General features: G+C 42.5%; 1 protein-coding gene across 1 annotated transcript; it reads left to right on the top strand.

Moving 5' to 3' along the window:
• Positions 1–39,431: 39,431 nt before the first annotated feature.
• Positions 39,432–70,862, top strand: NAMPT (nicotinamide phosphoribosyltransferase). The gene is made up of 11 exons (XM_065650567.1): positions 39,432–39,579; positions 53,301–53,457; positions 54,764–54,867; positions 56,458–56,586; positions 57,070–57,228; positions 57,580–57,716; positions 59,746–59,971; positions 61,167–61,286; positions 66,290–66,430; positions 66,587–66,721; positions 68,555–70,862. Exons 1-11 carry the CDS (start codon positions 39,520–39,522, stop codon positions 68,666–68,668), a joined length of 1,482 nt encoding a protein of 493 aa, XP_065506639.1. The 5' UTR covers positions 39,432–39,519; the 3' UTR covers positions 68,669–70,862.
• Positions 70,863–72,089: the final 1,227 nt, after the last annotated feature.

The raw sequence follows: 72,089 nt of genomic DNA, 5'->3' as shown, positions 1-72,089 counted from the left end.
TGTACACACCTAGTTTGTTTACTAAATCAATGATAGCGTAAATTGCCCAGCCTGTTTGCTCAGACTAGGATTGAAATCCTGCTGTACTCCTCTAGAGTAAGAGAGGCCTGTGACTCTGCAATTCTTGAAGCAGAATCGGAACTGACAGTAGTAAAAAGCAGTCCTGCTACAATATTCATATAAACATTTTACTTAAAACATACGGAGGTCCATCAGGCTTCTAAAAATAAAAGCAAAACAAAACCCCAAATGAAACTAGTGTGGTTTTCCATTGTCCTTTATGGCTGTGTTTTTTTTCCCTTTCTAACTACAGGGAAGAAAATATCAGGAAATCTTTCTAAACCCCAAGTTTAAACTTCTCCTGTAGTCCCCAAGATTTTGCTTTCATGTGGATGAATCGATCTGATCACAGCATGTTATTTGAAAAGCCATTCTTGAGATTCTTCTTGAATGGTTATGTCTGCTTCTGTGTTTTACATTCATCAAATTCTGTTCTGAATGCAATGGAAACACCATTTCAAATGGATTTTATGATAAATTTGGGGAAAGTTTTCATAAGTCAGTTTTCTCCCCCTCCTTTTTCGTTGCCATATAACCAGGACACATTTTCTGTGGTGGTTAAACTAATTTGTGGAGATGAGTCTGTAACATGTAAACTGCAATAGCCAACATTTAATTTCCTGGTAGAAACATTTCTCATGAAAAACTGGCAATGCTTTGGCAGGTTTTTGGGAAGAGAAAGGAGAGGGAATAGGAGCGAGCAGAAGGTAAAAAGGGAGGGGTTTTTTTTTTTCAATAGTGCTGCCAGTAAATACGTGCATCCAGTTCCACTTAATCATGTTATTTTTTATTGTCCACCACTGGGATTTTTCTCAGTCAGATTATGGAGGTGGAGAAGGTACCTGCTGGTCTGCAGTGACTGTATGGGGTAGCCACTAACAGCAGTCTCAGAGCAAATGTTAATGAAACGCTCTGCTCTAGGGTACATATACCAGCTTTTATTTGCTCACTTTATTTTTACCTCTTTTAAAATGCAGATGTTGAATGAAGGCCCTTGGTCACCTGTCCCTGGTGGCTGTATTCTGGCTGCTGCAAAAGCAGCTTCATGTCCTCGCACAGAAGTGCTGACGGCACGCAGTGAGCACAGCCAGCATCACTGAGACGACGGACCGGAGCAGCGTTAAAAGCTTTGTTGTGGGACAGAAAGCACATGAAATAAAGGTGGTTTTCCCTGTATACACAGCACAGTAGCTCAGAAGAGGTCAGTAATGAACCTCACTGGCTATTTTTTACCTGCCAGGACTAGTGCTGACTGCCACAATACCTTAATGCTTCACCTTCCCAAGGACACCAAGCTTGAAGGCCCCCCAAATTTACTGGCTTGCTGTTGACTATGGGCATAATTAGTTACCCGAAAGCAGCTGACACACTACAAAGTCACTCTCTGTTTATGTGGCAATAATGTACCCTGTCCCCATCTCTGAGACGTGCCCATGAAACACCGGTTTCATAGCATACACTGCCATCTCTGTCAGCAAATCCCTGGAAGTGACCCCCCACTTGGGAAGCCGTAGGAGGAGAAATCAAACAGAAATGTCACTTTTCCTGTAGATGGAAATCAGGAGACAACCGTTAAAGAAGCAGCAGCGTGTGGAGCCCACCACCCTGCTCCTACGTGCCTGTTCAGTTACCTTGACTGCAATGAGCTCTGGATACAGCTCTCAAAGCGGCCCATGGACAAACAAAAACAAAACTGAGAAAACCTCAACCCCTTCATGCAAAACGCACTGCTAGCGCACAACTTTTTCAAGAGAATCCCATCAGTTACATTTTATCCCAAAGCTTTTACAAGGAGTTCTCCTGAAGGAAGCGCTATCCCTTATGCCAACTCACAAATTTCTGCTTCTTGCCTTATCACCTGTAGTGCTATTCTAAAACACATTTCAACAATTATTTTATATGTGAAATAATACAGCTTTTTTTTTTCCTTCACGCCTTGCTAGAAAACACTTTTTTCTTTCTGACTCAAGCTGACTTCTAGGCAGCGTTTCAGTATTTCTGTTGAAACTCTGGCTGGAGTTTCAAACTTTAGCTGGCTGAAGTCATTGCTGGACCGCTCTCCATCATCTTTGCCAAGTCTTGGGAAATGGGAGAGGTGTCTGAGGACTGGAGAAAAGCAAATGTCACTCCAGTCTTCAAAAAGGGCAAGAAGGAGGACCCGGGCAACTATAGACCGGTCAGCCTCACCTCCATCCCTGGGAAAGTGATGGAACACCTTATCCTTGGTGCCATCTTAAGACATATCAAGGATAAGAGGGTCATCAGGGGCAGTCAACATGGCTTCACCAAGGGGAAGTCATGCTTGACCAACCTCATAGCCTTTTATGAAGACGTAACAAGGTGGATTGACGATGGCAGAGCAGTGGATGTGGTCTACCTTGACTTCAGCAAAGCATTTGACACCGTCTCCCACAGCATCCTCACGGCAAAACTGAGGAAGTGTGGACTGGACGATCGGGTAGTGAGGTGGACTGTGAACTGGCTGAAGGAGAGAAGCCAGAGAGTTGTGATCAATGGGGCAGAGTCTGGTTGGAGGCCTGTATCTAGTGGAGTGCCTCAAGGGTCAGTGCTGGGACCAATACTGTTCAATATATTCATCAATGACTTGGATGAGGGAATTGAGTGTACTATCAGCAAGTTTGCTGATGACACCAAGCTGGGAAGGGTGGCTGACAAGCCAGAGGGCTGTGCTGCCATCCAGCGAGATCTGGACAGGCTAGAGAGTTGGGCGGGGAAAAATTTAATGAAATATAACAAGGGAAAACGTAGAGTCTTGCATCTGGGCAGGAACAACCCCAGGTTCCAGTACAGGTTGGGGAATGACCTGTTAGAGAGCAGTGTAGGGGAAAGGGACCTGGGGGTCCTGGTGGACAGCAGGATGACCATGAGCCAGCACTGTGCCCTTGTGGCCAAGAAGGCCAATGGCATCCTGGGGTGGATTAGAAGGGGGGTGGTTAGTAGGTCGAGAGAGGTTCTCCTTCCCCTCTACTCTGCCCTGGTGAGACCTCATCTGGAATATTGTGTCCAGTTCTGGGCCCCTCAGTTCCAGAAGGACAGAGAACTGCTGGAGAGAGTCCAGCGCAGGGCCACGAAGATGATGAAGGGAGTGGAGCATCTCCCTTATGAGGAAAGGCTGAGGGAGCTGGGTCTCTTTAGCTTGGAGAAGAGGAGACTGAGGGGTGACCTCATTAATGTTTATAAATATATAAAGGGTGGGTGTCACGAGGATGGAGCCAGGCTCTTCTCGGTGACAACCAACAGTAAGACAAGGGGTAATGGGTTCAAGCTGGAACACAAGAGGTTCCACTTAAATTTGAGAAGAAACTTCTTCTCAGTGAGGGTGACGGAACACTGGAACAGGCTGCCCAGGGAGGTTGTGGATTCTCCTTCTCTGGAGACATTCAAAACCCGCCTGGACGCCTTCCTGTGTAACCTCACCTAGGTGTTCCTGCTCCGGCAGGGGGATTGGACTGGCTGATCTTTTGAGGTCCTTTCCAATCCCTAACATTCTGTGATTCTGTGATTCTGTGAAACTCATCCCTCTTCAGCTGCCTGAGATTTTATTTGCTGCACCCTAACAACTGCAACAGGTTCTTTTCATCTCAGACTCTAATCTCACAGTGCTCCTCTTTATTGTTTCAAGAAACACTTTTTCATAACAGTTGCGGAGAACCATGAAGTTATTACCGCCCTTCACTGACCTTGCAGAAGAGATTTACCTGTCATGACCAGGAAGCCAAGGGCAGAAGCAATGAAACAGTCCAGGTCCTCCATGCCCCACCTACCCAGCCGTAGGAGCGGTTTCCCTTCCCAGCAGGCACATCCCTCATTCTGTACGTGTCACAAAACTTTGGTACTGACAGTTCCGGGTATCTAATAGCTCCCCCCACCAGCTTGCCCAATCCTTCTTCCAAGAGATGCATGGAATGAGGTAAGCAACCCAATAGCTGTAATTAGATACGATCACATTACAAAAGTTCATTAGAGTGAATCCACTCACAAGAGAGCCTGAAATAGCTCTGGGCTTTTGAGGACATGCTCTGCAAGGAGAGCAGTCCCCAGCAGGAGATGTTACTGGGATGAGACCTGTGGATTATGCTGCAGCCTCCTTCCACACGAGTCCCAGAGTGGCTCTGTGACTGCAGGGTTGGGAAATTTGGAATATAATCTCTAGCTTCAGGAAATGCGGTTTGTCTTTGAAGAGGCGTAGACTCCAGCTCGCAACCTGCAGCACTTAACCTGCAGTGAACGTCGTGTAGTAGAAGTGCATGCAGATAAGGAAGCACTGAGAGGACAGAATTGTGGGGGAAGCTCTCACCCCTTTTCTGGGAAACCAGGAGGACCAAGTGCCTCTCTGAGGTGCCTGCACACCAACACGTGCAGCATGGGGAGCACACAGGAGGAATTATGAGGTCTGTGTGCAGTTGCACTGCTGTGGTCTGACCGGGATCATGGAGACACAGTGGGGCAGCTTACCAACCGGAGTGCTGCTATGGATGGATACAGGTTCATCAGGAAGAACGAACGGGCTGGGAAAGCAAGGAGAGGGTTTGCCTTTTATGTGCAAGAGCAGGGGCGACGCACGGAGCTCTGCTGGGGTTGGACAAGGAGCCAGATGAGAGCTTCAGGGTTAGGGCTAGAGGGCCAATCAAGGTGGGCAATGTGGTGAGTGCCTGCTGTAGACCACCTGATCAGTAAGAAGAGCATTTCCTACTGGTCTCAGGGTCTTATGATACTTGAAGATATATCATACCAGTAAAGACCACAGCAAAGTGGATATTGCTTATCTTGACTCTACCAAGGCTTCAGACACTCTCCCAAAACATCCTTATCAACCAACTGATGAAGTATGAACTAGATAAATGCACAGTGAGGTGTGGATCAGTGGCACGAAGTCCAGCCAGAGGCCAGTTATTAGTGGAGTACCCCAGGTGTCAATACCAGGGTCACTAATGTTTAACGTCTTTGTTTGTGATCAGGATGGTGGGACAGAGTGCTCTCTCAGCAAGCTGGCAGACAGTATAAAACTGGGAGAAGTGGTTGATGTACCAGCGGTTTTTGCTGCCATTCAGAGAGGCCTGCACAAGCTGGAGAAACAGGTGGATGGGAACCTCATGAAGCTCAGCCCAGGGAAACACCATGTCCATCATGTGGCAGGAATAACTTCAGGCACCAGAGCAGGCTGGTGGACAACTGGCTGGAAAGCAGCTTTGCAGAAAAGGACGCGAGGAGCCTGGTGCACAAGCTGGCCATGAGCCAGCAATGTGCTCTTGCAGCAAAGAAGGCCACCATCCTCCTGGTTGCATTAGGGCAGTACCACCAGCAGGTCAAGGGAGATGATCCTTCCCCTCTACTAAGCAATTGTGTGTCATGTCTCATTCTGGGCTTCCCGCTACAAGACAGGCATGGACATACTGGGGTGAGTCCCACAAAGGGCCATGAAAATGATTAAGGGACTGGAGGATCTGACATACAAGGAGAGGCTGAGACATCTGGGACTGTTCAGCCCAGGAAGAGAAGGCTCAGGGAGATCTCATCAGTGTGTATAAACAAATATATGATGGGAGGAGTAAAAAAGACAGAAAAAGACTCTTCTCTGTGTTTCCCAGTGACAGAAGAAGAGGAAATGGGCACAAACAGAAACACAGGAAATTACGTTTGAACATTAAAAAAAACCAAAACAAAACCAAAACCAACACTTTTTTTACTGTGAAGGTGCTCAGACAACAGTGCAGATTTCCCAGAAAGGCCCTGGGGTTTACATCATTGGAGATTTTTAGACGTGGACTGAGCACAGCCCTGGGCAGCCTGCTGCAGCTGACCCTTCTCGGATCAGGAGGGCTGAATGAGATCATCTCCAGACGTGCCTTCAAACCTCATCCATGCTGTGACACTGCATTCCTGTGGTGTTGTTTGTAGGTGCCTGCTCTGATCTTCAGCCCCATGCCCATTGCACAGGCAGTTGAAGAGTAGCTTGTCCCCTGTTCAGTTAACCTGAGCTGTCACCAGTGCCACTAACACACAGATAGGATGGCTGAGGAGCTCAACGCACAACCGCTGCTGCCCCTCCTCAGGGACAGTAGTTTCCAGAGTCACTACAGCCCAAAGGCTCAAGAGTATCAGAGCATTTTTCTGTTCTGGATTGATGCAAGGTGAAAGGCTTACTATGCTGACAGAAAGAAAAAAAAAGTTCTTTATCCCTTTAGCCAAGCTTTCTTTCAGCTGCTGAGATAAGATGGACTAAATCCAGAGGAATTGTGATTTTTCTTTTATTAGTGATAAAATCTAAGCTCGTGTTAGAAACACCAGGAGGATTTAACAGGCTTAACAAAGAGACTCCTAAACTCCTCAGGATGCCTATGAATTTGGAGTCCAGATCTGTGAAAGCTGGGAAGCACTTGGCACCTTATCAGCAGTCAGCTCGGCAGCCTTTGGAGAATGAAAATCACCTTTTTGTTCAACTTTCCTTGGTAGCTTGCCAGCCTTCTTGTTACTCACTAAGTCAACTATCTCCAGAAAATATGGTCTCTGGTCTAAGCCATGGGATTCAAAACACAGATTAATAAGTAAGCATCAAGTCGATGGGAATTATGTTATCTCATAACATCTTCTCAACAGGCAGAGGCAGTTCAGCTTCTTGACTGCACAGTATCCTAACTAGTCAATATGTTTTGCTCACTGGTGCCATTACCCTGCGGGCATAGGGTTCTCGCCATGAAGCTGCCCGACCTCTTTCCTTCTGGGAAGCAGTGGGCAGGCAGGGACACAGAGAGGCAGTACGGAGGAAAGGACCAAATAATGGGAGCAGGTGAGTGAGCAGCTGGGAAATAACCCCAGAGCCATGAAATTTCCTTAGCTGTCGTCTCAGAGTGGCTGAAGTATCCCCCCCAAATTAGCCTCATTGTGACCCTGGGTGTTTATGTTCACATGGCTGAAGTTTGCTAAAGTTGCTCTGCCAACTATTAATAAATACAAATTAGCTTTGTGTAGAGCTATAATTAGTACTGTCTAATAAGACATAGGATAAAATGCTCTTGCACCAGTAACCAGGAATACTGAATTATGATCACAGCTATCGTTAGCTATCTCCCTCCTTCCCCTTCAAGAATTCCTAAATTTACTAAATTTATTCTATTGACATATGTGCCCATCACTGGAGAAGCAGTACCATAATCAGAGCTGCCAAAGCCATGCCCAAGGTCCAGCCAGAGACCCCCACCACACAATCACGAGGGGTGTGATTAAAAAGGAACACAAGGACAAAGGAAGGGATGTTCCCAAATACATACCTTGTTCCGAAACATTAAATATTTTGCAGTTGCCTTGGCCATTTGTGAAGTGGTCTCCATTACACATTAATCATTTCCTATCCCATTAACCGCAGCAAGTGAATCAGTAAATAGCTGTAATGAATCTAAGATATGTGTAAGCACTGATAATTTTTTCTAAACAAAACTCTAACTCCAGAGAAAATGCTCAAAACAAATTCTGCATGCTCGCAGATATAAGCAAAACATGGGCAAGGACCCAGGACTTGGCTGGTTCTCCTGTATCTGGGAACTTGAGTGATCTGTGATGCTTCACTTTTTTAATTTCAGGTAGCAATGTGAATTTGCTTATTCTGCAGGGAAGAGTATATTGGTGGTGTCATTTGCCTTGAATAGCCCTTTCATCTGAAATGCAGCTCATGTTCCCTTCAGCATGACAAATAACACACTTCATCTCCCCCTGGAGCCTGAATATCTGAGATGAGATTGACAATGTAATATAGTGACACCCTGAAAAGAGAGGCAACGGAGGCAAAACCATTTGGCCTGGGTCAAAATATTCACTGGCACTTCCAGCCACAAGCAGTCCTCTGATTTCAAACTGTATTTCAATGTAAAAAGGCTTTCCCTCATCACTGTTGTACAGTACCTAGAACAAGCGCATCCTAATCTCAACTGCGGGTTTCTGGCACTGCAGTAAAACAGGCACTGAGCTTATAAAAAAATACACAATCACGCGGGTTCTTGCATGAGCCATCCTCTGCAGTCAACATGCTTTCAGCATAAATTAAATCCAGGCGTGGGCCTTTGTACAACTTCAACTGTGGACATTAAAATAACCTTGTGTCCAGAAGAAAACTTTTCTCAACTAATCCTGCATTTCAGAGCCAGGCAAGTTGGGAGATTCTTTTCAAAAGATAAAACACACAGGTGGTCTGCCATTTGCTGTGGGTACATAAAAGGAGTATTACACAGACAGTGAAGGAGAAATTGATGGATCTGGCAGATGGCATCATGTTCAGGGTTAGCCAAATCCCCTCGCAGGCACCGGCGTCCATATGGCCAAGCAGAAACGCTTTCTGCCACACAAACCCTGTGCGTGCCTTTGTGGCACCTCTGCGTTGAGAGGGGAGTTATGTCAGTTCACAATCTTGCTGTGATAAAACAAAATTGGACGTATTTTGGCAAAGTATGTTAATTCTCAGGCCCTCCTCAGCCCTGAAACTTTCTTCCCCTCACCCGAGCCTCTGCCTGGCTGGAGTGCCAATCACGGCTCCTGCGCGATGTAAAATGTGGTTAGCAGTGATTTTGAAAGCTGAGTTTGCAAAAAGAGGGAAAAAAAACCCAACCTTCCTGCAGATTTATGCCCATGCACCTCTAAAATCAGCAAGGTCTCTCTGAGACACTGGGAGAGCAGGGACTGGATGGATACAGCTGCTAAAGGGACCCAGCAAGGGTGACTGGTGCTGACAGAAGTGCTTTGCAAAATGCTTAACACTTCCCATTTTTCTTGACGTTGCTCTTTATCTTGTGAGATTTCACAAAAATCAGCTTTGTTCAAACCCACCGGATGGCTGAAGCACACAGTGCTCCAAAAAATTCTCACCGCTTGTCTCACAAATGACATCACAGGACACCCAAGACATCAAGACCTTTTGTGTCTCCTACTTGCTGCTTTTCATGCTCAGCCTAGGTTGCCACACACTTGTCTCCGTAAACTTGCACTGACCTTCCAGTCCTGTACGTCCTCTTCCAGGCCATTGTGGTGCCATGTCCAGTGCTGGCACGTGCGCTGGTCATGATCAGCCCAACGGTGAAATAAGGCTCAGGGACACTTTACTGAGGACTCTCACCAACATATGCACAAGCTGCCCCTGTCTTATGCATTCGGTAGATGCTTAGCACATGCAGAGAGAGAGCACAGGGAATGGATCGGGGAGGAGGAAGAGGAGGAAGAAAAGTAAAAAATGAGAGAAGTGGGGCAGGACAGGGAGAAGAGAAGCAGAGCTTGGCTTGGAGATAAGGGGAGGAAGAACCATGAAGCTTAGACAGGGAGAGGATTAATTAGTAAGTATTTTTAACCTTCTCTTTTGCCTTTCCTGAAACCTGACATTGCCTCCTCACCATCCCATCCTGCTCCAAACTCATTTACAGACGCCCTCAACACCTTGCCCAAGCCTGATCCCTCACACAGGCTTTCCTTTGCTCCCCTTCTTGTCTCCAGCCCTCCCGCCCTCCCACCGGAGCCTGGCGCTGCTCCCTTGGTCCCTGCTCCATCCCCAGCTGAGGGACCTTGGCCGTACAGTCACTTGAGCTGGGACACTGCCACACATCCTTTCCTGATTCCAGGCATGCTTATAAAATCGGACAGTTCCTATTCAGGACTATTCCTCCTCTGTCATGAAAGCCCTCAGCTCCACCACATCTTTCCTCTTCCTCCCTGGAACACCTCTCCTTCAATGAATCGTTTGCCTTGTGTTTTGCCTTGTGCACACATTTATGTCAGGAAACAGCCCCTCTGCCATCCCCACTGTGGTTTGGGGGCAGCAATGACGCTCCAAAGTCAGTTTTTCCCCAGCTGCCAGGCCAGCTGGGCCAGCAGATGACATGCCACAGCCTGCACAGCTGGACACGGGGGGACAGCCCACCCCATGGCACCCCGCTGCTCACGCCGCCTCCTTTCAACCCAGAGCAGGTTTCTCCATGTGGCACCTGAAGCTTTAGTCTGCAGTGATAAGAAAACCAGAGCCAGAACAGAGGCTTGAGCACCAATTCGTGATCAGCTACTAAATCGTCAGAAAGTTCCTTAGCGCGGGTGAGGCCAGGTGACCCACACCATGTCCAGCCAAGGTGCAGGCTGGCACGAGCCCAGGTCCTCACAGGCTGTTTGGTAGCAGCATCTGCTTTGGCAGTGAGTGAGTCTGACTGTCTGGACACAAGCTGAACCATCCCAGGGGGCCTCCAGGCCAGAGAACAGATTTTCATTTCATAGCAAAAGCACAGCATCAGGAAAGCCTTCAGTGTAGCCCTACCTTTGTTGTCTACAAACTCTTGGAAGCAAGAAGCACACAACAGCCTCTTCAGTAAAGTGCAATAGATGTAGTATGACTTTACTTTTTGCAGATTACAAGAAATTTTATTTCAAGATTGAGTCAAGATAGCCTAAACGCACTCCCAAAAACTCAGTGAGTGATTGTTGCATCCCCAGGTTTCACATATTCAGGATTTTATTACTTTGGGATAAGCACCTTCCACGCCATGGAAGGGAATTCTGCATCTCCTTAATGCCAAGCAATGACTTTGCTCACATCATCCATCAAACTACTATTGCTGCTCTTTCTTCTTGCACCTCTATCTCTGCATCTCTTCCCATCTCTTACACAGTCCCATGTCAGACTGTCAGATTCTGGCAGATCCTAACAGATCCTGACTGCCAGACGTGTCAGGATTAAGTTTAACTTTAGGGTTTAGGTCACTGAGACAGTAAAACGCCAAATGGAAAGTTCATTGCTCCTCTGAGAGGACAAACTTTGAAAGGGCATCTCTCATGACATGGAGTGAAACCCAGCTGGATTCCTGCTGATGGGCTGAGCTCAGCATGGTGGTATTTCTCGAATAACAGGAGGCACTAGGAAACTCTGTGTGGCTAAACTCAATGCCTATGCTTGAAATGGAATCCTGACAAGGAAATGGAATTAAGTCAACTTTTTTTTGCATATCACCTGGAGGCAAATTTTCATTCTTACTTAAAAGTAGTCTGCCTACATGCAGGCAGTGCAGAAAAAAAATAAAATTGGACTACAGGTGGGAAACCCTCTCTTTGCATGATATTTATTCTGCAACAACAAGCTTACCTTTCCCCCTCTGAGTGGGGCTGCAAAGCAGAGAACATTCTTTTACTCCCCAATTCCCCCCTTCCTTCACAGTTGAAACATGCAGCAACTTCACCACTGCAGTTTGGTTTGGTGGAGGATACTAGGAACGGTGAAGTGGCAAAGGTTACTTATGACCAGGAGTTCCATGGCCACACGGTTCAGCCACCCTGGGCAGGCTGCAGCCAGCCAGAAGCACGTGAGGAGAAGGAGGACACCAGGTCACACCACTCTGTTCTCTGGATGACAGCAGAAGTAGTAGAAGCTTGAAGACTGTGCACCTGGGAGAGTCCGGGAACAAGGCTGGAGCTTGTTCTCATGCAAGGACATATATTAAAAAGAGACGCCCCTGTTTTACTCTAAAAGTACCTAACTGAGCAGGGGGAGCATGAACCTCAATGGGGTGTTGAGAAATGGCGAGTTGGTATACAGGAGAGGCAGTAAGCGTTCACTACCATGATGGGATGAATATAAACAATTGTTTATTTTTTCCTGTCTTTGAAACTCAAAGGACTGAAAAGTTAGGCATAACCATTATGAGCTCTTAAAACTGACTGTGATTTCCCAGGAGAGAACATGGTATCACTCACCAGCAGTTTAACAAGCAGCCACAAAATACCACCAAACCAGCATGTTGCCCCAAAAGCCCTTTTGTGACCCTGAGAGGGCAGGTCAGCCCACACTGAGCTCCATGTTGGCCACATCCGTTGCCCACAAGCCCATGCCTCCACACAGCACTGCCACCATCACTTCTGTGCTGCTGCTGCATGGGTTGGCCCTGATTTCTGTTTACGTATAAGCGTGAGAAAGGGAGAGGGTACTGCTATATTTGAAAAATAAGAAATTGGTTTCTTCCACCCCATTTCATTGTTCCAGCTCCTGATTCGGTTCCAAGAGCTTGTCACCCCTCAGTAGGGATGGCCCTGTGACAGAAACAAAGTCTCTTTGTTTGCTGTGGGTCCCATCTCCCACTGAATTGCCTCAAATGGTTTTTCCTGCAGTAAGTTTTGAGGTTGTTCTGTTTCATCCTCTTTCCTCAGGGAGTTATCCTGTGTAAAAAGGCTGTAGCTCTTTCCCTGACAGGTCCTTAAGAAATATTATAACTATATTTCATGCGATGCAAAGAGGCTGGCAGCACTAAATTCAGATGGAGCCATTTGTCATCAGAGGTTAGCAAGGATGAACGTAAAATAATAGCATGATGAAATTCTTGTTCTGTTTTTGCTAGAACCCCAAAGCTGTGGGCGAGGACATTTCAGGCCTGAGATCCAGACCTTGTCACTCCTGAGTAACGGTGGGCACAGTCTTGGGGGCACTACTGAGAAGAAAGACTGACATACGACACTAGTCTGACAGCTCTGGGGTTAGCTGTTATTTTCTGGAACTTTCGCATCTCTTTTATTTTGTACTGATCAGGAAAGCTCTGAGCTGAGACCAGATGGTGCTGATTTGCTCAGGGTTATTGCTGGTCAAAACTGAACAGTGCTGTGCTCCTTTCCCACTGACAGCTATTAAACTGGAAGTGAATATTATTTATGCATTGGCATTTCAGCAGTGTTCAGCTGGGAGTGAAGCCACACTTGGCCAGGTACTATTCACTTACACACACCGAGAGTTAGGATTCTTCATTCCCCAAAAGCTAAACCTGAAGTGAAAGCCCCAGATGCAGAGTGCCCTGACTTCAGGCTGTTATCAAATACTTCTCGCTACTATTTCGAAACCCATTTCTCAGCAGTGTGATTTCTTCTTTTTTCCTCCCCAGCTTGAGGAGACACTGATGTCACATTACAGGAGCTGCTGACTGGACTGGCTGCGACGGCCCTTCACGGCACTGCTGAAGCTGCTGCAGCTCTACTGCTGGGGTTGCCAGGAGGGGCTGCTTCTCTTTTCTGCATCAAAACACCCTCTGCCACGTTATCATCCAATCTAGGCCTCCTGCACCCCTCTGAGAGCTGTTTGATTTGGTAAAACATAGGCTAAACTGTCTGTGGACGCTGTCTTGGAGATGTGGTCCTTGGGCAGCTTTTCTCTCCTTATTGAGGGAAAGTGAGATTGCATGAGGTAGTGCTAGTGACAGAATAATTTCCCTGAAGTGGTTCTTGACAAATCCACTATCCTTCTTGAAGTCTGTATTAAAACTACTGATTCTGAACACCGTGGTCTAGCAGAGCTCAGAGCACCTCAGCAGCTCAGCATCCCACGTAGCAGGTCTGGGGCAGACCCAGACAATTCTTGGGGATGGGGGAAAACAGCACTTCAGAAATACAAAATGTCTCTGGGGACCTGGAGAGCAGAAGAAACAGAACCACAATGCAACCCTCATTTACCTTTGCAAAAGAAATCAGCCCAGTGTGATTTCAAGAGGTTTTGTGAGACCACCTTGCTTTCTCTGTTCACCTTGACCGCTTGATGAAGGTACCTGTTGTGCTCCAGTGCATGACAACATGCAAATAGTGAAACCCACTGATGGCAAATATCAAGATAAAAATCCCCTTAAATTTAATGTAATGGTTGCCATAATAATTTGCACCTAATTACAACTTGCTATAAGGTTGTCTTGCTACAAATGTGACAGACACCACTGGTTCCCTTAAAATGATAGAGCTAAGTCATAGGTTTGGGATAAATAAAAGCTTATTTGAAACACTAATTGATTGCTTTGGACAATATTACAATTTTTCCTGGGAAGTTTTATGATCCAGAATGAATTAGAAGTGTGTTCAATTTGAATAAATTATTTCAGTCAGTAATCCAAGAACAGAGATTTCCAAATTCTGAAGACTAGGAAAATATCTCGGAGTGGCAGGAGCTGTCAGACTAAGTATGGCACTCAGGTCTGTCCCATAGTTATAACTGTGGCAAGGCTGGGTATCAGGGCTGTGCTGCTCTGCACACCCAGTGCACTGAAGTCATTAATTCCCTGGGTGGTCCAGGAACACGCCAGCTTGTCATCAGCACAGATGAGACAGTAGCGCTGCTTTGAGACAACAGACTGCTTTGAAAGCAGGTCTGAACTCCTCACCACCTCCATAATTAAGTAATTGACACACAGGAGCTTTCCAGATGGGAATTTTGGACAGCTCTACATATTCCCCTAGGTAGCTCCTGCTATAGCTCATCTCCTTCGTATGCTTAAATGCATATGTGTTGATTAATGCCCTGAGTGGTGTGTCCCTGAGATCCTCACGCAGTTCTACTGCTTTGGCAGTTGCAGAAGGGATCAATCTGTACATAGATAAGACATTTCCAAACAGTCAGTACAAGCTGTTCCTGCAGATGCAGTAGGACAGTCTTTTCTACACAGTTAAGATGTTTAAACCAGTTTTGTACGTAGCAGTCATGGACAAAACAGTCCAGAGTCAGGAACTGGAGTTAATTTATTGCCAGGCCGCCCAAGCTTCCGACCCCTGATTTGGATATCAAGGGAAAGAAGAACACAAACAGCTAGACAAACACGTGAAACTCCATCCTTCCTCCTTCCCAGCCTCAGCTTCCCTTATTTTTGCTGCAGTTATAACCAGTCTGTCAAAACTCCTCTGGCACAGCGGTGGCTGGCGTAGGAAGTGGAAGTGGTACCAGGTGATGGCTTTCTGCTGCCATGTGTGTAATGGCTTCTGCTGGCCTGCACTTCACGATTCTGACCCTCTTTGTGTAACCGTTTCTGCTGCGCTGGACACCATGGCCTCTGCTGCTCTGGTCCTCAGTGTCCCCACTCTGGCGTGGGTTGCCCATGGGTGTGTTTTTTTCACCATATGGTTTTCACTTTCTTCAGGGCAGGCTGGAGCCATTTTCAGCACACAGCAGGTCATGAGCTCACCCCATACAGGTCACCACTGCAAACCAATGCTATGTACAGCCTGCAACACCTGCCCACTGCAGCCGGGACGGTAACAGGGTTGGGTTCTGCATTGTCATCCAGGACGGTGGGACAGCTTGCAACCGAAAACTTTGATGACCATAGCAGTGGGAATCCTGTTGGCACAGAACAAGGAGCAACCATTCTGAGGGATTTGATTCCCCACGTGAGAGTTATGATAAGATTTAAAAAAAAATAGTTTTTGTTTTTAACAAACACTCTGCCATTGAGTGTCTATGCAACATTGAGCTGCACGAGAAATGGTTATTAAAAAATCTTCATAGTGCTCCCTCTGAAAGATGCACAGCTCAGCAGCTCAGTATATCCCCAAAAGCACGAAAGTGAATGTTAACTCCACCTATCAGCAGTTGGTTCACTTCAGTTAGAAACTGTAGTAACCATCATAGAAGCAGAGCCAAAGATCAGAGCTGAATTTTTTTTGTTTATGCTGCCAAATGAAAGAAGTCTGAAAAGTGGCTATCTGTCTGTCTGTCAGAAGGTACTGAAAAGGAGGAAACCTGACAGCCTGATGTCTGCCGAGTAGCATTCCTACTTTAGGATGAGTTCCAGTCCTATAATTTTGCTCTGTGTGTGTGAGTAACACGGAATCTCCTGAGACTGCAGAATGGAAGTCAGAGCCCTGCTCGCAGTCAGCCTGCACACAGCTACCACCCTCTGTACGCTTTAGATAGAGATCTGGCACCACTGAGACGTACACGAAGCACCTCGAACAGTTCCCCTGTGTACTCACACTCTGAGCTGGGAAAAGCATCTCCTCACATCATGTAGGAGCTGTGCAGGTCGGCTCCAGCCGTGCACATTTTGGGAAAGGATTAAGAGACGTTTAAGCTTGTGATGGGGACCTGCAGAGCTGGTGTGTTTGGGTGGACTCCGTCCTTCTCACTTCTGCTGGCTGACCTGGAGTTTTCATGCTTGATTGTTTTTCACACCAATGCTGCTAGATCTGAAGGTACAATGATTGCTATAATTCAATCACTACATTGATTTAAATTATTTCTCACAGCTTTATTTGTACCTATCTAAATTTATAAAGAACAACGTCAACTCCGGTAGCAGTTATAAAGTCCTCAAATACTTTGAGATATTGCTGTCCATAATGAGTGCTCTGTGAAATCTAAAGACCCTTTTCTGAATACGTTTTTAAATGAAGAAAGCCATGGCAGCTTCTCAGGGAATGCTGTTTGCAGTGGCCAGGCACTTAATTTTCATGCTGATCCCTAATCCTAATTCGAGTAAATCAAAAGTGGAAATAAAATTGTACTATTACACAACTGCAAAGGCAGTCAACTTTGCTGTCAGCAGATGCGGTGGCTAAAAATCCCTTTAATCACAGAGACAGGATGACAGAGTGATACATCCCTAGATAAAAAAAAAAAAAAAAACAACAAAACATGCCAGTGTGAAAGTGAAACATTGGCAAACATTTCACGTAAAATCCAAGTTATGAAGTATGCAAGAGGGTCTGAGTCATAGGTACATTATACTGTAATATTAGATGTTGCAGACCATGAAAATATCACTATTAGTACAAGTTCTGCCCCCTCATCAGGCAGAAATAGTACACATAGGTCAGTTAACCCGCCACGTTTGCATTTTTTTTTACTATTATGGCAATTGTATCTCTGTTTAATTTCAATGTGTAATTTCTCAGGAATAGATAGGTGAATAAATATATATAGGTATAGAACTCCCTATATTTAAAACCGTATAAAAATGCATGTATATGTATAGTATATATATCTCACTATTCCAGACAGTTGCAAACTTCTACAGTCACACCACAAAGATTTCTCCAAGGGACTCACAGATTATTGATGTTTAGCCCAGGATAATCGCTGTCGCTCCATGTGTATCTTTCATCTGTCAGATACAGTAAACTGAGATACAGTCTGCCAAATGATGAATGCCTGTTTTCCCTAATTCCTTTAGAGATGCTCAACCTTTAACCGTTCTTCTCAGACACCAGATGAAAGCAGCTTTCAGCCATTCAACAACTGAGTTTTACTGCATATGTTCTCCCAAGGCCAAGAGAATGGAGATTCCTTGAGGACATATGAAGGTGATGTCTGACAACGTATTCTCAGACTGCAGGTACTTTAGAATATAATAAGTATCCGGAATAAATCCAGCTATTTTGGGGGGAGTTGTATAAAGACTAATCTGATTCAGAATTCCTGTGCAAATGTTGATAGGTAAAATGTCACAAGAATTTTAAATACAGGCTGTCTTCCTCATTCCTCCTGCACTCCCTTTCTTTTGTTTGGTTATTTGTTTTTTTCCCTGAAACTTTCTTTTGGTTTTGAACTCCCCAATCACATTTTCATTGCACATCATTATCTATGTGAAAACCTGGAAACTGAAGGGTTGTTTAATTTCAGCGTATGCACATGGGCTACACAAAAGTCCATGTGAGTTACTATATTCCTCCTGGAAGCCCTGGAAATAGCAAAGGGCAACATGTTACTGCAACTTGTGAAAGGCTGCAGCTGTCTATTTAATTAGCCTAGGATTGTATTTTCCTGGAGTCAGCTGAGTTAAGAAGCTGCGAGCTGTGGACTGCTAGCTGATGAGCCTGTCATACCACGGCTTCAAGAGGTTTGAACCTCTGCACTCACAGAGGAAGCAAAGCATTTCCAAGGCTGCAAATGAGACATGTCCTGTTATAAAAAACCACATAACATTAGTGTAGGTAGAGCCCTTATCTGCATCATCCCCAACAAAGCATAATTTTCTTTAAGAGACTGAGTGTCCAACTTGACACAGATACTTCTCTGCTTGGTACCTGATGAGTACCAGCACCATGTACAGATTGATTGTGCTTCTGTTATAAGGCATGTAGTGCAAAAGATCTGGCTCAGATTTTGCTTGTTGCATAATTTTCCCACTACAGAGTTATCTGTAGTTCAAAGTAGGTTTCAGGCAATGTCAGTTCTCTTGGTGTTATGGAAAACAAATGTTCAGCTAAACATATGTTCCTCTTTGGGTATGTCTGCTGTGTGCATTTAGTACACGCTCTGGAGTGAACTATTTGGCTCGAATTGCTGCTGTCAAATTGCTGTGTCTCACTGGCAGTCAGTGGGAGATTGGGGATTGTTATTTTGGTCTGGAACACTATCCAGATGGGGCATGTCTCCACTGCACAGTGGCTCAAGAGCCCTTTCATAAGCATTGCACCCAGATGGCTTGGACCCCTCTAATACACACCACAAACCTCACCCGTCTGCTGCACATGGGTCTTATTGATGCCTCTAGTGACACAGGACTAGAAGTCAAAACGGGGTTCCTATGGAATAAGTCACTTCTCCAGCACAAAAAGTGACACTGAGGCCTCTGGAGGAGAAGACGGGAAGGTGTTCTTCTGACGCTAGAAACCTCATCGGCTCTGATGGTTCCTCCACAAAAAAAGAGGAAACTCTGGGGCTGGAGGGTCACAAAGCATGCTCTTGAGTGGTCTTGGGGGATTTATCAGTCCTGTTTCCTCTCCTTGGACTGCTGGTGCTACACCCTGAGGAGTGGCTGCTCCACCGCCCCGTTCCTGTATTGTCAGCGGGCACACCTTTAGTGGAAGTGGTGCTCCCACTGCAGACCAGGCTGAGTCAGCAGGCCAGTTCTGATTCCAGGTCCCCGACAGGAGTGGGTCTCCAGTCTCTGTTTAACTTGAGCTCCGGGACAGAAGGACCAGTGATGGCATCATGGCAGCAGCCAGTGTCTCTGCACCTGAGAATGTTGTGGAGACAACATGTGTATCAATCCCTGCAGCTTTCTGAAAGCACACAGTGCAAGGCACTGTGCAGATCAGCTCCCCAGAGTGCCCTCAACAGCGAGGTCAACATTTTCAGCAATGGAGTGAGAAGTCTGGAAGAGACTTGCTCATTTTTTGCCTGTGTTGTAAGAGGATTAGGCCGTGGAACGGCAAGGCTCTTTCAACACATTCAGCTCAGCATCAGCCTGTGTTTCAGATCACAGAGAGTGAATTGAGCAAGCACAGGCAAAGCGAAGGGAGTGGGGGGAAGGGAACAGCCAGTTTATGAAGGAAATCATGGTGAATGCCATTCTCTGCTGGGGCTTTACAACCAACTCTAACTAAAGACTGAACTGAGCACCTCTTGCTGATTCAGGTAGTCTTCTAGGAAAGTGGGTGATGCCTTTGAGTACACAGACAAAGCCCTTCCCACACTGCTTTATGCCATGCTGCGACCCATCCAGACTGAGAAGTGGTCCGGTCCAGTATGCTTCTGATCATTTTAACCAACCTTACTGGCAGTCAAGCAAAAATTTGGCTTTTACAAAGACAGGATATTAGTTGAGGATTGAAGACGGCTGAGGAGTAACAGGATACGCTCGATGAAGTGGGGCAAGAGCATCTTTATCAAAAGGCTGGCGATCCTGGCAAGAAGGACTTTAAACCAGAAAGATTGGGAAATGGAGGTTATCACCCACAGTTAGATGAGGAAACAGATGCTGGAAGTGGAAAGCAAATGATGCAAGTGGGTGAGAACAAGAGAGATGTCAGGAGCGATAAGATAGGGCAAAAGGACACCCATCTTAAATCTATGTCCACAGCCTGAAAAACAAGCACGAAGACCCAGAGCATTACATGCAGAACTGCAAAATCGCTGGAACAACTGAGATGTGGTGGGACAGCTTGCATGACAGCAGTAATGTGAGGGATGGATACGAGATCTTCAGGAATGACGGGTGGGAAGAAGAAAAAAGAGTTGTCTTCTATGTGAAGAAGCAGCTTAGGTCTATGGAGCTCTCCTATTGGATAGGTGATATGCTGGTTGAGAGCTTGTTGGTAGGATCAAAAGACAAGCTAATAAAGATCATATTGGGGTGGGACTCTGCAAAAGACCACTCAATCAAGTGAGAAAATGAATTAAGTTTTCTTCTAGCATGGAAGTCTCTGGATCACAGACTTCTCAGTACTTTTGGGGGGTTTCAGCCTCTCTGACATCTGCTAGAAGAGCCACACAGTGAGATGTAAACAATACAGGAGAATTTTGGAGGATGCTAGGGATAAATTCTTTACACAGGAACTGAATGGGCCAAACAAGGGTGACATACAGCTGGATCTGATACTCACAAATAAGGAAGAATTAGTTGTGGATGTGATTATCAGTGGTAGCCTTGGCTTTAGTGAACAGCAAATAGTAGGCTTCAAGAACCTCAAGGGAATAAGACTATACAGATTCTGTGCGATCTACTCTAGGTGAATCTGCTTTAGCAGGTGGGTGGGACTAGACAATCTCCAGAGGTCCCTTCCAAGCCCAGCCGTTCTGTGATTCTTTAATAAGGAAGGTAAGTAGGACAGTAGAGACCCTGGACTTTAAGCTAGCAAACTTTGTCTTCTTAAGGCAAGTGACAGGTAGAATCCCATGGGAAACAGCTCTGAGGTGTAAAGTAGCTCAGGAGAGCTGCCAAGACCTGAAGTACAGCATCCTTCACGCACAAGTGCAACATGCAGAATGACAAGCAGACTTACGGAGAGACCAGAGAGTGTAAACAGGGAATTCATGACTGAGCCCCAGTGCAATCAGCATACAGGAGGTAGGAGCAGGGATAGGCAACAAATGAGGAATTTAGAAAGATTGCACAGGCACAAAGGGATGGGGTTAGGAAAGCCAAGTTCACGTAAAGTTGAAACTTGCAAAAGATGTGAAAGGTACTAAGAAGAGCTTCTACCGCTACATTAGTAGTAGAAGGCTGAACAAAGAAAATATGGGACAACTGCTAAATGGGGTATGCAATTTAGTGACAGTGGCCACAGAAAATCTGAGGTACATAGTGCCCTCTTTGCCTCAGCCTTCACTTATAAGGTCTCTTGGGTATCCTGTCTGAAAAGCAGGGTTCCAGGAGAACTACCAGCAATCAAGTCAGGGATGATTTCCTAGAATTCAGTCCATCCAAGTCCATGGGACCAGACAGGCTGCACCTAACAGTGCTGAGAGAATGGGCCAATATTTTAGTGAGGCCACTGTAATTTTTGAAAGCTTGAGGCAAATCCCCAATGAGTGGCGACAGGCAAATGCTACATCCATTTTCAAAAAGGGCATGGTCAGCCTCACTACAATGCCTTGAGAAGTCACGGAGCGAGGCCTGTTGGAGCACATTTCTGGGCTCATGAAGGAGAAGATGGTGATTTGGAACAGTCAACATGGCTTTTACTAAGGGAAAATCATGTCTAACCAATCTGATTGCCACCTGTGGTAAAATGACTAGGCTTGTGAGGAGAGAGAAGTGGACGCACCTTACTTTGAGTTTAGCAAGGTTTTTGACAAGCTGTCTCACAATAGTCTTGTATCCAAGCTGACGTGTTGCAATCTGAATAGCTGGACAACTAGATGGAAAAAGCTGGTTGGATAGTTCAGCTTAATGGTTAGTGGATAGTACTATACCTGGAGGCAAGTAACAAGTGGAGTTCTGCAGGGTTCTGTCACTGGCCCTACCCTGTTCATTAGCTTTACCAGTCACCTGAAGGAGGGACTGTCATAAAATTTGCAGGTGACACCAAATTAACAGGGCAGGAGAAGAATCAGACAGTATGCTCAAGGGCATTCAGAGGGACCCAGGTAGCTTACAGGAACGGACTGAAAATCCACTGAAAATCCACAAGGACCCATGCAAAGTTCTGCACCTGCAACAGGAGAACCCCCTGCAACTGCATAGGTTGGGCACTATTTGGCTGGAGAGCAGCTTTGCTGAACAAGACCTGGAGGTCTTGGCAGACAGCAAGCTGAACATAAGCCAACAGTGTGCTCCGGCAGCAAAGGCTGACAGCCTCCTGGGGTTTATTAACAGGAGCAGCACAAGTAGAATGAGCAAAGAGATTATCTCACTTGGCATTCATTAGACCACGTCTGAAATACAACGTCCAGTTTGGGGCCTTCTGATACAAGAGAGATGTTGATCAACCAAGTTCAGTGGAGGTTCAGGATGACCAAAGGGCTGCTGCACATGCCCCATGAGGAGAGTCTGGGCTTCTGTAGCCTGGAGACAAGAAGATTCTAAGTGATCCATGGCAGAAGAGCAAAAGATAACAGGCATAAACTGAAATAAGAAGTTGTATCAGACTGGATATTGAGAAAAACTTTTTCACCTTGAGGACAATCAAGCATTAGAACAGATTGTCCAGAGAAGCTGTGAGCCTGCATCCTCTGAGGATTTCGAGACCTAACTGGATAAAGCCCCGAGCAACACAGATGACTCTGAGACCTCCTGAGATCCTTTCTAATCTGAGTTATTCTATGATTCTATAAACTTCGTGGATTTCTCATTGCTGTCGGAGTTTGCCTCTTTGCACTGTTCCCAGTGGGCCTAGTGACACACCATGGGTTTAGTGTTCAGGTAGGGACTGGAAGAATAAGTTCTAATGGCTTTTAGTGGAAGTTATCTCCAATGTGCACCAGTCTCATGCAGACTTAAAATTATCTGTGCATCTTGGGGCTTGTTTATGTGAAGAATTAGGAGGTTTTGCTTTGTTTTACCAGAAAGTACGTATTTCTTCTAGCCTTTCCCCCTTCTTTCAGCATACCACTGGACTGGTTCTGCTGGTGACTGCTCGGACTCTTGTGAATGCCAGTGTGGCCAGACAATAGGTAGACATTTTCCAAGGCTAGTGGAAGACGGAGAAGGGACACTGTAGCCCAGGAAGTTCTCAAACAGACGGTGTTGGAAATATAGTGCTGCGCTAATTCTTCCCATGTAAGGAGAATAAATGTAACTGCAATAGCACTTCGACAGTAACACCATGACACCAGGACAGTGGCAGGAAATGAAAGCGGATGCTGTTCAGAGCAATTTTTCTTCCCAGAACTGCAATCACAATGTACACAACCAAGACAATTATTACAGCATGGTCTTAACCAGCATGACTGATGTGATGGAGCTGGCTTCTGTGCAGAAGCCCTTCCAGCTGATGCCAAACAAGGGAAACTACTGTTTAACAAACCCAGTACACTACTGTCTGTAGGTGGTCTACAGCAGTGAGAATGGCAGGGATAGCTTTGGAAAATGCTTGTATTCACAGTCTGTTGCACTCATGCCCCCTTCTCCCTTCTCTTAGGGTTGAAGAAACTATTCAAAGCAAAGATGTCACCAATATTAGGCTTCTGGGTAGTCAAGAACCATGGCATGCAGACTGAGGATGGCAGTGACAGAGGAAAGAAGCTGTTTCCTGGTTCCATTGGATGTACTTCACCTAGATCACTGTTCTTGACCTTGAATGGGAATGACAGGCCAGTGTCCCAGGTTTCCTCTACCATGGCAGGCCTTATATGAAGTCCAAACAACATGTGGCACCATTATGAACTCTTAGTCAAAGCTTTCATCTCGATCATCTTGAGATCATTTTTGACAAGCCCTTGACCATAGACTTACTGCCCTAAACCTTGAGCCAATATGCTGCTAAGAAGCATCCCCTTCCAGCACTACTGCTATGAAATCCTCCTGGCAGCAAAACCTGACCCCCTTCTTTCAGCACAGCCTCACACAAACCGTGTCATTTCTAAACCCCCTGTCTTCCTTCTGTAGGAGGACAAATTCTGGGACATCTACCTTTGTTTGAGGAGATGGAAGAAGCAAAAAGTAAACCCCTAAATTTAAGCTGGATAAGGAAAAGGAATAAGGATAGCAAAAAGAATGGCAAAACCCCTCACAAGGAATAATAGCAAACAACAGCCCTGGCAGCAAGCTGCTGAGTGGAGGGCTTTCAGCTACAACATAGGTCATGGGGGAACACAAACAAAGTGGAGCAATCAGAGAATGAGCTACACGCAGAGACAAAGGCACCACAAAAAACCTAACTGTTTCAGATGACTCTATGGAATTGAAAATTCAAGGGCTAAACACAATTAAATGCTGTAAACTATTCAAACCCAGAGCCTGGGACAAAGTCTTTGCGCAAAAAAGCCCCAGTGGACATTTAAAAAATGTTTACAAATTGGTATGCCTTAATTTCCTGATTTATTAAAAGAAAATAATAAATCACCTACTTAATATATTTTTATAGGCTTCGTTCCTTCAGTGTTCAAAGGGCTCTAAGATCTTAGGAGGGTAGACTGCTTTAGAAGTATAAAAGATTTTTTTTATTACCAGCTTATTGATCAAAATTTCTCATATATTTGGAAATCCTCCCTGAATTGAAGTGACTTTTCAAAACCGCATAGTAGTGTTTTGACAACATGTAAAATAACCTGGAGACCTTTGTTCCAATTAAGCTGAAGAGATGAGAAATTTAGTCATAATGCTGGATTAATATTCTTACTTTAAAAAAATCTGTAAGGCTCTGTAAGATAAAAAACCAAACCAAACCAAACAAAAAACAACAACAAAAAACGCCCAGAGCATAAATTCTTCTCATCTCAAATCTCTTTGGGCTTCAGATCTTGCTACAGCAAGAGACAGAAAAATGTAAAACTTTACTTCTTGGAGAAAAAAACTACTAAAAAAAAAAAATCTGTGCGAGGTACATAAAAAGGCATTTGCCAAGGAATGTTTGTAATCAACCTTCCATTAAAGAAAGGTATGTTTTCAAAATCTAACTGCATTGATGACATCAGCAAAACCCTCCAACAATTTGTACATGGCAATATAGTAATGTCGACATTTCTCATTTCATTCCATAATGCAAGATCTTCTGATAATGGCGTAAATAATCACGGACTGATACTTGTAAAGTAAAAGTGCAGTCTATTTTAATAAAAGAATATACTTCTCGTCTTGTCCATTGGCTAGGCCATAGGAGATAAGAATCTACTACTGCTCCCAATGGTGCTTTTAAAACTGAGTAAACCAGTCCTTGTGATCTTAATCAGATTAAATGCAACCGGTTTGATATTGATATGATATGCAGTCACACTAATGTAACATACAACAGTTTTATTCATGATTTGAAAATCTAGCTTTACCCAATAAGTTAAAATAAACATGCTAAGGGTACAGGTCTTTATTGATCTCTGAAGGATTTAAACGTTACAATTTAAATGTTATGATTTAACCAACCTGGACGTGGATCAGAAAAAGACATTTTGAAGTGGTGTGCTAATGAAGTCTTCGCCTTTGTTGAATCAGAGTTCACATCTGATAATCCATTTTACTTGAAGCGGAAGAGGGGAAAACTTCAGCTTAAATTTGCCTAATTCTGTAATAACTACACTTTTTTCATATAGCACTAACTACTACTGATTTCAATATGTTTATGCTTATTTTATACCAATGTAAAAGAGAACGAAACAAGGCCCAGGTATTTTCATTTGACTCTTAACCTTCCCTATTCACACAGCTAAGTTGCACGTAATCAGTGTGTATGATACAAGTAGAAGTTTATGCTCCAACAGTGCCTTTAAAAATTGGAGCATCTGTGCTTGCATGATTGCCACTAAGTGCCGGGTAGAGCTGCACAGACCTGAGCTGTAGGAGATCAAAGCACTTCAATCTCACTACTTCTGTCAAGTGCTAAGTGCTGCTCAGAGAATGTTAAGTGAAGGCCAGGTTTTTACAATCAAGAGATTAAATCTATGCAGGAATTCACTATGATTTTCTAGATAACTCAACTGAAGATCGGAAATTTCATAGGAGATAAATTATAACATAGTCTTTCACACATGAATAAATCACAGTAGCATTTGCAGAAGTATTTGCAGGAGTATCGGAAGATCTTGGCTACTTGGCTCAAAAGGTATACAGAAATATTTAAATGGAGAAAGAGTTGTGTGTGTGTTGTCTGTACAAACTTGTCCCACCTTTGTGAGCTCCCCTTCTGAACCAGAACTACTCTGAATTACTTTCACCTGAAGTTGATAATTGGAGGTAACAGTGACTACAGCAATTGCTGAAAGGTATTTACATTGTTTGTAGTGTCCTTCAAGAGGGTACTGCAGTTGCATGTACGTTCCCTCATCTGATGGGTCTTCCAGTCAGCAACCTTGAAGAAAAGCATCATCAAAAAGAGTCAGCTATCTTTGGGTAGAGGGCACTGTCTGTGCCTAGTAAAAGGGAGAAAGCTTATTCACATACCACACTATAGCCACCTTCTTTCACTGTTGGCGTAACATTCAGGGTGTTCCATAGTCTCTGGTTGTGATGACAGGGACCGACATTCCCTGGATTCCCAAGAGCCTGCATTGCCAGAGCAACAGTACTGCATTGAGCAACCGGTTGGGGAATTTTCTGACTTAACAGGTAGGAAATACTGAGTATCTAGAACTAACACATCTCATGAATACATATCGGCTTTAAAGAGTTTCTTATTAAAAAGGATAAGTTCAAATAAAATCTTATCTTGCTTGTTTCTAACCCTCTTATTAGGATAGAGCACGCTTGGTCTTCCAGGAAATCCTGAAGGTATGAATGACCCAGCTTTATTTAGTGTGCCAACAGAGAGTGAGAAGCCCAGACACCCTGCAACCATTGAGTCCAAAGCTTCCAGGTTCATTTGCTCTTCCCAGAGCTTCCAGTCTCCCAGTTCTCTTCATCCTGCTGGGGCTCCAAGCAGAGCATCCAAGTTGTGCACTGCAGCTAGTGTCTTGAAGCTGAACTGCCTGCCTTAATTTCAACATTTTCAAAGACCGTGTTAAACAAAATATTTGTATTTATCTAAAAATAATTATTAATAAATCCTTTCATATCAAATATTGGCATTCCTACTCTTGATTCTATAATAACATATAGAATTTTCATCGCACACACAAGTTCCCGCAAAGTAGATATTTCTGCGTTCAACCAGCTCTGCTTACAATTTTTTATTTATCATTGTGATATGCCGGTAAGACAGAAAAGTACGACCGTCCCCCTGAAGGAACAGGCTTGCCAACTGGTAAAGAGGACTTCAAACAAGATGCATCAAAGAATGGTGATAACAGCTTGCAGGTAAGCAAGGGAGGTCACGGTGGTAAATAGGTGAGACAAAGTGAGAGGAGCAAGAGAGCCCTTGGAAAGGACAAATTATATGTAAAGGGGCCACCTCAAATGCACATACACAAACACTGCGGGCAGAGAAACAGGAGCAGTTAGAGGTCCCCATCTGGATACAGAGCTATGACATCACTGGAATCAGCAAGACATTATGAGATCAGTCATACCAACTGAGTTCTGGGATGGATGGATGGGACAGACAAAAGCTCTCAAAGGAAATACTAAAACATTGCCCAGGCACTCAGGAATGATGACTGGAAAGCCAAAGCTCAGCTGGAGTTGAAACTTGCAGAGGACACCAGGGACAAGAGCTTCTACTGCTACGTTAGTATTAAAAGGATAAACAAATGTGGGCCTGCTGCTGAATGGGATGGGTGATTTAGTGACAGTGGGCACAGATGTGGCTGAGGTGCTCAATGCTTCCTTCACCTCACTCTTCACCAGCAAGGTCTCCTGGGCTGTTAGGCCTAGAGAAGAGGGTAAAGGAGAACTATCTTCTCCTCAGAAGAATACTAAGGCAAGTATCTCTTGAGAATCTTGACTCATCCAATGCAATCAGGTCACACATGCCCTATGAGGTGAGGCAGAGCTTGTTTAGCCTAGAGAAGGGTTTAGGCAGCACCTAATAGCAGCATTTCAATGCCTACAAGGAAGTTGAAATACAGGAGGTTCCAGCTGGCTACGAGTTGGGGGTGGGAATCACAATCACAATGGTTTGTCATAATTAAACATTGAAACAAATTGTCCAGAAACACTGGAGAACCTCTGTCCTTGGAAATTTTCAAGATGACACAACAAAGTCCTGAACAATGTGATCTGAATTCCTTATCGACTTGCTTTGAGCAACAAGTCAGACTAGAGATCTTCCAAGGTCTCTTCCAACCTGGACAGCTCTATGAATTGTAACAGAGAGTTTGAGTGAGTTGCCTGAGATCCAACAGGAAATGGTGGGAAAAGAGAAGGGCTCAGGACTTGCCAAGACTCCAGCTCACCTGTTTCCCTTCCTGACACATCTCCTCTCTCACTAACTCAAAATAACAATGGTTTTAGAGACCACACATACACCATCGCATCCAGGAACATCTTCTCATTCCCAGGTCTGATTCTGGAATGGCACCACTTCCTGACTGCATCTAGAGCTCTCGTATCACCTTTGTGATACTGGAACTTCATAGCCACCATCACTGTCCTGACCCTCCCTTGCGTATCATACAAAATAATCTCAGATACATCTCTTGGAAAGCTGATGTGCCAAAGAGATGCTAAACTGCATAACTAGCAGCCAGAACACCAGTGTACCACAGTGTGACTCAGCACATAAGTCGGACACAACTGCTCTGTTGATTTCCAGATCTAGTGGAATTCCTGAGAACCTCCCCATATCCGTGACTCACAGGGATGGTGGGAAAGATTACTCCAGCACTGTTTACATAAACAAGGACAACTGACCATTTCTTCTCCACATATATTCTCACTGTTGTCTCCTGGATCATTTATTTTCATTCTTTAATTTTATTCCCACTATTTTCCATTGCTCCATGCTCATTAGTTGATCCTCACTGTCTTCTGAATATTTCCCTTCGTAAGGAAAAGTTTTGACTCTTTAGTATTTCAGCATCAAGTAGAATACCGTTTCTTCAGCTACACATTCCCCCCTCAAATTTCCAGTGTTGCATCTCCATTCTTTTTGTAAAAGAGACCTTTGGGATTAACAAATATTGCACAACATTTATCAGTTAATTGTTATTTAAATCTTAAAAGTCTTCTGAATTTAAGTCTTCTAATTGGAATCAAGTCATTATCAAATGGCAGATCTTCATGACAGTATAATTTAGGTGACTGGATAATACATAAACAGTAATAAATATGAAGTGACACAGAAATAAATTCTCTTAATAGGAATATGGATTAATTTCCACTACTATGATCAGTTTATAAAAGAGAGAAAACATTACCTTGTAAACCATAGGAGGAGGTATCTGCAGAAAAAATACATCAGATACCTTGTGCCTCCCCAGCAAGAAGAAACAAACTGCTGCCAGAAGCAGCAAAATGGATGCTTTAGACAGAAAGACAAAATGAATGAGAAAATGAAAACATAAGGAAGGGACTGGTTCAATATAGTAAAAATAGCAGAGGCTATGGGAAGCATCACATTTCATTTGACACCAAGGACTGTCACAAGCCAACTATTCACCTCACTGGGTTCAGTGGACCACAAATTACCCAAAACATTGGTGGAATGATTATTACTTACTACCTTATCAGATAAATACCTGGGGTTTTTTGGTTTGTTTTGGGTTTTTTTGCTAAAGTTTATCTCATTTCCATGTTTAAAAAGTAACACTGCCAGAGAGCTGATTATTATTTCATCTCACATTTATTATTTGTGAGACGATAACTTTATAATTAGTTTAAAATCTCACTCCTGTTTCTACTGACTTTGAGATCTCAGGAACAAACTTACAGAGAGAGAAATACAAAAGACACCTTGCTAATCATCCCAGAGGAAAGACTAGCTATAAACAAGCGTGGATTTCAGAGGCGTGTTTTAATTATTTGGTTCATTTCTCAAGAGCACTGAGGAAGAAATGAGACTGCAGGCAGGAACTGAACGCGGGGAGCTTGGCAAACCAGGAGGAGAGAAGCTGGCAAAAGCCATCGTGTGCAGGGAGCCATGCTCTAACTCAATTCACTGCAACTCATCAGGTTGACAAACTCTCCAAATGTCACCAACATGAACGGGAAAAGCCAGACTCTACAGGTATCTGCTGGGTAGGTGTAATCCAAACCAAACAGCGCAAACTGGGATCCCATATTGTTTCCCAATGCAACACAAGCTGTTACATTGCATGCCGGCCATCTCTCTTCCTACTGGGCTCAGGCAGCTTTTCCTTCCACTTCTCAGCACCTCTTGTAGCTCATAATTCAAGGTAATTTTTTTTTTAATTTATGCATCAGTCTGATCTGTATTGAACTTCGATGCATAAAGTTCATCTCTGTCTCCTATCACAGTAGGCTCTGATCTCCAGTTTTCATTTGATATTTAATTACAAAGCACTACATTAAAATTAGGACAAAGGCAAATAAAGTAGAATTGAACAGGAAAAAAAAATCCAAATGTATAATTCACAGAAAACTCTGTAAAATGCAATAGGTGCCTATTTGTTTAGCCCAAAGACCTTGGTGCCAATCAGTTTGCTTCTGTGCATGCCCACAGCCTGACTGCTGCTGTGCCTGCCTCTCCTCAGCCCGCCAGCATCCACAGACCACGTCCCCCTGCTTACATCCAGAGAGCGTTTCTAGGCCATGCTTCGTGCACACTAATGGGATTAAGCTCTCCGCAAAACGCAGCTGCAAGCTTTTTCCGTGTGGCGAGCGAGGGCAGGAAACTGCCCGGGCGCTTGAGCAGCAGCAGCACCGCAGGAAGGGGCCGTGCGGGTGCTCCTGGCCTCTGCCCTCCAGCACGGCTCTCCGCGGGCCAGCCCAGGCCATGCCAGCCTACTCAGGGTTGTCTGTGGGGACAACAGAAGGTGGATGGAGCAGAAGCAGCCTACATCCCATCTGTACCCTAAGGACTGTGGGGCACTGCTCTAGGAGGGCGTCTGCTGCTCCAGTGACTCTGCACTTCACATAAATCAGCCGACAGAGATCCTACACACAGTGCAAATATTGTGTAAGACCACTTTTTAACAAAAATACGTTTTTTTTCAGAGATTGTTTCTGTTTGAGACATCAAAAAGAAAGATCTCCTGCTCCACAGATGAATGCACACACACTGCTTCAACACTTCTGCAATTATACACCAAACATGCCGATATTAATCCCGCTCAAGTCAATAAGCTGCAAACACCCTAAATTTAAGCACCTGAGGCAGTTTTTGCTGGTTACGGGCTTAGGCTAATACTCTAAATTCAACTCTTGTCCCTTCGTCGTTACCTTAAGAAGCAGCAAAATACAAACCTAAATGCAAATTTCTATGAGGATTTCCCTGGTTTCAAATGTGTTCTCCTAGACAATTCTATTTCCAATTCTGCAGAGGAGAAGCACAAGCCATGGCACAGTCCAGCAGCAGCTTGCAGACACCAGCACTGAGTGAGCAGAAATGATCCTGCATCTGTCTGCAGGGTTTTCTCACCTACAGCCAGGATGACTTAGCAGAACAGCCCTGCATCCTTATGCAGCATCACAGCTCCAGCCACACTTACAAATACCCTTGCTGACTGACTGAAACAGTCTTGCTGTATCCCCTAGTCAAACTGTAATCTGTGATGAACTGTTATCAAAATGGACAACGCCTGGGGCTCTGTCCTGATCCCTTTACAATAATCTAAATATTCACACTCCTCAGGAACAGCAGGAGCAAGGTCTTTGACAAACCTCCCAGTTCCCTTTTAGAAAGGGTACAAAGGAAAAAATCACATTTCTTTAAACTTGTAGTGCAATACATTTTGTAACCTTGTGATATTTTTTTGCGAGAAAACTGTCTGTTCAGTACAGCTTGCCCTCCATACCAGTCTTTCAGGGAGCATAAAAAAATTATTCCTTTTTTTCTCTCTTTAAAGAAACAGTATACAAGATTCTGAGCATACTAAAGTCAGTGGTGGCTCAGACTGCTCACCGGAGAAGCACTGCATGTTAGAGGCTCAAGCCTAAGCAGAAAGTGTCTGAGCATATTAACACAACCCCAGAGAAAAGACAGCCCAAGGCTGAAGTTCATGTGAGGAAACCGGTTGATGTCACAAGCTGTGAAACTGCAGCTCCTGTAACTGACGGGTTGTAGAAAATGCTGTGTCTGGCCCTTTACTACTTTTTAGAAATATATTGATTTATCTTGTTTTGCTCCAGGTATTCTGCAAAACCAAAATGAATATTGTAGAAACTGAGCAATCACTAAATATGTACAATCTTTCATGTTGTCTACACAGAGAAAACAAAAAGTCTGGGCAATCAGTATTTCCAGGAGGTTCCAGGTTTTTTCTTTTCTTTTCTTCCCAGGTAGGTAGAAATCAAATGAAGATAGATATAACCTTCAGCTTGCTAGAATGAACATAGAGACCTGGATCATTAGAAAGTCACCTTCTGTCTTTCCGAACTGGACAACTGTCCTTTGGTCCTCAGACATAACCATGGCAGTGTGGTTAAACTTTGCATGTTCTGCAAACTCAGTGGTGTAGCCAGTGTTGTCAACTTCATATTTTTACCCAGACACACAACTGTACATCTCTCTCTTGCATTTGAGTACATACTGTGTATTGTGAAATACACAATAAAAATAAATCAGTTTAGCTTCAGGTCTCTTATCCCTCCACCATACAAAGCTCAATTACACCCTGCAGACACTGCGGTTGCTGTTGTTCCTGTGTTAGTGCAGAGGCTCTGGTTTGAATCAGTCCTCACCACATTGGGTGATAAAAAAACACACAACTGGAAATGGTCTCAGTTCCAGAGGACTCACTCTTCATTGTTTTACTCTGGAGCAGTAACGACTGATTAAATTACAAATGGTATTCTAGACAAATGGCAGTACAATCTTCACACTATGCCATAACATCACAAATTCTCCATTGGCCAAACACCACTGAAGAAACTATTTAGAATTACTTCTGAATCCTGAAATATATTTATTGGAAATATTTCACCCTCCTTCCTGTAAAAGCCAAATGCATTCATTATCAGGAACTCTATTTGCCAAGCTGAGCCCAAGGGCACTGTAATGAAGTGGAGGAAATTTGGTTTGGGAGGCAAAGAAAATAATTTGTGCTTACTTGATTTAAAAGAAAAAGAAACCCGGCTATTTGTATGTTTGAGAACCTTGATGTGTGGGCAAAGCACATGTGATCCAGTCTAGTATTCACGTCAGCTCCCTTTTTACACTGCATCTCACATTCCACAGCCATCACTTAACTGGCTATAGAGGGTTGTTTGAGTTGCACATCAGTCGTGCCATGGACACACCCTGCATAGCTCATTGGCTCAGGTGCAGCTCTACACAAGGTTACACAGCTTCCAGTGTTGGTTCAGATCTGGAAGCGGTTTAGCCATTTTTACATATTCTGGAACATGAAGGACAAGCTCTGGACCACAGTAGAAAACCAGGAAGACTCAGAAGTGCAACACCGGCACCTTTAACTTCACAGAGACACGTTTAATTCAGCAAACTCCTGCTTGGGAAGGTCTTTCTTGATCCAGGCTGGTGCTAGGGGGATGTGCTCAAATATCCATGTACAGCACTTACTTGCCATCCAGCTCATGAGGAATCTTAAGCATTGAAAAAAGGCAGAGCAGATCCACCTGTGTGGCTCTGTGTGGCGGGAGCCTCTGGACTCAGCCAAAGCTGGTAAACTGTGCTGGATCCATAGCGACTATGCAGAACCAGTTGGGCACCTCTGTAACACTGGGAACTTCAGGTGTCCTGTGGCATTCATCCATCTGTGTGACAGCATTTTCAAGTTATCTCAGCTTCACATTGCTCTGGATAATGAAGCAATTGAACTTTTGTTACTCCTCAAAGAACATGCAAAAACCTCAGTACCGGTTATGTAATGCATGCCAAGACACAAAAATTTATGTGCTCTAATATAAAGCCATGATCATAATCTGAAATTCACCTCTCCCAAAAATCAAGGCAAGAAGTCTCACAGCATGTCCGGAAAGCTTGTAATCCAACTCCCAGCAGAAATACATGCATTGACTTCCAAAGGTAAGACCTAAAGTTGAGATGCACTTTTGAAGGAGGTATAAAGAATAAATGCCTTGCTGTGACTCACAGAAGCACAAAACCTGACAAACATTTGAAGGTCAGCTGTGCTGGGGTGTGAATCTTATTGACCCAGGTCCTGCAGTCATATAAACACCTCTTGGTAGCTGGAGTTCAAAAAAGAAATGCTGTGCTATGGGCTGAACACAAACTTCAGTAGGCAGACCTTCAAGCTGGATTTCAACAGAATATCATGGGTTTATATATACATACACACACATGCACAGACAAAAGATTTAAATATCAAATTACATATGATCTAGTGTGACTGCTCATCAGAAGAATCTGCCATCTCCTGTAAACAGAATCTTGCACTGGATTTAACCTTGTCCTATATACTGCATAAATAAAGCAATTTGTCTTATTTTTCATATATATTATAGCCAGTTATTCATACAGCCTGCATAATACATAATTTTTAAATGTTGAGTTATGATTTAATCAGACTTCTACACAGGCCTTTGGATAAACTTCAGGACAGAAATAGTAGGCCTGCTTCATTCACTGAAAATGATTTAAAATGATGCGTCTGGAATTTTTTTATTCACTTCTGTGCAAAATAATCTACCTTTCCATGACTCCTTGTGACTGGGATACTATTTAACAAGACTCTTGATGGGCACTGCTTAGCAATGAGAATTAAATTCTCAGCCCACTAAAATCCACTTAGATGATCTTAACCAATTATGCACTGATTAACTCTGGAGCCCCAGTCAGGTGTCCAAGGTGAAAGAACGCTGTGAGAACACAGAGCAAACACTGAGATGCTGCGGAATGGTGCAGGATAGGAAGCTTTAGTAAGGATAAAAGGAGATTTAGGAGACTTAGACTTGAAAAAATCTCTTTGGGCTCCACTGTTTTCCTCATAGCTCCACAGCGAAGACTTGTACGCACCAAGGTGGAGAGTGGCAGAGGTTTGATAAACTCCGGCAATACCAGCCTGGCCATTGGGCACCAAGGGACTTGTTGCCAATCATCAAAAGCTTTAACACCACCACAAGTACTAGTTGCCCCAAACCTGAGGCATAAAGGAGCTAAAATTCTATTCTTTAGCCAGCATATTTGAACAGAAAAATAACAGTATTAAGAGATAATGTTGACATTTAATCTGTCAATATGCTCTGGAATTATCACCAAGATAAAGAGAACACAGGGAATTGGTTCGGGCTCAGAATTATTGACCACAAGAACCAGAAACTCTTCAGGGGGAAAAATTCACTCTCTGTGCATAACCACAGCGTGTGCAGAAATTTCAGTCGCATAGATCTGCTGTGCCACTGTGATGGGACTCTCACGGCTAGATGAAATAAATATCAAGTTTTGCAATAGTGACTGCAGAACGGATGTAATGTAATACCCATGTTAACCTGGTGGTCCTTTTACGGCTCCTAAGACACCAACCTGAGGACATATTCGTAGAATTACTTTCCTCCAAACAGAGCAGCAGACACTGTTATAGACTTTATATACATAAAATGCTGACTGGACACTTCTGTTACGCAGAAGATCATTTATTATCAGAAACTCCTGCGGAACATGTCCCTGGATTAATACAAACTTATTAAAGCCACCATTTGAGGTTTATTAAAAATATCTAAAATGAGCACCTCTAAAAATCTCTCACATGCCAACAGAAAATGTTAGAAGATAACTATTGAAGAACTCTGACTCTATCAGTAGGCTACATGGTATCAGAAACAATTTAGCTGAATTTGTATTTAAATTGACGAACGTGATTTCTTGGTGTGGTTCCATCTGAAGAGGGAAGTTAAGCCCCATGTACATTACAAATCCTGATTTCAATAAGTCAGATGAACAGTCCAAAGTCAGTTTCACAGATAATAGATGACAAACACAGCACAAGAATCGAGTGTTTGAGATTCCTAGGATTGTTCCTCTTCTGCCATTGTAACTATACTCCAACCATCTACTGTTGCAAAAGCTGTATTTAATTTTTTCCAAACTTAAAATATGTTCTCTCCACCAGCAAACTGTGATTTAATATAGTTCTGTTTAGCATAATACCATTTTCTATTAATACTCTGAAGTGTCCTAACTTTACAATATTTCATTAGAGATAGAACTTTAGATATGTTCATATGAGCTAAATTAAACCATTATTCAAGTTCTGGCACATTGTAAGATACAAGAAAGAGCGAGCAGGAGGAGGAGGAAGAAGATGCTGACAATTAAAAATTCTGTCTGAGCAAATCATCATTAATTATTCTACTGAAGGCCTGGAGATGTATCAGCAGAATTCTGTAGCAAGAATTGTAATTTAAAAAAAAAAAGCCCTGTAGTATTTCTCTGACTTTTCTAATTTCTTGCAACAGTTAAGATAAAAGACTGATCCAATCAAATTATTTTTTTTCTTTTTACTAATCTTCCACATACTAAAATAGACTTTCAAAAAAAAATGATTTGTCCTTTGTGGCAGAGAAGTTTCACCATGAAAAGCAGAGAGATAAAGGATGTGCTAAGAAGGGGAATTCTGATGTAAACACCACCACAGAATAAAACAAGAGAGATTTGTATATAAAAATCATTTCAAATTATCCTGTAATCATCTTTTTGCACTGATGGGACACTCCATGAAAAGAATCCTCGGAAGGAATTAAGGAGGCATAAAGTCCAGACAACTTCAGAAAAATCATTTTTTTATTTATGAAGAATGTGGAAAAAGGTAGCACAACTTTCTAGACTATCACATAAACAGTACTTTAAGTTTTGCCAATGGAAGAGAGCAGACCGGGATGGCTATTGTCCTGGTTTTGGCTGGCAGTGTGTTAATTTTCTTCCTAGTAGCTGGTATAGTGCTGTGATTTGGATTTACCATAAGAATGTTGAAGATACACTGATGTTTTGGTTGTTGCCAAGCAATGTTTATACCAAGTCAAGGACTTTTCAGCCAGTGGGATGGGGGGGGGGGGGGGGGGGCAGTGCACAAGAAGCTGGGAGGGGGCACAGCCAGGACAGCTGGCCCAACTGGCCAAAGGAATACTCCATACCATGTGATGTCATGCTCAGTATATATTTTTGGGGAAGATGACAGAAGGGAGACGTTTGGAGTGATGGCATTTGTCTTCCCGAGAAACTGTCACATGTAATGGAGCCCTGCTGCCCAGGAGATAGCTGAACTGCCTGCCCATGGGAAGGAGTGAATGAATTCCTTGTTTTGCTTTGCTTGTGCACGTGCCTTTTGCTTTACCTATTAAACCATCTTAATCTCAATCCATGAGTTTTCTCACTTTTACCCTTCTGATTCTCTCCCCCATCCCAACGTGGGGGTGCAAGTGACTGGCTGCGTGATGCTGAGTTGCTGACTGGGGTTAAACCACGACAGCTATGCAGCAACAAACAAGACAAAGACATAAGAAGTGAAAGAGCTACAGAGAGCCCTGAGAAAGAAAATGGAAATTTCAACTGTTTTTGCCATAATGGTTGAAGTAACGGTTAGCAGGTAACTTCATGTCCATGGGACTGAACAAGAGCAAGTGGAAAATCTAAGACAAGAAGAGCTAGTTGCAAGTTCCTGGTGGGTAATGGCAATAATAGCACTTACTATTGCTACTCACAGATTTTGTTACAAAAGAGCACACAGATAAGCTGGCAGAGGGAAGCCCACAGAAAACTGGTAACACACCTTAATGTTTCCAACTGCTTCAGTGACTCTTCCCTGCTGTGTAGGAACCCTTTTACTCCTGAGAAAACTAATGAAAGTAGTTTCATCTAGCTTGGGTATTGTCAGTAGCTGTCAGTGTTTACCTTTTTTTTCAAATAGTAAGTAAATAGCTTAACAGTAAGTAGTCACAATTAAACAAAAGAACTGGTGCTTCTCTCGTGTGAAATGGCATAACACAAGAGCACACTGAAGCCAACAGGGGCACACAAGTATAATCGAAAGAATGTAGCTCTCAGTGCAGTTATGGATCAACCAGGATCAATGCAAAATCAAGTGCAAAATAACTGGATCCCATTCCTGATCTTATTCTTTGCAATTTTCTTGGATATTCATATTTCTATGAAAATCTGACTGGTGAAAACCATATTTTCTGAATAATCTTAATAAACAGTTCCTAGTTGCACAATTTGGGGGTTGGATTTGTATAACATCAAATGTCAACCTAAGTGTTAATTCACTAACAGTTTTACAGAAAAGGCTAATTAAGCAGCTTTTTAATGCAATACCAATCAGTAGTATGGCCAATATTTAATGTTATTATGTTTCCATATATCTATTTAGTAGAGAGCAAGAAAATGATCTTCTCATCACGAAAGAGCCGTGATTGTGGCAGAAACCATATTTGCTACTTGCTCCAAAAGAAGTGTTTCCTGTTGTCACAGAACAACTCAGGCAATAGCTGAATATGATTAAAAAACCATCAAGTATTTACACATAAGACAAATTACAAGTATAAAAGAAAGCTTTTGGAAGGCATATGTATCTTTACATGTGATTTCAGATCAACACCTACTTAAAAGAGGGCCAGGAGGTACTGTTCTATAGCAAAGGATCTTATTCTTCCCCTGGAGCTCCCGGTCTGACCCGTGGAGGCAGAGATGGAGGTTCCGGTGCTCTGGAAGGCCGGGCAGCCCTTTCCCGCAGGGCAACCCCAGCACCCGGGCCACCGGAGGCCTGACCGCAGCGGCAGCTCCCACACCGGGTTGTCACCGTTCCCCACCCAACGACTGCAGCTCTTTTTCAAGCGCTCACACGTGATACTTCGCCAAAGTTCTCCTGCTCGTTATTCCATCTTTTCCCCCAACTACGTGTGCCCGCTCCGTTCTCCTCCTCCTCACGCAGCCGCGAGGGCCTGAGCCCCGCCCCGCCATGGCGCAACGCGCTGTCCGGGGCCGGGGTCACGGCGGGGGACCCGTCCCCTGCGCCGGCCCGTACCCACGGGCTTTGAGGTCCCAGGGAGGCCCCGCCACCCCACGGGGCCGGCGCAGCCGCCCCTCGCAGCCCGCCCTGCCCTCCCTTCAGCTGTTCGCCAGCGGGGCGGCTGCCGGCACCTTCCCCCCGAGGCAACGCCCAGAGCCCCGAGCCGGCTGACCCAGCCCGCTGCGGCACGGGGCTCCTCACGGCCTGAGGCAGCGGGGAGCCGCCCCCGCCGCGGTCACCGCGCACCCGGCAGAGCAGCTGACCCGAGACAGGCCGGGCCCGGACCAGCCCCCGCAGGGGCTGTGGCCGCCGCCCGCTGCTTCCCGTAACAGCCGCCCCGAGGCGGTGGGCGCCGAGAATCGAAACCGGGACCGCTGCGCATGCGCACGCCGCTCCCAGCCCCCGCCGGCCGCTCTGTCCCCGCCCGCTCGGCCCAGCACCCCGCCCGCCCCGCGCCGCGCTGCTGGCCAATAGCGAGAGAGCGCGCACGGGCCGCGCAGTGACGGCACAGGAGCGGCCCCGCCCGGAATCCAATGGAAGAGAACGTGCAGCACGGGGCTCGAACCCACCTCCCGCGACGTCACAACCACCGCCTCCCTTCCCCTGCACCGACCAGGCAGCGGGCCCAATCAGAGCCTGGCTGGCGCTCTGGCCCCGCCCCACTCGCTAACTGACCTCACGGCCCCTCCCTCGGCGGCGGAGACCTGCAGCCAATCAGCGGTGCAGGAAGCCGCGCGAGGTCTCCGCCCCCCGGCCCTAATCCCCTTGTCCCCGCCCCCTCCCCGTCCCCCCTTTCTCCTCTCTCCCCCCCACACCGAGCGCCTGGCGGCGGCGGCGCAGCCCAGTCGTGTCCGTGCGGGCGGCGGCGCCTCCTCGGGCTCGGCGACATGGAGTGCGCTGCGGCGGGGGCCGAGTTCAACATCCTCCTCGCCACCGACTCCTACAAGGTGGGCGCGGGCACGGCGGGCGGGAGGGGGTCACCTCTGCGGGCGCCCTGGCTCCGCCGCACCGGACCCGCCGGGCCTGGCACCGGCGCGCTCCATCCGCGGGGCGCCGAGCCAGGCCGACCCCGCCGCCAGGGGCTCCCTTCCGCTGCCCGCCTGGCCGGGGCTGGGAGCGCCCCCCGTGAGGTGCCCGGCCTCGGGGCGGCGCGAGCGGGGGCCCGGCCGGGGCTGCCCCCTCAGCCCCGAGCGGCGGAGGGGGCGGCCGAGCCCGCTCCCCCGCCGGGCGCCCGGGGCTGCGCTGCCGGGAGGGCGCCGGCAGCGGCGGGGCGAGAAAAGAAAGTGAAAGCGGGCGGGGTGGGCGCCGCCGTCCCGCCGCCTTGCGGGCGCGGAGCGGGGCGGGCAGGGCGCGAGGGGCGGCCATGGCGGGCACGCTGGAGGCGGGGGCCGCCGCCGAGCATCCTCTGGCCCGCGGCGGCCGCCGGGCTGCCCGCCCCCCCCGCCGGGGACGGGAGCGGGCGCACGTGTTGCCTCGGCAGGAGGGCGGGCAGCGAGCGGAGCGGGTGCCGGGTTTTCCCGTCTCTCGTTTCTCCCGTTTTGCTCAGCGCGGGAGGCGACACCGTGCCGGGTGCTGCCTGCGGTTTCCCGTTTGGGTGTGATGCGGGGTGCTCCGAGGAACCGGCTCACTCGAAATACGCGTTTTTCTAGCCCTCTGCTTAGTTTCTGGTCATCGCGGTGTCAAATTCTTTAGGCAAGGTGCTTCAAAGTAGGGACTCACACTTCACGATGCTCCCTTCGTTCCATGAAATAGAGTTGTTTGATAGCCGTGGTCAAGTACAGGCACACTGCCTGCACTCTGGTCCGGTGCTTTCTGACCCAGAAGCTCTTGACGTTGCCTCCCAGAGTGAGTATACCCAGGCCGAAGTCCTGCTTGTGCGCAGCTTTGCATTAATGTAAGTGTACAGTTTCTGGGCATTGGGTAGAGCCGCCCTGTGACTCCCCAAATCTGGTCATCCAGATGTGCCCAGGCTCTCCTAGACTGAAAAACTTAACTTTTTTCCCTGCTGCGTTGCAATGTCAAAAAGGTTGTTGGTGCCCTAAACAAGACTACAGTAAACATCCTGATTATCATTATAAAGCATTTATTATGTTACAGTTCTTTAAAGATCTGGCCTCAGGGAGAAGGGGAGCGTACTTCTAGATATAAGAGTTGAAAAAAGCAAATAGGATGTTACAGCCCAGTCTTGTTACTGGCTAGCTACCAAAGTACAAGCCTCAGTACTTGCTTCGATTGCTGACTTGTGCTGTTGAGCCTTTCCCAGCTCCTCTGTGATATTATTATTATTATTATCATCATCATAATTATTATTATGATTATTATAATTATTATTATCATTATTATATGATTTTACATAAATATGCTCTTTTTGTACAGAGATTCTTAGCACTTACTGTTGCTCTTTGTGGGAAGGTGCGTTAGAAGATGCTGATAAATCTTGAAGCAGCTCAGAGTACCCTGACGCTGCTATTGAGGGCTCACAAAACTGCTTTCATTAAGGGTATAATCTAGCAACAGCCCTCTTTAAGAACTCTGTTTAAGTGTTTGTTATCAAACTTATTCAAATATGGAAGATCCATGTTTTTCCATGTCCGAGACTAATCAAATTAAGTACTGTAGGCCTGGGCTTAAACAGTATCCATTTTAAATCTAATGTGCACACTACTTTTCCTGAATTCACTGGATCTGCTCGAGGATCAGTGGCAGTGAGGAGCGCTGGGATGACAGATGACCGGTTTGGTTCTGTTCTGTTTGCTGTTTTACAGGAAAGATGATTTGGTAACATTCTAGGAGTGGTAGAAATCTTAAAGAGGTCAAGTGAAGGCCTGAGGGTTTTTTTCCAGTTTACAGCTGCATTTGGATGAAGTTTTCTGTGGCAGCTAGAAGCATTTTGTATTATACTGAAAACAGTTGGAATTGTCTACTTTGCTTTATTAGGACTATCCAAATTGTATCTCTTCCTGTATCGTTTTTCCAAATTTTAAGAACTCTAGCGTCTTTGAACAATGCTTAAACAAGTAGCTTCTTTTATCTCGTTAGGTACTATGAGCAAACATCACTTATCTTCTCCCTGGATGATACTGTCATTTCCCAATCAATGAAACACACTTAGTGAGAGCACTTTGAGTAACAATTGCACTGAAATATCTGGTAGTTTACATCATCAAGCTTTTTACAGGAGTTACCAAACACTCTTACTAGCAATTAAAACAAAAGTGAGAATTGATCTTGTTAATTTTTCTTTTTTTTTTTTGTAGCTACTTCTGCTGTATCCACAGTTGTAGCATCTGTTTGTGTGCAGTCCTATCCATATATAACATTCAGACTGAGGAAAAAGCATAATCAGTTCAGAAGCTTACTTGATGATCCTATTGCAGCAGATGCCGATCCATACAAACTAATATTGGTGACGACAGTCATGTGAAAATAAACAGCTCGGGGGAAAAAAAATGTGCAAACCATCCTAAACAGTACAACCCTATCTTAGGCAGCTGCCCATGAGTAAAAAGTTCTAGTATCTCAGGGTCATAACTGTCACAACTCATTAGTTTGAGTGTTAGCTCAGTGTCCCAGTTCTCTGTTGCTACAGTTGCAAGTTTGGAGTGGAGAGAAAATTGTATACTGGTTTAGTGTCTATAAAAATTCAGAAACAAACAGTATAAAACAAAGTGATTTGGTAGGAAAACATATGTCTGTTGACAGTTAATCCAGGCTGCCCTCCTTCTAAACTATCTTCCTGTCTGTGTGTGCGTCATAGGACATTTCCTCTTAAGTCATAGAAGACTATCTAATGTTTGGTTTCAAAATCGTAAGAGCTGTTTTTGAAAAACAACGGAGTATCATGCCCATTTCTAGTATACTCAATATTTCTAGTTAGGAATAGTTCCCAGTGGGTGAATATTGGAGACTTGCTATACATTGGACCCAGTACTAGCTTTTATTATGAACTGGGGCTTGCTGAATTGGACGAGTGCTCAAGGATTTTGAGGCTGGGCTTCAAATTGTCCAGTTTATCTCTAACCCCCAGAACAAGAAAAATGCGTTTACATCAGTTCGTTGTTTGTTTTTGTGGGGTTTTTTGTTTGTTTGTTTCTCCTTGTGTACTTTGTTGCATATTCTTAAGCTTCTCCAAATCCCCCACCAGTATAATTCCTCCTGTGCGCTGGGTATTATATATGCCATCTCTTCAGAGTCTGAGTGTAGGCATATGGTACGGTGTGTGTGCATCTTGCTGATAAACAACAGCGGTCTTTTTAGTTCTTTGGATCGTAAGACTTTCAAGAGATTCATCAATGCGCTGTTGTCTGGGGAACCTCTGTGTATGAATGTCCAGTACAGCAATGGCGCTTTTAATGGTGAAGTTTTCTGCTTATGACTTGGTATTACTGAAAAAGGGAAGCGTTTGAAGTCAAAATCCTTGTTGCTAGAAAGCTGCAATGAGGGGATATCAGCAGGCTCCTCGAAGGTTGCTGTCTGTGCTGCATGATGTCTTACTCTTGTGTCTGTACCAAGAAGTCCCAGCAATCTTGCCCTGCTCCTACAGTGAGGGTTCTCTTCACTCGCTGTGCTTCCCAAGCGAAAGGCTCCATGCCCTTCAGTTCCTCTGATGTTATTGACACACCACCTCTCCACTTTCATTCTCTTTGATTCCCTATGCTCAGTTCATCCTGTGTTTATTTCTACACGGGCAGGAAACCTTGCAGGGTGTACGTGGTCTGAAATAGCTTTGGGAGGATCAGCTTAGCAGAGCTGTGTTATTCAGTCAGAAGATACCGGTGACTGGTGTATACCAGGCCTAGGTTGGATAGACCATGAGCTGCAAGTGGACAAAAGCTATAAAAATGAGGGCTGAACCTTGTTTGCTGAAGTAATAATCGATAACTTTGCTTTTACCAGTGAAATGTATTATTGTTGTGCTGTGGGCTGTGTCCCTCTCAGGCTCTTGTGCAGCATCAGCCACCTCGCTGGCAGGGCAGTGTGAGGAGCTGAAAAGTCCTTGACTTGGTGTAAACACTGCTCAGCAGTAACTAAAACATCACTGTGTTATCAACATGATTCTCATCCTAAATCCAAAACACAGCACTTTACCAGCTACTAGGAAGAAAATTAACTCTACCCCAGCCGAAACCAGGACAACTTGGAATGTTTCATAATTAAGCTGATAGCTATAATAAGCTGCCATGCAGTCGCCCATAGGAAGGGCTGGCTTGCTATCTGGACTGTAAATGAGATCTGTTTCAGAATTCAGTTTGTTCTGGACGTTTCAAGGAAGCCTAAAAGATAGTTTTAACTCTGTATGCCTTACATGTTGAATTTTAAGTATTTGTCACTTTGAATGACTTCTTTTGCTCTGCAGGCATGTAGGAGAGCACTTCTGAAGCACTTCACGTGAGTGTGTGTTTATGCGAGGCTCTGACAGCCTGTGTATTCTTTATTTAGAAGGCTAGAGGTATGCAAGAAAGAGACCTGAGTATTCTCTAGCGTATTGGTTTTGACTAGCACTTAATGACTGCAAAGCATTATTTTCAGCAGTCCATATATATTTTTTAATTAAAATTTTATGATGGCGGAGTGAATGTGTTCTCTTACCTGCTGTAATTCTGTCACTGGAAAAGCATTGGAAACTTCTGGCTCGGCATTCCTTGTGAGAAGCAATCTTTGCTCTATCTGGGTTCGTTATCTTCCAAGTTTTGATTTGCAGTCACACGGTCCTGTTACAAACTGCAGTTCATCCTTGCTCTAAAGGAACACTGCAACAGTACAGAATTCAGCCAAATTTTAAATTAATGGAAAGTAATCCCTTCCAGAATCATTGCAACTTTAATTGTCGAAAAGGTAGATGTTTTTCTTTTTTCATTAAGTAACAGGAAATTTTTATTAATAGCAGTATGTAAAGTAGTACAGCTTACTATTCACAAAGGTGTAAACAGTAAACATAAGGCATTCTGTCATCTTTTTAATGATAATTTTGGATGCAAAACACACATACATTTTTAGTGGTAAAGAAATCTGCTGTAAAGTATTACCTTTTTTTAAGCAGTGTGTTTTCTCTCAGCAATTCCGAATACATTCAGTTCTAGTGCTTACACTTGACCTCGTTTTTTAAATGAGTGTGGACATGATCACTTACACCATCTCTGCTGATAACGTGCAGCTTCCATAGGAATTCAGTTGCTTCCGTGTGCTTTACTTAGTTTTCTTAGTACTGACTGATCTTGTAATTTCTTTTTGCTCGCCTCTGGTCCTCTTATTTTTCAATGCTCGAGGTGCTGGATGAACTAAAAGAGAGGCATTAAAAGTGGTAGAAGATGAAGCTTCAGTCATAACTTGCATTAGCTTATCCCTCTCATCTCAAAAAACCAGATATCTCCTGATATTCTCACTTTAGTTCCTAAACATTATCTTAATCTGTATTTGCTTCACTTACACATTTTCCTTAAGAAGTCTGGAGTCTCTCTAAGGCTACTTTTCTATGGTAATTTGAAGGTCATGTATAACCAAAATAGTAGGGTTGTACTTGACTCTTAGATTTTTTTTTTTTCATTATTCTTGTTGCTATTTTTTTATTCCAAGTGTCTTGCATTTACCTGCTATTGGTGGATGCCCTTTTTGTTGAGTTATTGAAGATGGATTCTTCTGAGCTTTCCTCTTGTGTTCAAATAAGCTTATCGTTTTACCACACTGACTTTTGGCTTGGTGTTTGTTTCTACTTTTGTTGGTGGTGTGCATTCCTTTTGTGACTGCTCTGAAAGCTGCAAGTGCATCCTTGTTGAATATAACTGCTAGTCACAGTGTTGTGGTTTGTTTTTGTTTTTCCTGAAGGGAGTCAGCAATACCTTATAACTGCTGTTGGTTACGTCTCATCCCAGTGAGGTATATCTGATATAAAGCATTCCCTTTGTTCCCAAGCACTGGTTCTTCTCGTTGTTAACAGTGTTGTTTTCCCATATAGTTTATTAGCAACCTTTGCTTTTAACCGCTCCATTGGCTAAACCTCATAAAGGTTTTGGTAAAGCAGTCTTTCAAATCGCAGCCTCTTAACACAGTGTTTTCAAATAATGTGTGATAGTGGAACTAATGGGATGTTGGAGGTGCTTTGCAGAAGTCTCTCCAGTGCAAATGCCAGAAGCACCACTGTGGTAAAAATCACCTAACTCAGTAAGTTGTATATGGGTGTGAGGACCCCCCAGCTATACCTCTTCCATCATCAACCAGCCATTCTGACACTGCACCCCACAACCATAGCTCTTATTTTAACCTGTTATGTAAACCAGGCTCTGGTCGATGTTCCCCTGCCCTGGTGAGGCTGTAGCTCACTGCAGCGTAGGAACAAGGCTGGCAGGACAGTGACTGGCCCGACCCTCGAGCCATCGTCACCCGCTGCAGCCTCGAAGCACCCCGGCCAAGGGCCCAGCTGCCGGGGCCATGCTCTGCCTTGTCTCCCACCTGTCCCTCTGATTCTTTGTGTTTCTGGCTGTAGGGTGCCTTGGGTTCAGTAGCTGGGTTGTTCTGTACCTGTTTTGCACTCAAGGTTTTTCAAAATAACTTCAGAAAGTTCAAATACCATCTTAGTTGAACTGATATCATCACTTGTAGAGTTGCGGCACAGACAAGGTCCTGCTGGCTGGATATCTGGGGGGTGGTTTTCTTCACTGTAGGCAGGGCTTAGAAGCATCTTTCTGATGGCTGCTGTTAGCACCCACCTGACCTAACTGAGCACCAGAAATAAACCACAAATGGAGAATTTGGCCATGCCTGACTTCCCTACTCATGTCAGACCTGGTTTGCTCATGTTTTCAAATGGTTGAGTTATATAGACTTAAGTAACCTTTTAAAGTCACGGGATCATTTTGGGTCGGAGAAGACCTTTAAGATCTTTGAGTCCAACCTTTAACCTAACACTGCCAAGAGAGTCATTTCATTGCAATCTCTTGTCCAACAAAGCTTGTAGAATATAAGAACCTCTGGCATAAAAGCCAAATAATTTCTTATTTAGCCTATAAAAATGCAGCTTTTACCTCAGTTGTACCTGTTTTGTGATGAATACTCAGTAATTTAATGTTTGGCGGGGGGGTCAAGGGGATTTTTTGGGTGGCTGATCTAATTGCAATTTTTGCTTTGTGGTTTTTCTCAGATTACTGACTTGATGTAGTTAAGTAGATGTAGTCCTTGTGGAAGTATTCTTTGTTCAGAATATACATTTATTTGGATTAAATTTAATAACGAGCTATCCCAACTGAAATAAGTGTTCTATTTCAGTTGTAGTACATAACGTTGTTGTAGATGGCTGTTTGTCATACTTCTTGTAGACAAACCTAAACCGCAGCCTTTGAACTAAATATCAAAAGGCCTTTGAAGATATTTTGGTGTTTTGTTTTCTTGTAAGGGTCTCTTAATCCCAGTAGGGGCTTTTGTTTGGTCTTTGAGGGTTTTTTTTCTTTTCTGTAGAGAAGGAGTTTCCTATTGGCTTTACAGTCGCTCCTGCTTCTGTCGTCACCTAACTGAAAGCACAGATAGTGTCTCGATCTGTAAGTCACATAAAATACATTTCAAATGTCGTACTTTGTCACCAATTGTTCTTTCTGTTCTTCTTTAGAATACAGAAAGATGCAAAACTTCATCTGACAACAAGGAAAGTTCAGGCATTTTTTGAACTACATTTTTCATTGTCCAAGTGCCTTGTAGTGATGTGGGGTGGGGTGTTTTTTTGTTTGTGCTTTTGTGTGTGGTGTTTTTTGGCTTCTTTGTTTGTTTCTTTTCAGTGGTATTACTTGTGTCTTCTGTGAACTGTACTTGCAGCTTGATCACCACCAGGCATTTCACTACATACCAAACCTGCTGGCCATGGCCATGGTGGGTGGGTGTTATTTCTCTGTGTCCTATATTCCAGCTGATGGTTGGAGCTGTCGAGATGCTTTTTGGGCAGATGCTCCTGCTGGGTGTGGTGCCCTGCTGAAGAGCTCGGGAGCAAAACAGATGGCCAGATAAGTGAACAAGGGATGTAGGTCTTGTGCTCAGCGTCTCACATACCTGTACAGCATGCCTGGAGTAATTGGCAGTTGGGAAGTGGTAGTTTAAGGCTGTGGTTGTATCTTTGAATACTGAGTAGTCTGTGAGAAGCCTTGGGGCCAGCCAAAGGGTGTTTCAGCTTTATAGATAAAACTAATAACATTGTGAAATTACAGATGTAAATATTGCTTAGGTGTAAAAATCTTAATTGCCAGGGATGTGTATTTTTCACTGTTTAAATAGATTCTAATGTGTCTTACGCATATAACTGATGTAAAATTAGCTCATTATTTCTTTCAAATACTTGAAACAATTTTATTGATAGATTGATGTTTCTATTATATACAAAAATTTTGTTTAGGTTTGAATAGCTAGAAATAACTGTTTTCTGTATGCTAGTCGGTATGTATTTTCAGGCTAAGATCTAATCTAGCATCAGAAAAATTAGCTAAACCTGTGATTTAATGTTTGAGGAACTTGAGTGGGGTTTTTTTTGCGGGTTGAAACTGCCAGCAAGGTAGCCTGGAGGAGCTGTTTCCCCAGGTATGGTACATAAAGGATAGATCTGGCTGTTAGCACTCCAGCCTGATTTCAGCCCTCAAGTTCTGATTTGCAGCCAGAGCACTGTGTTTTGTGATCATGCTTCAAAGCAGAGCTACAATGGGAAGTCCCTAAAAAATGCCTGTATTTAAATACTGTGGTAAAAGGTGGCACCAGCTCAGTTGTGCACTGTACACCTTGGGATAATTTTGGGCCTGTCACCCATTTGATAGAGAGAAGCATTTAGCTGCAGGAGATGCCTTTGAACTGCAAAAGCGAAATATCATCCTAAAGATGTTAGCCAAAGATCACACAAACTTTCATTATAATGTAGGTGTTGACTTCAGCAACCTGCCTGTAGTTAGTAGGCTGGATAATTAAACTTTTTTTTTTTTTAAAGAAACCTGAGTAGGCAGTCTCATGTGGATGCAAGTTTTCTTTGTTGTGCGCGAACTGTTGTGGATAGAACAGCAGTATTACATTGTTCTGCTCTAGAGCTTGTCACAAGGAATTCAGACACTGTTTTGGGGTTCCTGGGACATCTGCTAGGTACATTTTAAGCTGGCGGGCTCTGAGTTGAGTGTCTACTCTGAAATCATTAAGCTGTAGCACGACAATAGAATGAAGAACGGAAATAGTTAAACAGAGTTCCCAGGTGATAAAATCAAACCATGAAGAAGCACAAACTTAAAGTTCAGTCTCAGTTGTAAAAAAATAATAAACTTTTTCATACAGTTGCTGTAACTTAAGTGGTGACAAGTGAATGAAGCAAGTAGTTTCTGCTCGCTGTGCCTTAAAGTAAATGAACCTTCTAATGATTCATTACATGTTTTTTTTTTTTTTCTTTGAGTCCATTTAATACAATTTTTTGTGAGGGGGTTGTGTGTGTGTTCCCATTAGTTAGAAAAATGTCAAATAGAGCATATTTTTGACTGTTCCATGGTAAGGAGCAGGGGAGAGCTTGGCAAGAAAGTGTTTTGTTTCGTTTGGTGGTGGTGGATTTTTTTTCCTTTAAATGTGGTGGTATCCTGAAGAGAGTTTTCTGTGAGCTGGCAGTGTGATTTACTTTTTTTTTTTTTCAGAAGTTCTATGTAGAACTGGAAAAGGAGATGCTATAATTTGTGGAGTGAGACATTTTTAATAGCTAGAACTAAATCTAAAAGCCAGGTTTTGTCTTTAGGTCTAACATTGCTACTCTTAAGCATTCTGCTTTTGAGTGACTGTGGGATTGGAACAGAATAGGTTTGTGCTCCATTAAATGCTTGTGTTGCAGTGCTTTGTTTGCAGTAAAGGCAGAAAACTTCAAATGACGAGCTTGGATTTTATTTGATTTGCCTTGAAAACTTCATAGAAGTAAAGATATTGGAAAGATGTGAAAACTGACCTTTTTGTTAAATGAACGTTTCCTTGCAGCATTGGAAACACAACCACAACAGAGTTTTGCTGGTATAGGAGAACTGAAAAATTCAGCTGGGAGGTCTAGTTCATTGCCCAAGCTGAGTGAAATACTAAATATATATGGCATTTGAGAGTAAAAAGAAAACTGTATTTTAAAAATGATTTAATATACAGTTTTAGCAATACAGGTGAAGGAAACCTTCAAATATTTTATTTTGAAAGTGCCCAAGACACATTCAAAACCCAGCACAATAAGGAAGAAGAGGCAAAACTATCCCGTTTCCAATTCCTTGTAATATTAGAAACAAAATTTTTTAAGTTGATTTGGAGTAAGAAGTAGCAGCTAGAAACTTATAATGAACTCATGCTCTAACCTATAAATCTGAGTTTTTGAGAAGAATTCAGACACAACTTTCACACTCTTTAGAGTTTTGTTCTGTTGCATGATGGTGCTTTATTCTGCCATTGGAAAAGTTTTCCCTTATGGAATGTATAGACTTGTTCATAGACTGTTCTTTTCATCGTAAGTTAAGAAAACTTTTCATAGCTTTGCCTTTGGGAGTGCCTTAAGCTGATATATGTATCCTGTGGCTTAAACACTGACAGTATGAATTTTATATCATTGTGTATTCTTTTTGTTTAATATGGAATTATGAATTTTGCATGGAGTTTGGTTTTTTACACATTAGGGGATAACAATTTTGCAGGTTTAGGTTGTTAATGTTTCAGGCATACTTGTTTTAAGTGATACATTACTCAAAGCAAATTTCTGGGTAGATTTACTATCGCTAGCTTAAAAAAGCTGTTATGGTTGAACTGAGCATAACATTGTATGTTCATATAACCAATTTCCATGTAATATACACTTTCAGACTGCAATTTTTCATGCTTCCTTCATGCTCAAATTGAACTTTTTCACCATCTAGCAAACTTTGAGGGAGGTACAATCCTCGGGTAGATTTTAACAGCATTACCAACAGCAACAGGTTTGTAAGATGGCTTGAACATAATCTGCGTTTGGGAAACCCACTCTGCTTATGGTGAATGGGACGCTCGGGTAAAGGCTGTTGTCAGTTGTTGTGGGTTAACCCCAACTGGGGACTGAGCACCACACAGCTGCTCGCTCACTCCTCTCCCAGCAGGATCAGGGGAAGAGAACTGGAAGGGTAAAAGTGGGAAAATTCGTGGGTTGAGATAAGAACAGTTCAACAATTGAAATAAAATAATTATAATAATAAATTGTAATGAGAAGCAAATAACAGAGAGAAATAAAACCCAAGGAAGATAAATGATGCAAATGAAAACAGTTGCTCATCACCAACTGACTGATGCCCAGCCACTCCTTATGCAGTAGCCTCACAGCCAACCTCCTCCTTAGATTTACTGCTGAGCATCATGTCATATGGTGCGGAGTATCCGTTTGGTCACTGGGGTCAGCTGTCCCGGCTGCGTCCCCTCCCAGCTCCTTGTGCACCCCCAGCCCACTTGCTGGTGGGTGGTGAGAGAAGCAGAAAAGGCCTTGACCCTGTGTGAGCACTTCAGTTCTAGCAGCCTGGTCCACCTGCTCATTGTTTCTTTGTTCTTCAGTGGCATGAATCTTGGGTATGTGAGCACCTACATGATGTACTTTTATAACACAAGCACGTTCTTGCCATAATTTAGCAGCCCTGATGGGTTTACCTCTGTGCTGCCAGTTGTTCCACTTTCATTGCTGTAGCAACCCTCACAGGGCATTTGCCACCGTCCAGGAGTCAGTATAGAGATATACTGAGAGAGGAGATGGCCTCAGGTTGTGCCAGGGGAGGTTCAGGTTGGATATTAGGAAAAATTTATTCGAAAGGGTCGTAAAGCGTTGGAACAGGCTGCCCAGGGAAGTGGCGGAGTCACCATCCCTGGAGGTGGTTAAAAGATGTATAGATGAGGGTCTTAGGGACATGTTTTGGTGCTAGATTTAGGTTATCGTTGGACTCAATCATCTTAAGGGACTCTTCCAACTGAAGTAATTCTGTGATTCTCAGTACTGTCCATGTGATTCTAAGTACTGTGCATTTTTTCTCATTCAGCAATATCTAAAGTCAGCTGGCTGGCTTTCACCTCTGCAAACTGACTCAATTCACCTTGTCCTTCAGCAGTTTCTGCAGCTTGTTGTGTAGGACTCCACACAGCAGCTTTCCCCTTTTGATGTTTTCCCACACTATGACAGGATCCATCTGCAAACAGGGCACATTGCTTTTCATTTTCCAGTAATTAATTATGCAGAGGGGCCTCTTCAGTGCAAGCCATCTCTTCTGGTGACAGTCCAAAGTTTCAGCCTTCTGGCCAGTCCACGATCATTCCAGAATTCCTGGGCAATTGGGGTTTCCTATTTGAGCCCGTTGCACTATCAGTGAGATCTCCTTAACTCCGCGTAGCCTCAGCTGGGTGATGTGTAGAGGGGACCCTGCCATTGAGCACCCGGCCCAGCACCGGCGGGCAGGCTGCCAGGAGAAGCTGTGCTTTGGTGCCGCTTCTGAAGCCGCTTGAATTCATTCACATGCTGCTAATATTGCTCTTTCAGTTGCTGCTAATATTTCTTTCGGTTGGAGTGTAACAGGCCTTAGATCCTCTCTATCCCTAGCTCCAAAAGCCCAGGGTCGACCTCGAGTATCTCCAGGTGCTTTGTGCCAGAGGCCTCAGGTGGGACCATTATCCCTGGCTGAGGTGTAGAGCGCATTTTTCACATCTTGTCCTGCCCAGACTGGCCCAAGTGCTACTGCATGAACTATCTCCTGTTTAATTTGTTCAAAGGCTTGTTGTTGCTCAGGGCCCCGTTCAAAGTCCTTCTTCTGGGTCACTTACAACTGAACTATATACCTAGAATATGCATTCTCCAAAGACCCACAACACCTAAGAAAGTTCCTGGGGTTTTTTTTGTTAGTTGGTGGAGACATGGGTGTTATTTTATTGATTGCATCCATTAGGCTATGACGATGCCCATCTTGCCATTTTATTGCCTATAACTGGATTTCCTGTACAGGTCCCCTGACTTTGGTTTATAGTAAAACCAGCTTTTGAAAGAACCTGGATTATTCTTCGCTTCTCAAACACTTCCTCTGCTGTGTTGCCCCACACAACGATGTCGTCAATATACTGCAGGTGTTTGGGAGTTTCACCTTGTTCCAGCTCAGTGTGGACCAGTCCGTGGCAAATGGTGGGGCTGTGTTTCCACCCTGGGGCAGTCAGTTCCAGGTGTATTGGGTACCCCTCCACCTGAAAGCAAACTGTGGCCTGTGCTCTGCTACCAGAGGGATTGAAAAAAGACGTATTGGCAATTTATATCAATTGTTGCATAAGCTTGGCCAAAGTGTGGGAGAATGAAAACTGACCCTGCACGTTGATGCTCGGTGAGACTCCTGAAATCCTAACCAGTGTCTTTCCCAGTTAATCAAAGTCATCAGGGGAGTGGAAGAGCTGACCATGAAGATTACTCTAGTGGGAAGGGCTTGACACAGAAGCAACTAATAAGACAGGGAAAACGAGTCTTTTGAACTGAAAATTGAAGGCAGCTAAAAAAGGGGAAATCCCCTAAATACTTACCGTGTAGAATGTGAATGGGTAAATAATAATAATAATAGTAATCCAGAAGAGTTGGGAGTTACTCTAAGCTTTAACATGAAAATATGGTTTCTCTTGTGCTTTGTAGTGATGTTTTGAGCTCTTACTGTAGTTTTTCTTAATGTAGGTTACACACTACAAGCAATATCCACCTAATACAAGCAAAGTGTATTCCTACTTTGAATGTCGTGAAAAGAAGACTGAAAATTCCAAATTAAGGAAAGTGAAATACGAAGAAACTGTTTTTTATGGTTTGCAGTACATTCTGAATAAATACTTAAAAGGTAACTGTTTCAAATTCCAGTAAAACTTTACCTATAAATAGATATCTTCATTTTTCTCAAGCCTGGAGTCTTATACTTGAAACAATTCCAGGTTACCGTGATACAGTGTAGGTAGTGACATGCATAAGATCTTGTTTATGTGATTCTGAAAATGAGATGTCCACCCTCATAAAATGGTATTGACTTCTTAATTCAGCCACCTCTCTACTATGTTTATTTACGCCAATGGTTTTATTAAAAATGAAGAGGTGTTCATATCCCAACTTGAGTGGGCTAAGGTGACATGAATGGAAACAGCAAGACTGTGCATAGAATCACAAGAAGATTTGAGGGCAAAAAATACGTTTTGCATTTTGAATATAAACTTTAGTTTGTATTTGCTGGGTTATTTACTGTGTGAATTAATAATGGTTTTAATTTCCCTTAAATTTCAGTTGCCACTCAGCTTAAGTCACTGAATACGGCAGCTACATGTGAAAGCGTTTTCAATGTTGACAATTTTAAGAGTAACATCTGAAAATTCCTTGGTGCTGTTTAAGATTTTGTCTGGGTTGCGTGGGTTTTTTTGCATTATGTGCAAATATCACCTGCACTGACCTGAATGCAAGTTGCCTTCTGCCAAGCTTTAGAAGGAAAACTTCAGTCATGTGGCTTACAGATCTTTGTCTCCATCCAGAATTCATATGTATCTCTGCCAATTCTGCCAAAGATTGGAATTCCACTATAATCAAAACGCTTGATAATCTTGTTTCTCTTTAGTTATCTGAGGATTGTTCTCTAATGTTTCCAGTAGATGATTGGTCCTGAAGCAGTAGCAATGCTTATTCCAATAATGTGGTTAGTTTGTCAGTTCCTATCGCAGAAGTGGTTAGTCAAAGACTGGTTGTAAAGCCTCTCCACAGGGATTCTCCCTGGAGCAGCGCAGCTCAACCCTTGTGCCAGTGGGGTCGTGTCTTGTTGCATGTGCCAAGTTGCACAGTCATCACGTTCCTCTGGGAAAGGCTCTGCTGCTAAAACCCTTGGCAGGTTATTGACCGTCATAAAAGAGTAATAATCTCAAGTTGTTCCTGAGTCACCTGAAAACCACAACTTTATTTTATCCTGTTGGTTTCTTAAGCATCCTAATCTATGTAATAAATGAAAGTAAAATTTGGTTTTAACAAGCTAGTATACTGTGTTTGACATGTTCTACGTGTCTTTGTCAGAGGCAAAGTAACTTTTCTGTGTCTGAACCTTTTTGTTATTTATTTTATAAACTGATGAATATCATAATATTCTAAGCTTTCATCTGTTTCTGAAACCACAGGTAAAGTGGTGACCAAAGAGAAAATCAAGGAAGCCAAAGAAGTATATAGGGAGCATTTTCAAGATGACGTCTTCAATGAAAAGGGATGGAACTATATTCTGGAGGTAAAAATTTGTGAAAATAAGATGAGATCATCATGAAGGATTTATGAATCAACTGTAGAATAAATACAGCAGTCTCTCCTTTCAACCACAATAGTAAAGTCTGGATAAATTTAGCTTTTTTATGTTTAGTGTACAGAGCGCAGCAGCTGTCAAAGAATAATCATATAATTGTAATTCCTTAGAGAAAAGTAATTTTTATCCTTTCAGATTCTAAATATGGCTTTGCAGGTAATAAGTATTTATGGCTGCTGTCAGCCAGCTAGTATAAGTGAGGGCTTGTTGGCAAATCTCCATATATGTAAGATAGTGCATAGTGGTTACTTCAGTCATTTATGTTGCTTTCTATAAATAATCATAACCATTTTAATTCTAATGCAGAAAGCATTACAACTTATTGCATGCGTAAATAGTTCCAGAAAATCCGTGTTTTGTTCAATTGTTTCCTAAATTTTTACAGAGATACTTAAGTTGAACTTTATTTTGAAATACAAGGCATGAGCACTTCTGACACACGAATCCCTCCAAATTAAGTCTTCCCACAGTTATCATCTTTCCCTTTTGTTTAAAAAGGTGTCAGTCTTCAGGTAATTGTAAACATCTCTGTAAAAGCAGCAGATTCAGACTATTATAATAGCATTCATCAGAGCTGTTCTAATCTCTGCAGATTAATCAAATGCTAAGTTTCATTGTGGGTTCTACTGAACGGATATTTTTGGCATTTGAAAACACAATTTTCAGTTATTTGCATTTATTTTTCCCTGGATACCCTGAGTGTATGTATTTTATGGTGGCATTTGTCTGAATATATCTGGATGTCATCTTGCAACTAAGGTGGACCATAAGGTGTGCAAGATGAAAGTGAATTTCAACTAAATGTTGCGAATGGCAGCAAGGTAAATAAAACCACCGTCCTCTAAGAGGGAGTTAAGGAGAGTTTTGCAGAGGACTTGCATCCATTTTAAATAACTACAGATGTGAATTCGATCCGTATTTGTGTTTAAGCTTCATTATACATTGTGTACTGCTCTCATCTGTATTTAAAGTAATCTTGATCCCTCTCTGGCTAAACTGAATTAATACACTTTTAATGCTGCTTGTCTGTCCATATTGAGTTTTAATGTGGTTTATCTGATTCTGTTTCAATGCGTGCCTTTGGTTTAGTGAAAAGAAGCCTTCCTGTATACCCTGTTTGCATTGTTTATTTGTCAGATTTTCTTGCTAAAATTGTGCATATATGTAAACAAATATGACTTCCACTTCTTTTTTTAACTTCATGTAAAAGCACTGAAGAAAACTGAGCAGCAAATATTTCTTGTTCTGTGGGTAGTCTATGTGTATAGAATATTTAAACCTCCCTGACTCAGTTTGCACAAGGAACACAACTGATGACCATCATTTGTTTTGATAAAGAGACTATTTTTTAGGTTACAGGATTTTCCTCCAGTTTTGATAAATGTGGGGTTTTTAAAATTTATTTGGGATGCTGCGTGTGCAAACAAAATTGTTTCTAGATTGAAAGAAATGAAGAAGGAGGAAACTTCATCAAATAAAAAAATATGTAGGTCTTAACCTTTGCTGTTTCTTATACAGAAATATGATGGCCATCTTCCTATAGAAATAAAGGCTGTTCCTGAGGGCTCTGTAATTCCCAGAGGAAATGTCCTTTTCACAGTAGAAAACACAGATCCAGAGTGCTACTGGCTCACTAATTGGATTGAGGTCAGTTTTGGAAAGTTAAAATGTTGGTTTTTTCTGAGTAAACATTAATGCACTTAAATTAAAGGCTCAATCCATCATTGGTTTAAGCGGAATCTCCAGCAGCTTTCATTTTCTGCTTAAAGTAAGCCTGGATTATTTTTTAGTGTTCTTACACAGACCTTGTCCCCCTACTTGGCAAGAGATTGTAATAATTTTACATGAAATTCACAACAGTACTTTTATCCACAAGGAAAGGAGGGGGGGTGGAATTGTGTGTCTGTAGCTTGGGAGCGATAACTCCTGAGATGGTCGATACCTGGCCTACCTTATAAAGGCATTATAAAGGCTAATTACTGTAGCCCTAAAGCAAACTGTTGGAGCCATCAGTGCTTTCTGAATGGATGATGAAAACAAATAGACCTCTTGGTGCCTGATTAAATGCTAAGTGGGGATTTTAAGTCCTAAGCAAATATACACCTAATAGTGTGATGGGTTTTGTTTTAGACTATCCTTGTGCAGTCATGGTATCCAATCACAGTGGCTACAAACTCGAGAGAGCAGAAAAAGATTTTGGCCAAATATTTGCTGGAGACTTCTGGCAGCTTAGAAGGACTGGAATATAAACTGCATGACTTCGGCTACAGAGGAGTTTCTTCACAAGAGGTAATACTACTTGTCTAATAATTTGCGAAGTCTTATTGTTCTTAACCCTAAAGTATTGTCACATGTATCTATTAACAGCAGTGAAATTGTGAATGCGCAGAGCACTGTGTTTGGATTTATTGTGGAGGGGGGATCCGAGATGGGGGGCAGGTATGTGTCTGAATTGTGAGCACTAGACTGGGAGAGCTTTTTTTCTATATGGAAACTGTCTTTCCTGTGTTAATGCATGAAGAGGGTTTGCGTGAAGCAGGAACTGAGTCAGAGTTTTGCTGTTACGAACTAGTGCTAGGCAGAGACTGGGTTTAGGCTCCTATAGTTGACGTGACAACTGAAAGTTGGCATCTTTTTCAGACTGCAGGAATAGGAGCTTCAGCTCATTTGGTGAACTTCAAAGGAACAGACACTGTAGCAGGAATTGCATTAATTAAAAAGTACTACGGTACAAAAGATCCGGTTCCAGGATATTCTGTTCCAGCTGCTGAACACAGGTAAGATATTGGACTATTAAAGACTTTTTAAAAATAGCTTAACAGAATGTAATTTTTTCTTATCCATCTTTGTATCCAGAAATATTAAGCTGTTTCATTTGTGTCATACGGTATTAGCCATGACTGATCCAGCTATGGAGACTGAAGTTCAATACTGGTGCCTCTGTATGTTCTAGGGGCACAACAGCAGCATGGTTGTTGTTAACTATAGATATGTTTTAAATGTTTTTAACTATGACCTTCTTGTCAGCGTCTCAGTAAATTTGGATGATTCTTTTTAGACTGGACTTGAAGGCTTACAGGTTAAAGTGGGTATTGAGGATTCACATGATGAACTTTAAATTTTGTTTTAAATATAAAATGATAAAATGAAAATCCATGTAAGTCACAATTCTGGACTCTCTCAGATCATGTTCTCCCTCCAGAAGAGGCAGTTGCTCTAAAGCTTCCCATCATCATAACTAATTCAGCCAATGGTAAATCTTTGATGTCTCACTACAAATTGTGAATAAGTTTTTGAGAGCAAGGAACTGATCTCAAGCAGACGTTTGAGATGAAGTTCTTTTTTTTTTTTTTTAAAATATCCAAACCCTGTACAAGGCCAGGAGTGAATGCAAATCCTTGGATTTCACTTGCATGTCTACGTACTGAAATGAGCAGAATATAAAGGAAGAGAGTGTTGATTTCTTCATATCAAATACAGAATCTAGTGCTTTTAAATAGTGAATATTTTCACTTAGGGTTGGAAGACAGTGTACATGAATAGCCCTCATAGGGTAGTGATCATCTTTAAGGAACACTATGCCATGTAACTTTCTGGACCATTGCTATAGTGCTGTTCTAGAACTCCTGCTTGATCAGTAGAAGTGACAAATTGTCTGAAACATTTTTGCTTAGCTTAATACTCCAGTTAAATCCAAAAATGGTGGCCCAAGCAACTATAAAATTATTTGTAATGAAAGCAAACACACAGAGTCAGAACAAGAATCTTTTGCACAGCATATTGAAGTGGTGGTATGAGAGCAGACAGCTGAAACTGCCCTGGTTAAAATTGGCATTGCCAAATGGAGACTGCAGTCACCATTTCCAAGTTAATACACAACAAGAGTCTCCTGCAAGAGACCTGAATTTTTTCCAGAACTGCTCTACCATTCCACAACCTCCCATGTGAGGTTGCGAGTGTGATACTTGCCTCTGGCACGCCATCAGGGGGTTGTTTCTCTGACTGCCCCAACCTGTCTGAAACAATTTTATTTTGTCTCTTCACTACCATGATCTGGGGCTTGTCCACACAGAAGTTAATGCTAGCATTTTATGGTAAAAATTCGATGCCCACTGGCTCTTACTGCACACCTGTGCCTTGCATGAGAGCATTTTAGGTGTTCACACCCAAGTTAAAGTCAGTCATGTCAGCTGGTCTGTGACAGCCGCATATAGAACAGCTACTGCAGGTCAGCTGGCATTCAATAACTTATTACCTCTCAGCAACTGTTTTATGTGCTTGCCTGTACCCTTGCACCAAGGTTAATGCCCTGAGATTCCTCTAGAAGAATGTTTGTGTGAGTGAGCATAATGGTTTTAAATCACTATTAAAAAAGAAATTGTGTTTTCTTCTAAGATTTTTCTAAAATATGCTACTAGTTCTCTACTTCCCGTTTTGTAGTCTGGAGTTGTCAGAGCAGATGTTCTGTTCTTGTATCCGTAGTTCCCTAATGGCTTGAATACCAGATTTAAAAGAGAAACTCTCTCTCAAATGTCAAATAAATAAATGAAGTCACATTTACATGTGAAAGAAGTTTCATGTGTCAAGTGTTTGCCTGAGTTGCCAAAAGTGAATCCAGGGTGCTGTTTATTTAACATATAGTATGTTTAGTATCCATGCAACACAGAGCTGAAAAGAACATAGTTTATGCTGTCTTGTAATCATATTGCCTAATGTTATCTTGAACTGTTACTGCTAGGAAATACAGAATGTGTGTTTTAACATGTAAATGCTGCTCTAATATGCGTTTTTCAATTGACTTTACAGTACCATAACAGCTTGGGGGAAAGATCATGAAAAAGATGCTTTTGAACACATAGTGACGCAGTTTTCTTCAGTGCCTGTATCTGTGGTTAGTGACAGCTACGACATTTACAATGCTTGTGAAAAAATATGGGGTGATGACCTAAGGCAGATAATTGAAGCCCGAAGTCCAGAGGCACCGCTTATTATTAGACCAGACTCTGGGAATCCCCTTGACACTGTTTTAAAGGTAATCCTTTCTTGAAGTCATCTGTATACAAGATTGGGAAGGGCAATTGTTTGTCTTGAACTGACTGGCTAATGAACATAGGAGCCATAATGCTTTAACTTGGTATGCATAGCATATAGTTGATGCTGGATGATTTACCTCATCTCAGTATAGATATTGAAACTCTTGCAGTCTGACTACTTTAATATTTTTTTTTCATCAAAACCATTTTCTCATACCATTCTTGAAGCCTTTACAACACTTACCAGTTTTCCTGGTCTAATGATGCTGGAATGATTCTATAAAGAGAGGTCTTTCATCACTTAATAACAAATAAAATGGGAAACAACTTGAGCATTAATAAATGCCAGGCCAGTAAGACTTCTTACCGCCAAGGTTAGGTATCTTGGTGTCCTGTATTAATGTAATTCACTGTTTTATGCTACAAATACAAGTTTAGCACTCTTCTCCCTTTTACCTGTAAGTCAGTGGCATACATCCTCCAAGTTGAAAAATGCTTCTGGCCTTATAGCTCTTTAGAGAGCACAATGACTGTTGCAGTTCTATAAAAAAAGCTGTTTATACCTCTGAATTTGAGTAGCTGTCCACACTGTTTTATTAAGAATGTAGGGGAGATTTTAGTTATGTTGGTACTCCATCAAATTAGATCTGTACAGCTTTAACACTGTGGGGTTTCTGCTGTTATTGTTTTGTTTGTTGCTTTGTTTGTTTTTTTCTTCCTTTGGGATGAGTGACATACCACAAATGGGAACTTGGAATAATCTTTATCAGAGCTCCTGACTGAAGTGTTTCATTTTGTTTATTGATTGCTAACAAAACTGCAGAAAACTGAAAGCTTTATCCACCATCTTAAGGGAGGTCAAAAGAAGAGCAGAATCCTCAGTTGACACATTTCATAGCAAAAACTCACAGCAACCAAAGATAGAAAGGAGGGAAGCGTGGTTCTGGTTACTTCTTGGGTACAAGTTCACAAAGGCCATGTGGCCTGTGACTGCTTAATCTAATGGCTTCCACCACAGAGGCTGGCATGCTTTTTGTTTGTGGGCCTGTGTGGAGAGATTTAGAGCAGGACAGGTGAGTATATGTACAAAAGATTATTTTTGAGAGCATGACTCAAATGTGGAAAATGTGTTTCTTTATTGGAATAGCAGGTTTTTATTTTTATTTTGAACTGACTCCCTCCTCTTTTCAATAGGTCTTGGAGATCTTAGGGAAGAAGTTTCCCATTACAGAGAACTCAAAAGGCTACAAGCTGCTGCCACCCTATCTCAGAGTTATTCAAGGGGATGGTGTGGATATCAACACGTTGCAAGAGGTAGGAGATCCTGTTCATGTGTCAGGGTGACACTGGCAATGTTGATATTTAATCTGGACTCTGTTATAACTAGTCCCATGTTGAAGCAGAGACTGCTGACCCCACTCTGCCCTTCATTCCAGACACTGGCAGCAATATCCTAATGCGTAAAGCAAATTCATTAAAACTCCACAGGGAATTATTAAGACGCGTTAAAAAACTAAAAGGCATTTCCTAATCCCCCTGTTGTAACCCTTCTCCTCCCACTGTCTCTCCTTTTGTTTGCTTTCATCCTGCTTGTCAAGTCTCATTCGGATCAAAATCCATCAGTGTTTGGTCTTTTCATTGATGTCTGAGGCACACTGTGTGATTGCTGTGCTATAGCCATAGTAGTAGTTAACTGGCTTGGCTCATTAATTATGTATCATCTGAAATGTGCTTACACTCATATTGAAGGTGTAGTCTTGAAGGAGACTTTTTAAAAACAAGGGTAAGGGACGTCAGTTGTTTGATTTGACAACCAGTAGAATAAGGATTGTTGAAAGCCTGGAAAATCTGTATAGCAGGTTAGTCTGTAGTGTGAGTCAAAAGTAAAATTTCATCAAGACAGAAACTGGTTATTTAGTAGATGCTGCGTGCTTGAAACTAGTTATAAATCCACCACTATGACAAGATGGAGATACTAGGTAATATAATGTGGTTGCAAAGGTACAGACTGAAGTAATTACAGATGTCAAGGGGCATGTAAAAGGAGGAGGACTTGACTTTATCAGATATGTGCTGGATCATTCATCCTCAGCTGTGTTAGATTTCAAAACCAGAAATAAGTTGGATAAATTTAAGATTGATTTTACTCGATTTTATTGACACTTGTCTTAGCTTTCTAGATTGACACATCCTTAGATACTTTTTAACAAGGTTGACTTTTGCTGCTTCTCAAAATTAGGAGTAAGAGAGACATCCAAGCTTGTTTTAGAGTCTGAAATTATCTGTGTATTCAACATGGGCACATAGTGTGAACCTCAGTCATAGAACTCAAATTTGTCATTCAGATCCTTAGAGAGCAGTTAGTGTTGAGATTGTTGCACACTACAGTTTTGTTCCTCTTCCAATAGTTTTAAAGCAATTTTTTTTTTCCAATATGGCTTTTTGGAAATATGCAACTGTGTTAATGTGCTTAACAGAACATAAGCATGAGAGGTTAATAGTTGGAAAGAAAGTCTTATCATGCGATACTAGAGTGCGAGACTTTTTCTTTTTTTTTAATAAACTACTGCTTCTTCTCAACAACTGTTTAACAGGACTGATGCCTGTGTTAAGTAAAGTATGTTGTTGAAATTTTCGTGAGTCATGACAGAAAAGAAACTGGACAAACAATTCTTTCTTGTAGAAACTCAAAGGTTGCTTTCTGTAACTTATACTGGGCAAAATTCAAGGATACTTATATAGCATTTATTCTAATAAAACTCTTAAAATTAGTATTTAAAGTATTTACATTAGACAAAAAAAAGCATTGCTTTCTAAGATCTACATAGAGCAGGAAAATAATTCCAACAGCTAATGGGAGAGGATAAGAGGCAGAAGGAGCAATTCTTTGTTCTGATCATCTGCCTGTTTGCATATTTTCTTCATCAAACTGTAACTGATTATGAGGAAAATCCAGTTCCACTAGGCGTGCAGAACAGACATATCTCACTGCCGCCTGGTCGCCACCTTCTCATCTTCTGGCTCTTTAATCTTGCTGCGCACTTCATGTAAGCTTTGGTCACTGAACCGCTGGACGTTAAACTAATTTAGCCCACACATATAGCAGCAAACTAACTGAGCCAAAAGTGATCAATTTTCTGGTTTAGTGGATTAAATTGGCCCAAAAAAGGGGCCGGTACTCACAAACGCAATACAGGAGAGGAAATGAACTGTTGTTTTGAGCTGGAAGAAGCAGGAAGGAACGAAAAAGACACTTTTTGACAGCAGCAAGTTATGTTGGAACAAAAAGACCATGATTCATCCCTTTCAAAAAGTTGTTTACATGAAAAAATATAAATGTATTATTGTGGTTGTCTTTTTTCCCTTTCCCTTGTAAAGCCCATGCAAGTGATTGTTCTAATTATTTCATACTAGGCTTAGGTTCTAGACATGATTTATTGTTATGGATCAGGTGAAACGTAATGGGTACAATAGGAAAATCTAGAATGAGTAACGACCTATCAGTCTTGCATAACAATCCAAACTAGCTGAAACAACAATATAGAAAACAACTCAGAGTATAAACTGGATTTTAAAATTCTTTGTTTTAATAGGGGATGCTGGTAGAACAGGTAAGGAACCTTTTCTGACTTTCTTCTAGCATTTTCACTTATTAAAATCATTCCAATCTGCTAATTCCACAATATACTACACTTTCAAAGGTTTTTCTTTGAACATTCAATTTCCAGATGTCTTTAAATTATTATACAGAGAAAATCCTCTAATCTGGAGTCACTGTTGGTATATTAATCATGCCCGTAATGGTCAGAGGATGCTGATCAAAACCTTGACACCTGAACTGTTCTCCCTGCGTAGGTTGGAAAGTGTGAGATAAGAAATTCTTCTGTATTGCTTTCCTTTGGAGGAGACTTCAGTGGTTTGGGATATCCTCCTTTTCTTCTTCCCTACTTCTGCTACTGTTTACCGTCTCTTCCCCATAAGGAAGGAAGCTGCTATCTGGGCCTGTGCTGCAGGTCACTAGTAGGGTCAGAGGCGCCTTTCAGCTTAGTCTTGATTTCCCTTCCACACTTCATCAGCCAAAGATCAGTCTGAGCGAGGAAATCCCTTGGAAAAGAGTGGAAAGGTGGAAGCCAGTTCTTCACCCAGGGTGAGCGAGGAGTTGTGCCTGTGGCACAAGATGAACAAACCATCTGTAAATGAGAGTAGGAGCACTAACTGGAATGGGGTTCACGTTTCTTTTCACCCAGGCAAAAAGGTTAAGTGGCCATGGCCCAGCTGTGCTGTGCTTGTAGTAGCATCTGTTACCCTACAAGTATCAGTGAACATGAAGTCTAAGTATCATGTGCTTTGGTAGGATGTTGTTTATACTGGCCAGTTTGTGCTACGTCTTGCAGGCATGTTGAGGTGAGTTTGATATCAGACCAGATCTATAAAACTTGATAGCGAAAGGAGTAGAATACATTGGCTCAGGCTTGGCCAGCAGTTCACATGGCTTCAGGCTTGGTCAGTGTCTGGACAGAACTTAATCAGAGCCCAGGTGGAGTTTATCTACATTTGCCTTTTTAAAAGACACTGAGGTAAGGAGAGTCCATGTCCAGACCCAGTCAAGTCTGGTTTCTTATGCTACTATTGGACCTTATGCTTACGAATAGGGCATACAAAATCCTTTTTCTTACCCTTCTTTTGTTATCTTCAGTTACTTCTGAGATGCTTAATGGAGAATTTCATTCATTTCAATCCTTTTTCCTTCTGGGCACCCCTTTTAACTGCTTCCAGGAGAATCTAATCACCTGCAAATAACAGATTCCTTTTGCGCATGCTCACCATCTGAAAGGATATGATGACTACTCCTAAAATCCTCTGGATTGTCACATACTGGGGGGGTATTTGTTCAGGATACAAAGCTTCCAAAGGGTTACCTTAAGTGAAAGTCATGGTGGAAGGGCCTGAGAGTCGTTTCACGTGGCATCTTGGATGAGGCTGAGTAAGCTGGTACCATTAAAATGACAGAAGCTCATTGATGAGATCTCTGCTGGGGAAATCTCTAATACAAACGTAGTGGGAAGGTGTTCAGAGCATACCCTCAACAGGTTGTGGATCTTCCAGAGTATCTGTGAAAAGACAGTCTGCATGTGACTGAATGGATAAACAAAATACTAGTGTGCTGTTTTGTTTACATTAGCTACCCCTTTGCCACCATCTGAAGTTGGAATTCTCTCTCTCTCTTTTTTATTTTTCTTATGAAACTTAAATTTTGCCCTAGCTGTCCCTTAAAAAGTGGCTTGTCATCAGTAGCTCCTGAAACAGTCTTGTTCAGTGTTACTCAGGCATTTCTTTTAGATGCAGGAGGCTGAGACTGCATGAAAGATTACTAGATTTCTGACAATGTTGGGTTTTGAAACTGCACTCTTCCCTGTAGGTTATGTCCTTCCATTCTGCTTCTCACCTTCTTTTTTTCTGGGTGGATGGGATTTTTCTATTTCACCCACTTGGAAGTTTTCTTACCCATTTTTATTAGTAAAATGGTTAGGAGATAGGAGTTCAAACACTCTCTTATTGGGGCTATAACCATAATTTCAGGCTGTCTTAACGGTAACAGGGCAGGGAAAAAAATCTTGGCCACTTATGAGCATGACTAGACCAGCACCCATACCTCCAGGCTAGAGGATGTCATATTTGGCTGGATAGAGTGAGAGTGGGGGGAAATGATTTATTAAGTTTTAACTTGACCGTTGTAGGCAGTGCAGTTCACATTGATCTGTACCTGCCTGAGAAGTTGGCAAAGTGAACCTTTTTGAGCAGCTTTATCAATTTCCATTTCCCATCTTTGAAATGGACAATGTATTTCTAGTCAATGTGATTATCAGGAGACAAGTCATTGGTGAAAGTGGTTAATAACTTTCTGGAGTTGATGAGCAAGATGACTGCTTTGTTGCAGGTTACGTGCTATGCTTTGAGGTCTTCCAATAATTTTCAGAAGGCTCTGAAATATTCTCATGAAGTCTTTTGTTTTCTTTAGAGCTCTGATCGTCTGGGCATTGCATTACTGTGCTACCCTAGTTTGGGAAGTATACATGCTGGCATGATAATAGTGTTATAGCAAAATCTTTCTATCGTTATGCCATGCTGGAATCACAAATAAAAAATGCAAACAGCGTGCCAAGTACTGACAGAATTGTTACATATAACTCCTGGAAACTGAATGTTAGTTGGTTTAATTGTCTGTAAAAGCATCTCGTTTAAGTAGTGTAATATTTTTGTGGAAAAATGGCATGGCCTAAAAGTATGTTGTGTCATAATTTTATTTTTCTTATTAGATTGTGGAGGGAATGAAGAAGAATAAATGGAGTATTGAGAATATTGCCTTTGGATCTGGCGGAGCTTTGTTGCAGAAACTAACTAGAGATCTCTTAAACTGTTCCTTCAAATGTAGTTACGTGGTGACCAACGGTCTCGGGGTACGTCTTTGGACTATGTCTCCCATTATGTTTACAATAGAGGCCTCCCTGCTCGAAAACCTGTTGGCCGTTTCCTGTTAGATTACCACCATCTGCATTAGATACGTAAGACTCACAAAGCCCTTTCCTTTTGGAAAAATACTCTCTTCATTTTAGGTAAATGTCTTCAAGGACCCAGTTGCCGATCCGAACAAAAGGTCAAAGAAAGGCAGGCTGTCGTTGCACAGGACACCTGCTGGGGAATTTGTGACGCTCGAAGAAGGCAAGGGAGATCTTGAAGAGTATGGACAGGTATGAATTTTCAAAACGTATTACATCATTCTTCAGGCAAAAATAGACTCAGAAAAAGCAGGTTATAACTTAATTTCAGGATTTATTTTTAATTATCTTTTTGTTCCACTCCCATTTTATCACCTCAGAAGTGTCCCCAGTGCCAAACTCAGTAACAGCAGCATCTTAGAATGCTAGTAAAATGTTTAGGTGTTACAATTAGAGATATTTCCCTTGTATTCAGAAACAAGAGACCATTGCTGCTTTTTCCCAAAATTAATGCCTAAATGTGGCCCAACATATGCTACCCAAGTAGTTTTGCATGGGCTATATTGCACAATTTGAGTAGCGACCTGAGTTGGAGGTGGGAGAGGGACAGACGTTATTAAAATTTATTTCCCCATTGAGATTTTTAAATAGTTCCTTCAGATGTTAGTGCTTTGTATGTGGAGTAGTTGCCCAATTTTCAAAGATGCAAATTTAAACCAGGAATTCAGTTTCCCTGTTAGTTATTCACAATTGCAAAATGAAATGCTATTTGAATAAAATAAACACAAACTTTACACCAATCTCAGACTTTCAGTTTGAGATCTTTTACGTTTTCAGTGTGCCAGTAATGAAATATTTAACTGCATGTTTCTTGAGTTTTCTGGTATACAGAAGCACATTTCTGTGCTACGAGGCAGAGGGGGTACTACTAGGCACACTGTCTTCTGTAACAGTAAGCATAAAACAGATCTTTCTGAGAAATTTCAAGACAGAAAACAGTTATATGCACTGTAGCTATTGTGCTCTGTATGCGAAGATCTAAGAAAAAAGATTGTCGAAGTTGTATATACACATGCATGTATATATGTTTGTGAATTAACATTCATGTATCTATATATATGTAGAAAGGGAAAGGACTTAATGGTGAGAAATCTGTTCTAAGCAAATCACAAGCCTTTGGCTCTGAAATTAGGCAATATATATTAATAGTTAATAATTCATTAAGAAGTTTTCTGTCCTGGGATACTAGAGAGGGTTATTTGTATGGTACAGATTCTGGGCCTCCCTGGGAAATGACAGGGAAATGTTCTTTTTTGTGGGCCCGTTTTCCTAGACCCACAGGTCCTTGCAATAGGATCAGGGAACATAGCGACTGCTCAACATTGCTTTTGTGCTAACTTTCCTATACAAAGCTGTGCTTATTGCTCTTCCACTGTGCTGTTTGCAAGCACTTCCTGATACACTGTTTTACAAAATATATGTGCAAGGGGACACTGAGAATCTTTTTTTCATAGTTGCTCTAGAGCAGGGTTGTCAAACTCGTTTTCATGGGGGGCCACATCAGCCTCACAGTTGCCTTCAAGGGGCCAAATGTAATTTTAGGACTGTATCAATGTAACTACTCCTACATTCCTAAAATTACATTTGGCCCCTTGAAGGCGACCGCAAGGCTGATGTGGCCCACGGTGAAAATGAGATTGGCACCCCTGCTCTAGAGGAAATAAAGATTTCATTTAAACCTCTGGAACTGAGCTATATTTAGTTGATTTGAGTGTCGCCTTTCTTACTAGCTGCTCTAGCGAGGTATATTTAGCGTGTGTGTTTGGCTTTTGCCACATGTGGACAACTCACTTTGGGGACTACTCAGCACAAAGCTCCTGTCTGTGCACAGGGTCGCCTAAATCCTTCTTCTGTCTAACCATTGGTGAAAGATGTTGGATGAGGCTGTAAAGATTTAGTATCTTGGCAGTCTGAAGCCTGAGTCTTGCCAGGCTTGATTGGGGTGCTCACCTTTTAGTTTGGGTAAACTCTTTTGTTTGCTCATTTGCAAAATCATTCTTGCTAAAACACTGGTGTTTCTTGCAGGATCTCCTTCATACAGTATTTAAGAATGGAAAAGTAACGAAGTCATATTCGTTTGATGAAGTCAGACAAAATGCCAGGCTGAAGAACAGTGAACTAGAAGTGGCATCTCACTAAGTTTCATTCCATGTCTGTGTATGTGTGTGTGTAACAACTACGTACTGCATAGCTACTGGGTTTCTTGTACAGATTCGTGTGTTTGTGTTTTATGACATTGTAGCCAAATTATTTGTTGGTTTATGGACATACTGCCCTATCTTTTGCCAGTCTTTAGAAAAGATGAAATCAGGAAATGGTACTTACATTGTAAAACATATTTAATGCTAAAGTGTGCTTTTTAGGGCCCTTTGCCAGTAGTGATTCAATCTGGTATTGATCTTTTCACAAATGAGACAGAGCTGAGAAACTTTTTTATATATAACAGAATATCACAAAATGGATTTACATAAAATTATCATAATTGCTTTATGTTTATATTTAACTTGTATTTTTGTACAAACGAGATTGTGTAAAATATATTTAAAGTTTCAATAATTAAGTCTTTCCAACTTTTCATGATTTTTATGAGCACGGACTTTCAAGAAAATACTTGGTGGGGGGGATTCCATTGCCTTTTGTCCATTAATCAGCAAATAAAACACGGCCTTAAAGTTTGTTGTGACATTGTACCGTTTGATGACTAAATCAGGACTCGTATCTCCTTAAGATCTCATAGAATTGCTGACCTCACCGTTTCTTGTAGCTGTCTGTATTAGTACATCTGCATCAAAGAAAGTTACTGTTCTTACTAGAAGGTTTAGGTACTACAGACCTTGCTGGCACAGTAAGGTATGTGAATGAAATGCCAAATTTTAAAGGATTCTCTACTGCAACTTAACTTGCCAAGTCTATCTCACTTGGCATATGCACCTCAATATTTTAAGAGTAAAGTTTTTAAGAGATCTCCTCTTCCACTATAGAATATATGTGTAAAATACTGAAATATGGAAGCGGTGTATTTTAAAGTAATTACACTTCTGGGTTTATTTTTCATATACTGTAAGTGACATGACTTTAAAGCAAAATACTGGACTGGGTAGTGCACTTTTTTACTTTTTTGTATTTTTTTCATTGATTTGCCTTTTGTCAGACTGGATGTTGAATTGTAAAAATGTTTAACTATTTTTGTTAACAACTTCAATAAAACTTTATGCTAGCCAAACTCCTACATGAATGACAGACCTATTTCCCCTTCTTGCCCTGTTTGATTGGGGTGAGGAGAGGCTTTTATTTTGCAGAGGGCAACTGTAGAACCATACGTCTGAGAGATACTTTTGAACTGTCTGCACTTGATTGTATTTGCTCTCTGCATAAGTTTGATTTGAATATCTGCTGGAAAACAAAACTGTTGAGGATTTTATTTGAGAAGCTGTGTAGTAACCTCTGAAATGTTTGATAGTACTGTAGGATGGTGCTTGCTAGAAAAGGACCTCCCTGACTCAAAAACAAAAAACAACAGCAAAAGTAGATGGCTCCTGCGTTATGCTGGTGATCAACTGTCAGCCAATGGCTTAATATACAGATGTAATTAATGCTTCTAACTAGTAAATGATGTTACAGAAAAATGTTAGGAGTCCTCTAAAATAATTTAAGCCTTCAAAATTTTATAAAACATGCTTTTAAAGGAAGATTGAAAAGCCATACTGCATTGTTCTTATTCTCTTGCCAAAAAGGGCCACATCAAAGTACCCATAATATTTCCATGCTTTGTGGAAATTGCCCAGTTTCAATAGTTCTTGTTAATAAAAACTTGTTTTCCACTTGTAGTGTATGTAATTATACATTTAAGTGATGTATTGTTTCAAAAATAGTGCTTTAGTAAGACTCTAAATGCTGACCTTTCACACTGAGGAACTGCCTTCCCTTTGCTATTAATGATATTGTTTGTATTTGGCCAGGAAGGGTTTTAAATCTGGACCTAGGATCAGTAGCAGGTAAATAGTACAGAGCCTATTTCACTCCTCCACATGTGTACTAGGGAATTTTGTGATGTATGGTTTAAAAAACAAAGTAAATGCTGCTTTCATTCTGTACCAATAAAAATTTTGATAACTATTGACTACCCATAACTGATATTTTTGTACTTGAGAACTGAGGATATACTGTGGAAGCACTGTTTTCTTGTGTACCATGAAATACATTAGTAGGTGTTCAGTATTGTCTAAAACTTTTAGCTTATTAGTTGGACTCTTGAAGCAAATTGTCTACTTGTGCATGTCACCTTCAGAAAACCGTCATGTCAGTCATTTTATTAAATGTTAATATCTTTAAGGGGGTGGGGGGGGGGGATAAAACACCTGGTGCTATTCAGACCTGAATACATCTCTCTGTGTTTGGCGGTTTGACATTTTGGGCATCAAGGAGTTGATGGAAATTACTACAGTGCTTGAACCGTACAATATCCTAATTCTTCCACATGAAAGCAAACAGCATGTTTAAGTTTGCTTTAAATTACTAGATTTGTAGTCATTGATATATTTTAATTATCCCCATTTCATAATATAATACAGTATTTGTATTTAAAAATAGAAATTGGGAGGTTTGTGTTAATACTCTTATTTGTAACCGTATTTAGCATAAGAAATGGATTTTATAAGACTTTTTTTTCTTGACCTGCATGATTCTGAAAAGATGCCTTTTTGGTACTTCGAAAGATCTGAGGAGAGAACAGAAGAGTACTTGACTGTTTGGTTTGCCAAAATCGAAACAAAGCTTAAACAGTTTTTTTCTTATAGGTTTTTACATTCCTTCTTAGCCTGTTTAGTGAAGAATAAATATTCCTCACTTAAATCCTCTGTTAAAGTAATTTTAATGTACTTGGCATCAAATACCAGTATGTAATAGACATGGAAATAAAGTTTAGTTCTGGCAGTGAAAACAATAGCCACTTTGCTGTGTCTTAAAGTTGCAATGTTGGGCATCAGATTCCGTTGCTGTGCTCGTGGTTGCCAAGCACAGACTGGAGCTGTGCTGTCCCTACAGTCCTCTGCAGGAGAGCTGGGCAGTTGGCTCACTCGCTGTTTGTGGTTAAGTGATTGAATTTACAGTCAGCTTAGCTCTAGCAAAGAAAAGAGTGACTTTTAGGGTGTGAGTACATCTGTACATCAGCATCTTGCATGTTTGTGCTTAAAAACGAAGCACTTGTAATTGAATTTGATAGAAGGAATTATCCTCTATTTATATTTCACATAATCCCTTCTCAAAAAAAGTTTCGATATTTAAATTTTGTCTCTAGAGCTACTAAAAATGCTTGTTTAAAAGCAAATTAACCCAAGGTGTTGCAGCCTTCAGTTCACTTCAGTATCTGTCAAAAAATAATGTCAGCTCTTCGAGTATCTCATGTCCTTGGACAGGATTGTCATAATTAGAATGAGTTATACTTTTAACCCCTACATAACTTTAAATTGCAGAGGGTACCTTACAAATACAGACACTGTTAGGATGGATGTATAAGGCACCTAGTGTAAAGACTATACCATTATTTGTCGCTGGTCCTGTC

This window comes from Caloenas nicobarica, chromosome 1 (assembly GCF_036013445.1).
Source record: "Caloenas nicobarica isolate bCalNic1 chromosome 1, bCalNic1.hap1, whole genome shotgun sequence".
NCBI lineage: Eukaryota > Metazoa > Chordata > Aves > Columbiformes > Columbidae > Caloenas > Caloenas nicobarica.
Note: the sequence above shows the minus strand (reverse complement) of the source record. Positions and strands in the feature narration are given on the sequence as shown.

Coding starts and splice junctions, on each gene's coding strand:
- NAMPT (XM_065650567.1), top strand. CDS start 39,520: ATGGAGTGCGCTGCGGCGGGGGCCGAGTTCAACATCCTCCTCGCCACC. Junction 39,580..53,300: donor TCGCCACCGACTCCTACAAG/GTGGGCGCGGGC, acceptor TTCTTAATGTAG/GTTACACACTACAAGCAATA. Junction 57,229..57,579: donor GAGGAGTTTCTTCACAAGAG/GTAATACTACTT, acceptor CATCTTTTTCAG/ACTGCAGGAATAGGAGCTTC.